Source organism: Hemiscyllium ocellatum, chromosome 2 (genome assembly GCF_020745735.1).
Source record: "Hemiscyllium ocellatum isolate sHemOce1 chromosome 2, sHemOce1.pat.X.cur, whole genome shotgun sequence".
Classification (NCBI taxonomy): domain Eukaryota; kingdom Metazoa; phylum Chordata; class Chondrichthyes; order Orectolobiformes; family Hemiscylliidae; genus Hemiscyllium; species Hemiscyllium ocellatum.
In genome coordinates, this window is record NC_083402.1 from 83,806,647 (window position 1) to 83,878,735 (window position 72,089).

Here is a 72,089-nt window from a genome sequence, read left to right on the forward strand (position 1 = left end):
TGATGCATGGTATAAAAAGTACTATGGCTACAAAAACAGGTCAAAGGCTAGGAATGCTGCAGCGAGTAGCATACCTCCTGACTCCCCAAAGCCTGTCCACCATCGACAAGGCTCAAGTGGGGAATATGATGAAACACTCCCTACTTGCCTGGATTAGTGCAACTCCAACAACACTCAAGAAACTTGACACCAACCTTGGCAAAGCAGTCCACCTGATTGGCATGTCATCCATCAAATAGTCATTCCCACCATTACTGATGCTCAGCAGCACCAATGTGTACTATTTGTAAGATGCACTCCAGAAATTCACCAAGGTTCCACTGACAGGACCTTGCAAACCCATGACCACTTCCATCGAGAAGTACAAGGTCAGCAGATACACAGGAACACCACCAGCTGAATGTTTGCCCTCCAAGCCACATATCGTCCTGTCTTGGAACAGTACTGTCATTTCTTCATGCGTCAAAAGAGCTGGGAATTCCCTTCATGACAACACTGTAGGTATACCTATCCCTGACGACCTACAGAGGTTCAAGAAGGTAGCTTACCACCACCTTTTCAAGAGCAATTTGGAATGGACAGTAAATGTTGGGCCTGGCCAGTGACAGATAAAGGAAATCAACACCAGTCAGCTAGGTAGTAGTTGATGATTCACTTATATAGCATTACTGGATACATCCTTTCTGTGCTGTATATGTGTTGGATGAGGTAAAGAAAACATGCCAGGTGTAGCAATGAGCTCTGAAGTGGCACCTCAGCTTCGATTCATTATTGAATGTTGATTTACGTTATAATATACCTGCCCTGGCTTTCTCCAATGGCTGTTTATTGTGTTTAAGTGAATACCGTCTGACTGATTACCTTATTTGGGGAGATCAAGATGTGGAATCATTTGGTGTAGAGGTAAGGAATAGTAGGTTATAGGTTATTCTTGGGAGTGGTCTATAGGCCCTGTAAAAACAACCATAATATGGGCGGCACGGTGGCGCAGTGGTTAGCACTGCTGCCTCACAGCGCCTGAGACCCGGGTTCAATTCCCGACTCAGGCGACTGACTGTGTGGAGTTTGCACGTTCTCCCCGTGTCCTCCAGTTTCCTCCCACAGGTCAGGTGAATTGGTCATGCTAAATTTCCCGTAGTGTTAGGTAAGGGGTAAATGTAGGGGTATGGGTGGGTTGCGCTTCAGCGGGTCGGTGTGGACTTGTTGGGCCGAAGGGCCTGTTTCCACACTGTAAGTAATCTAATCTAATATGGTAAAGTTCGTAAGAAGGAAAATTGGGTGCTTGTGATAAAGGGATGCCAGTAATCTTAGGTGACTTTGATCTAGATTAAAACTGGAAGAACAGATTAACAGTAATAGCCTAGATGAAGAGTTCATTAAATCCTTTTGAGATTGTTTCTTGGAGCAGCACTTTCTGGAATTGACCAGAGGCCAGGCTATATGAGACTTAGTATCGTTAATGAACAGGATAATTTAAAAGCCTCAAAGTAAATTTTACACTTGGTTTCAAAGGGAGGAGATTAGGGCTAAGACTTGTATTTGAACCCTAACTAAGGGCAACTATGTGAGCATGAAAGTTGAGCTAGCTGAAATAAACAGGTGTATGAGATTCAGGGGTTGATCAGCAGAGGTGCAATGCAGACATTAATGGGAGTATTTCAGAATATTCCAAATAGGTTTATTTCTACTATAAAGAAAAATTGAAAAGGGGGATCCACTATCCATAGTTAAGTAAAGAAAATAGGGAAAGCATCATACTTGAGGAAAAAAGTGTAGAAGTGTGCAAAGGTGAGTGGCAGGTCAGGTGATTTGTCAACTAATGAACTGGTAAATGCATTGGTGCTAATTTTTGAAAATTGTCTTGATTCAGGAAAGTTGCTATCAGATTGGAAAGTAGGAAACATAGCCTCTATTCAAGAAGGGAATGAAGGCTAAAACAGAAAACTGTAGTCTAGCTAGCTTGGCATCTATTGTGGGGAATGTGTTAGATTTGATCATTAAAGTGATTAAAGCTGAGCATTTAGAAAAAAAGTCAAGCTAATTAGGAAGAGTCAGCTTATTTTGCCATTTTGTCAGGGTTCTTTGGAAGTGTACCTTGCTCTTTAGACAAGTTGGGCATGCTGTACTTAGATTTCAGAAAGTGTTTGATAAGGTGTAACTTCAAAGGTTACAGTGGAAAATAAATGGCATGAGGTAACATTTTTACTATGGATAAAAGATTGGCTGGCGGAAGGGAGGAGAGAATGTATGAATCCGTCTTTGACAGGATGCGATAACTGAGTCCTGAGAGGTTCTGTGTGGGGATCTCAATTTTTTGACATGTTACATCGAATACTTAGTTGAGGGGAATGAAGACATAGAACTGAATTCTCAAATGACACCAAGATAGGTAGGAAAGTAAGTTGTGATGAAGACACAAGTAAATTGAAAATGGTTGTGAACAGATTGATTAAGAGGATAAAAAAAAATTGGCACATGGAGTATGATATGGAAAAATGTCAAGTTGTTCACTTTGAAATAGAGAATGAAAATGCAGATTATTACCCAAATGGCAAATAACTGGTATTCTGAGGTGCAGAGGAATTTAGGTGTTCTAGTTCATGAATCATAAAACATGAGTATATAGGTACAATACTTAATTAAGGGGGCTAATGGGGTGCAATTCTTTATTATGAAAGAAATATGTGGGTCAATTCAGTACTAGGGGGCACCTTTTAAAATTAAAGGTCATGTTTTTAGGACAGAAATTAAGGAAAAATGTTTAGGTACTCTGTAACTTTGCCTCATAAGGTGGAGAGACAGAGGTCATTAGATTCTTGTTGGTGAAGGGAATAAAAGATTATCAGGCAGAACATGAATTTTGAAGCACAAACAGATCAGTAATTATCTTATTGAATGGTGGAGCAAGGTAGAGGATCTGAATGGTCAACTCCTATACCCATTTTGTATGTATGCATGCTTATATATCTGACATGATTTGCCTTTAAGTGTACACTGACACCACAATCGTCATCTGATGGCCCAAGGGCAATTCTAGTATCAAAAATGGCAAAAATGATTCCTATTTCATCCCCACGTCTATCCTTTCCTCACAAATCACACAAAATGCATGCTCAACAATAAACTTCATTGCTTTCCCAATGTGTAAAATACGTGCTTAACCAAAAATAGAAAAAAAATCACAATGTCGTGATTGTATTGAATTGTTTCTATGGCTTTTAATGCTTTCATTAAAATGTTTACTTCTAAACATCAGCTTCCCTTAGCAATTTGGACTTTGATTTGACATTTTTTGCCGGAAGCTACATGCTATTAGCTGAATTTAGATTGTGAAGTATGATGTATGCATTGTACTTAATTTCTGAGAGTGTGTTTGCATTGTTCAGTCAAGTGCAATGATAGAATACTTTTCTTTACATTCTGTCAGTTTGACCTCAGTTGTTTTTCAAAATTTGAGTAAAAGCTAGAGGACAAATTTTCAGTAAGCTCGTTCAAGTGAAGAGTCTCTAAGGAGCTTTTCTCTTTGTTCTCTTGGCTTCAAGAAATACTTATAAAATATTTGGTTCAGTTTTAAACAGCACGCAAGAGCAGAAAAAAATTGGGGTTGATACATCTGTTAAAAAAAAAAATTTGGTCTCAGTTGCAGTACCTTTTTCAATTTTAGGCACCAAACATATGAAAGAGTTCCATGGCCTTGAAGAGGATGAAAATATATGGACTAGAGTGGCACCAGGACTGAGGGATGGATGGTTGAGAGAAGCTCATACAGTCCCACTCAGACCTGAGAAGATTGAAGGAGGACTTAATAAAGATGATCAACGTTGTGAAGGATTTCAATTGTGTAGATGAGGAGAAGCCCTTACACTAATTAGTAGGTACCATATGACACTACTTTTTGATACATGGTAATAAGTTGGGAGATGAAGAAAATTTCATTCATGTCATGCGTTGTGAATTTGAATGTATTACCTCAAGGTTGCTATGTGTAGATTCAATATCAAGCTTCAAAAAAAGAATTTGAAAAACACATGAAAATGAAAACTTTTCATGGTCATGGAAAAACAGCAAAGGAGTGGAATTAATAGAATTAATCTATCAGAGAGCCAACATAGTTATCTGCTTCCTAACAACTTCAAACTCAGCCTTGTCAATTCAGCAACATGATCCTTATCAAAATCTGCAGGCTGATATCAAACTTTGGAGAGCTGTCTCACAGACTAGTCAAGTATTACTCACAGAATTGTACATCACATACAGTGTCCCAGACAACAACTTCACCATCAGTGGATAAGTCCTGTACCACCAGTTGGACAGGCCCAGCAGAGATGGTATATAGTCAGGAGGGAACTGCCCAAAGAGTCTTCAAAATTGGTTCTGGACATCATGAAGCCTCATGGAATCAATTCAAGTATAGGCAAAGAAAGGGCCCAATGTTACAATGTATCTAACCCCCTCGTTGGCAGATGAATCAGCATTCCTCCATGTTGAGTACACTCAGAGGAAGTACTGAAGGTGGCAAGGGCACAAGAGTACTCTGAAAGGGGGACTTCAATGACCATCACCAAGCATAGCTGAGCAACACCTGTACTGACTGAGCTGGTCAACTCTTAAAGGAAATTGCTCTAGATTAGGTCATCAACAGGTGCAAAAAGGGCCATCAAGCGAGAAAGGCATATTTGACCGCATCCTCACCAAAGTGCCAACAAACTATTCATCCTGGCCTGCTCCAGAGATCCACAGCATCACAGATGTCAGTCTTCAACCAACTCCATTTGTTCCATGTGATATCAAGAAATGGTTTGAGGGAATAGAAACTGGAAAGGCTATGGACCCTGATAATATTTCAGCAATAGACCTGAAGCATTGTGCTATAGAACTTCTCATGCACTCAGCCAAACTGTTTCAGTACAGCTACAACATTGGCAAATATCTGACAATGTGGAAAATTCTCCAGATATGGCCTGTATTAAATAAAAAGGTCCAATACACCCTGGAAAATTACTGCTATGTCTGTCTACTCTTGATCATTGGCAAAGCAATGGAATATGTCATTAACAGCGTTATCAAGTAGCACTTGCTTGGCAACACTTGCTCACTGACGTCCAGTTTGGCTTTCTCCAAGGTGACTCAAATCCTGACCTCATTACACACTTTGGTGAAGTATGGACAAATCAGCTGAATTGAAGGTGATGTGAGAGTGGCTGCCCTTGACATCAAGGCCACATTTGATGGAGTATGGCATGAAACAGCCCTCACACAATGAAAGATCGTTGCAGTTGTTGGAGGTTAGTCATCTCAGTTTCAGGACCTCTTTGTAGCAATTTCTCATGGTAATGGCTTATGCCCAACTATCTTCAGCTCTGTCATCAATGATCTTTCCCTTTATAAAAATGTTGGATATGCAGATATTGGCTGATAATTCCACAGTACTTGACATCTTTCACAATTCTTTAGATGCTGAAGCTATCTATGTCAAATGTAACAACTCCTGGTCAACATTAGGCTTATATTAGGCACAGACAATGCCACCTTGCCAAGGAGACAACCTAACCATCATCCCTTGATATTCAATTGCATTGCCATTGCTGCATCCTCCACTACCAAAATCCTAGGGTTTCCCATTGACCAGAAAGTTGGTGCTGATCTCCTATTTTGTAACTCTCAATTTTGCTAACCAGGTTTTTATATGGTACTTTGTCAAATGCTTCTTAAAATCCACATGGACATTATTCATCACTTTATCTTCAAAAACCTTCTCTGTTACTTCGTCAATCAATTCAATAATGCTAGTCCAGCATGATCTGCTTTTACAGATCAGGACTACCTCTCCTTAATTTGCTCAAAACTCTTCATTTGCCTGTAAAGATTTTTCTCTGATTATTGTTTCTAAAACCTTACACATATGTGATAGTAAACTGATTGGCTTGTTGCTACAAGGAATGTCTGATACTATATTTTAAATAAGGTTGTCATATTTTCCACCTTCTAATCCTCTTGGACCTCTCCTCATTACCTTCATTACCTCAATCACCTTTGTTTCTAACTATCTTGTATCAGCTTTTTCTTCTTCAGAAAATACCAATGAAAATGATTCATTAAGTATTTTGACCTTTCCCTTTGCCTTGAATCAAATATTTCCATTTCTTTCTGAACAAGACCACCCCACTTCCCAAACCCCACTTACTATTTACATTTTATCTTATTATTTTCTACCCTATATCTGAAACATTACTTCTTTAAACATTATTCATTGTTTTTCCTGTCAGTCTTTGGTTCATTGTACCATGGGCTGATCTCCTCTTATCCTTTTAAAGTTACCCATATTTTAAATAAGGTTATCACATTTGCCACTCTTCAAACCTCTTGCACCTCTCCTCATATTGAGAGAATATTCAAAGAATATGACAACCTGGATGAAAGCAATATGGAGCAAGTGATCTATTGTCTCTAAGCATAGGCAAGCTTTCCGGTACATTCTTTTTATCAATTTTCACCCCTTCATTTCCTCAATTATCTTTGTTTCCATCAAATTTCTATCAGCATCCTCTTCTTCAGAAAATACTGATGGAAATTATTCATTAGGTTTTCTGGCCTTGCTGTTTGCCTTGAATTAAATTCTACCTTTTTTTACACAAGCCCCACCTCTTCTCCTAATTTCTGCTTATTGTTTACATGTTGGGAAAAAATATTTTGTTTCCCACTCATGCTGGCTGCAATTCTACTCTTATATTTTTTTCTTTGCCAGTCTTATTTCCTCATCACTTTAACACTCAATTTGACCTGATTCTTGCTTAAAGACTTCATCTGACCTGCATTTTACACCCTCTTTTTAACTTTCATATTTTCTATTTCTCTTGTCATTCAAAGTGCCCTGGCTTTCATTACTTTGTCTTTCTCTCTTGTTGGAATGGAGCTATGCTGTACCTGAAACATTACTTCTTTAAAGATTATTAATAGTTTTTCCTGTCAATCTTTGCATCAAAGTGCAATATATTCCTTTTGAATAGGTCCCTCCTGACCCAGAACTTGTCCTAATATCCCTAGAATCTGAATTCCTCCTTCATACACAATGCCTCAAGCCTTTTTGTCTTTCTGTGCAAGTTGGTACCATGGTCTGGACTGTGTTCCTTCAAGCACCAGCAGACATCAGTGCTGAACATTGGTTTAAAAGTGGCACTTACCCTGAAGACTTATAGATGGCCCTTCACCCATTTGTTATCCTGACTCTCACTGCCTGTGGGATAACCCCCTCCTGCAACATACAAACCACAACACTCTTGTTACAATGTAGTGAAAATGAACTGTCAATTTTCAACTTGCATCATTTGACTTTAATACTTGAGACTTTCATGGACAGCAACTGGTTCTAAAATAGTTGCTGTGATTACTTAATAAGCCAAGGCAACCCACATGGAACATATGAAGTACACTGCATTAGAATTACCATTTCAACCGAGAGGCTCTGAAACTTACTGATATTTCCAGAAATCCACATCTCTTGTTTTATTCATGGTAAATTCAGAGACAGAGAGATGAAAGTTGCCTGCAACTATTCAATTTGAAACGAAACAATGGCATAGGATCTGCAATGGAACATTATCAACTGGAATGAGTATGACTCACTGGGAAAGTGCATTGATTCACAATTCCCACTACTCCCAAGTCTCCACAGAAGTTAATGATTTAATCAAAGGATATAAATTTGCTGATTTACTTGTCTATTGGAATCAGGTTAACAGAAAACACTGACCAGGTTCCTGTACTTAACAAGAGCTACTGTTTACTACAAATAAGTAAGTACTACTCAAAAAAAAAGTTGAGATAACACCATCTGTCTATTAAAACTGTAAGCTTCTTTTAAAAACCCCATAAACACATAAAAACAAATATAGATTAAGAAAAGAAAATTGGTTTTATGGCTGGAAGGAAAATAAATGGGAAACACAGTTCAGTAGTATCCACAGGGTTCATTGAAACATCTTTTTGGCTTGCCAAGACTTTCTGTTCTTCAATTTTCCTTTGCTAGGTTCCAGCAATCCAAAGACTTTTCTCTGTACCTGCTACATCCACAAGCAGTTTAGCTGGTCTACAACCAGTTAGAGAGTTAAACATAGAACATAGAACATTACAGAGCAGTACAGGCTGTTCGACCCTCAATGTTGCACAGACCTGTGAAACCAATCTAAAGAGTAAAAAATGAGGTCTGCAGATGCTGGAGATCACAGCTGAAAATGTGTTGCTGGTCAAAGCACAGCAGGCCAGGCAGCATCTCAGGAATAGGGAATTCGACGTTTCGAGCATAAGCCCTTCATCAGCAAAAAACCCTTTTATCCTGCACTATTCCATTATCATTCATATGTTTATCCAATGACCATTTAAATGCCCTTAATGTTGACGAGTCCACTACTGCTGCAGGCAGTGCTTTCCATGCTGTTACTACTCTCTGAGTAAAGATAATACCTCTGACATCTGTCCTATATCTATTACCCCTAAATTTAAAACTACGCCCCTTGTGCTAGCCACCACCATCTGAGGAAAAAAGCTCTTACTATCCACCCTATCTAATCCTCTGATCATCTTGTATGCCTCTATTAAGTCACCTTTTAACCTTCTTCTCTTAAGGAAAACAGCCAGACAATGACTGCATAAAAATCAAAGCCAAAAGCTCTGCGAATTCCCCCCCTAACTTCCCAGAGAATCCTAGGATAAATCCCATCTGGCTCAGGCGACTTATCTATTTTCACACTTTCCAGAATTGTGAACACCACCTCCTTGTAACCTCAACCCTATCCAGTCTAATAGCCTGTATCTCAGTATTCTCCTCGACAACATTGTATTTTTCCTGTGTGAATATTGACAAAAAGTATTCATTTAGTGCCTCTCCTATCTCTATAGACTCCACACACAACTTCACAGTACTGTCCTAGACTGGCCCTAATCTTGCCCGAGCCATTCTTTTATTCCTGACATGCCTACAGAAAACTTTAGGGTTTTTCTTGATCCTACTTGCCAAAGACTTCTCATGGCTTCCCCTGGCTCTTCTTAGCTCTCTCTTTAGGTCCTTCCTGGCTACTTTGTAACTCTCAAGTGCCCGAACTGAGCCTTCACGCCTCATCTTTACATAAGCCTCCTATTTCCTCTTGACAAGAGATTCAACTTCTTTTGTAAACCATGGTTCCCTTGCTCGACCACTTCCTCCTTGCCTGATAGGTACATACTTATCAAGGACACGCAGTAGCCATTCCTTGAACAAACTCCACATTTCAACTGTGCCCATCCCCTGCAGTTTCCTTCCCCATTCTATATATCCTAAATCTTGCCTAATCACATCATAATTGCCTTTCCCCCAGCTATAACTTTTGCCCTGGGATAGAGACCTATCCCTTTCCATCGCTAAAGTAAATGTAACTGAATTATGATCACTATCACCAAATGCTCACTTGCCTCCAAATCTAACACCTGGCTTGGTCTATTACCCAGTACCAAATCTAATGTGGCCTCGCCCCTTGTTGGCATATTTATATACTGTGTCAGGAACCCTCCTGCACACATTGGACAAAAACTGACCCATCTAAAGTATTGGAGTTGCTGTCAGGCTGATGGCTTTCGATATTCATTACTGGTTATACATACCAACCAGTTGTAAGCCAAATTTCACTCTGCATACATTTTCTTCTCACTGCTTGAACAAAACAGCACTGTTAACATCTCACACAATGAATTTCAGTAACCTGTTTTTAAGAGTGCAGCTATGCCTTCCATAGCCCCTGATGTTTCTATTTTAGTCTATAATGAACGAAACAGAAAGGTGACTAATATAGTACATTATCCTCCAGGTATGTGGTCTCACCAGTATCATAGAACAGTTCAGCACAGGAACAAGCCCTTCAGCCTTCAGCTCACCATGTCTTCACTGACCATGATGCCATTCTAAACTAAACCCATCTGCTTACATATGGTTCATATCCCTCTATTTCTTGCCTGTTCATGTGTAACATTGCTAATATCTCTGCCACTAGTACCTTGCCTGCCTGTGCATTTCAGGCACCTATCACCCTCTGTGGGAAAGCTTTCCTCGTACATCATCTTTATAACATGTCTTATATGACTAAAGCATACCGTCCCTGCTTTTGTATTAATAAATGATAATGTTCTATTAGCTTTCCTAGTTGTTGTCGTACTTGCGTATGAAGCTCTTGCAATTCATACACATGCTACGCAGCCCTTTGCATCTCAGACATTTGCAATCTCTCACCATTTAGATAATATGCTTCTTTCTATTTGTCCTGCCAAAATGGGCAATTTCATGTTTTTCTATATTATGTCCATTTGCCAAGTGTTTGCCCTCTCTCTTATCTATGTATTTTTGTAGCCTCTGCATTCCTGCTTCACAACTTAGTTTTTGACCTATCTTTGTGTCATCAACAAATTTGGCAACCAAACTGTTAATCCCTTCATCCAAGTGATTTATATATGTTGCGAACAGTTGAGATCTTGTGAAATAAAACTTGTTAAACTTTGGTAACTAGAAAAAAAATCACAAGGCCAGAACACTAAAGAGTAGAATGTGGTGATTTGGCCTATCAAGTCTGCTTCATCGTTCAATGAGATCATGGCTGATCTGATAATCCTCAAATGCACTTTCCTCTCTTTTCTCGTACCTTCGCTTCCCTTACTGATTAAAAATCTGTCTATCTCAGCATTGAATATTCTTAATGACACAACAACAACAGCCCTCTGTGGTAAAGATTCCATAGATTCTTACCCTTTGAGAGAAGAAATTCCTCCTCAACTCTGTCTTAAACGGCCGACCTCTTCTTCTGGGATTATGCCCTCTACTCCTAAACTCTGCCAGTACTCATTTAACACCAAACCAATGTCCTCCAGCTCCACATGCAGTTTGAACACCTGTCCCTTAATAGGGCCCTATTCTTTTCCTGGTCATCCTATTCCCCTTGATATGCTTACTTTTTTATGACCACCCACCACATGTACTTTCTGTACTGCACTAAGGCCTCCATTGAGTTGTTACCTTTGTACCTGTTAAAAATCTTTTCCTTTTTATCTAGTGCTAAATATTTCTAGACCTCCAGAATTCTCTGGGCTTGTTGCTCCTACATTTCCCCCTCAAGGGAACCTGTTGGGCCTGTACTCGCATTGATTACATTTTGAATGTCCCACACTGTTCTGCTGCAGATATACAGCGAAGTAGCTGTTCCCATTCTACTTTGACCAGAATCTGCCACGTCAGGTTTCATTCTCCAGAATTAAGTTCAGCCCGAGTGTTTAATTTTGAGGCAGTGCTATAAGATCTATCACTATCATGAAGTCCAATTCTTGTATTCTGTACAGTCTTTCTCTGACCTTGAATCTTTGTAACTTTGCAACCTTTTCAATTCCTTCCCAATGTGCTGGTTAATTTTATTCTTGTAAAAGTATTTTAAATCTGTACTATTTCATATTGCTTTAAATCTGCTGTTATTTAAGCTCATATTCACCATTGTCCTTTTAAAGTAAGTGGCTGTAGACCCAGCTGGATGCAATACAATTGCAATGTTACCGATTTTCCTTTATTTGCCCATATGTTTAACTTTGTACTTCTACAACCGAATTTTTCAGTAAACTATTTTGGTTTTGCCTTTAGCCATTGTGAGTTTGCTATTTTGCTGCTGTCATGACTACTACTGTTTCTCTGTCAGTAATTTTGTTTCAGTTGTTGACTGACTGAGTCTTCTTTACGGGTTAATGCTCTTAAAGTTGTTGAAGATTGCTTGTTTCTGTTTCCTTTTGGCTCCTCTAGATTTCTTCTTTTTGTGGTCAGGAGCAGACTAATACTACTGTAACCATGTGGTATTTTCCCAGCTGACCATTCTTGGTACCTTGTGTTATTTGCATGCAGTAATGGGAAATGCATGTTTGAGGTATTTTGCTGCCATCTATACTTCTTTGTCTTTGTTTTCTCATTGCCGTGTCTCATGATTATTGGGAAAGGACACACCACCATGGAATACCAGTAAAGGAAGCACTGATCATAGGTAACAAGATTACATGATTGCAATAACTAGCATGATAATACAACTATATTTGATCAGGCATAACTCCAACAATCTTAGGGAGCTGCTGTACATACATTTGCTGTCTCCAAAACCTGGTGGAGAACTGTGAGGGAGATCCATAGATGAGTGGAATCAATGTATGAACATTAACCTTTTAGGAACAAAAGCCTTATGCAGCAATGGCAGAGCCCAAAACATAGAAAAAAATCACTTGGAATTCCCTCTGACAGCATAAAATAAATGATTTCTATGGCTGAGAAGAAACTGTGGCCAGAAAACCAAGAGACGCTCAATCAAATTTGACAAGTACAAAAGAGTGAAGAAAACTATGCTAGTATTTACCAATATTTCATTGAAAGATAGAACAAAAATCCAGTGAGTTAGCCGAGAATACAAATCTTCGGCACAGAAGCATTTCATGGTTTACTTATTAATTTATGGCAGTAGGTTAATTATTCCAGCCTCTGTCCAGGAAAGTGTATTGGAAAGGATATATTGAATGTACTTAGACTTTGCCAGATGTGCAGCCAAACCTTATTAGAACTGGAGGGGACAACTATCTCCAAAGAGTTTGAATTTACCAGATCTCATTAATATACAGTTGTCAAGACTGGAAAACACTCCTGAACTCGCTGAAGAGAAAACTCAGCAATTCAGTTGCAATTCAGTTTGCAAGAAGAAGCCAATACTGAGAACAAGAATGAGCAATAAAACCCACTTGAGCTCATTCAGGAATCTTAAATTGATGTTATTCAGTTGGAAGGACAGGATGGTAAACATATTTGAAAAGATTCTCCATGCCAGGCTATTGCACAAAATACGGAGGTATGGGATTGAGGGTGATTTAGTGGTTTGGGTCAGAAATTGGCTAGCTGAAAGAAGACAGAGGGTGGTGGTTGATGGGAGATGTTCATCCTGGAATTCAGTTACTAATGGGGTACCACAAGGATCTGGTTTGGGCCATTTCTATTTGTTATTTTTCCATGTCCCCTTGTGCTGGTGATGGCCAGCATGAGGGGACATAGTTTTAAATTGAGGAGTGATAGATATAGGACAGATGTCAGAGATAGTTTCTTTACTCAGGGAGTAGTAGGGGCGTGGAATGCCCTGCCTACAACAGTAGTCAACCTGCCAACTTTAAGGGCATTTAAATGGTCTTTGGATAAACAGATGGATGAAAATGGAATAGTTTAGTTGGATTGGCATCAGATTGGTTTCACGGGTCAACACAACATTGAGGGCTGAAGGGTCTGTACTGCACAGTAATGTTCTATGTTCTATATTGTTGTGGTAGAATAGTCAAAACTAGTGACAACGATAATGCTGAGTAGCCAGCAAACCTCCAGTAACATGACTTACACAGCAGTTTTATTAGTTTTACACATGTACCCTACATAATCAGAAACTTGAGGGAGATGAACACCAAACAGTTCCATGAGAACCAGAACCATGATGAGGAAGAAGCAAATTGCTTGGTTTAAGCACCCAATGACTGCAAACAAAGATAATACCTTTTCCAATTAGAAAAATATTTCCATGTCCAGAATTCCTGGATACTGTGAAAGTCCTTGTTTTAACAAACTAGCCAATCCTTTTAAGAAGGACATTCATGAGCTTAAAGGTCCCACACATGATATATTGGCAACTATCTAAGTCAGCAGAGGAGAATTCATTTGCAAAGGAAATTCAGGAGATTAGGGGTAATCTACATATTGAAAATCACTGATGGCAAGGTCTCCAAGGATATTTCCTCCACAAAGGCTATCCAAGAGAGATAAGATCCTTCAATGGAGAAATGATCCATAGATCAGAACTAAGGTCAACAGATTTCAAACAGAAGATCTATTTTTCCAAATCTGAAGAGAAAATGTTCTGGTTAAGTTGTGAAATATCTAGACTCTCTGCATTTGTGAAGTTGGAAATGTAGAAGAAGTGATAGTGATAACGTTAATATGGTTATATACATGATTGTATAATGAGTAAATTGTGGGGGAAGAATTGTGTAAAGTAGTGGTTCTGAAAGGTTTAAAATGAAGCTGCATTGGCTTTACCCAAACTGATAATACCTAAATGGCATTCAGTATTGTCTCTCGCTCTTTATAGACACATATGAAAAGATGTATTCCATAGTCAGGTATAATTTTCCTTACCTCAGAAAATTCTTTAAATACTTTATGTCAGGTCAATAATACTAAGAATATTATATGGCATTAGTTCTTCCTGCAGCATGTTGATGATCATACACCTCACCAGTTAAGGTATCTTCTGCAAGGGTTGTTCATCATACCTAGTTGTGATGCAAATGGCTCATAGACCCTTATTTCTTGGTAAAACCAGATTGTATTTCTCCTCCTTGCACTGCCTTTAGCTTCTGGTTTTGTTCCATCTCTCTGGCCATATGTGCTCCCAGTGCCCCTTTGATGTGACTGTATGAAAGTGCCATCTCCAGTTTTCATCACATTAACTCTTGCCTGGCACAGTTACCGACTTCCCACCTGGGTGCTTAATCATCAGAGGCAAAATTATTTGCCTTTCCTAGGCAATAGGCTCCATCCTCAAAGCCCCTTTTGGTTCAGCTTGTATTTAATTTTCTTTCAGGTCTCTGATGCTTGGATAAAAAATTTAAATGTTTCATAAAGGTACCTGAGATCTCTAAATGGGTACTTGACCTCTCCAAAGCACTCGGGTAGGTTTTGCCTTGAAGGTGAAAAGGTCACACATTGTATTCTAGAACTTCTTCCAATAAGTATTGCTTCTAAGTAAATGGAGCTGCACTGTTAAATGTGCTGATGCCTTCAGAAAGAACACATATGCAAAAACTGTTCTGCTTCCACTTCCCTCCTCGTCTAAAAATGGTATGTGTGAGGTTTCTGTGTTTGGGGTTCTGTTTCAGATCTGTGATTTTACATTTATCTTTCTCTAATGTCAATAGAGTCATAGAGTCATTGAGTCATATAGCACAGAAATAGATCGTTTGGTCCAACAAGTCCATGCCGAACATAATTCCAAATTGATCTAGTCCCACCTGCCTGCTTCTGGCGCATACCCCTCCTAACCTCTCCAATTCATGTATCTATCCAAATGTCTTTTAAAAATTAATTATACCCAAATCCACCACTTTCTCAGGATGTTCACACCACAAAAGAACTACCCTCCATGTGAAAATATCGTCCCTCATTTCTTTGTTAAATCTCTCTCCTCTTACATCAAAAATTTACCCCCTGGTCTTGAAATCCCCCATCCTAGGAAAAAGACAACTACCATCAACTCTATCTATACCTCTCATTATTTTATGAACTTCTATCAGATCGCCTCACAACCTCCTATGTTCCAGTGAAAAAGGTCCCAGCCTATCCAACCTTTCTTTATAACTTAAACCTTTCAAACCCGGCAACATCCTGGTAAATCTCTTCTGAACCCTCTCCAGCTCGATAATATTCTTCCTATAAATTGGTGACCAGAACTGTATACGTATTAAGGGCGGCACGGTGGCACAGTGGTTAGCACTGCTGCCTCACAGCGCCAGGGACCTGGGTTCAATTCCCGCCTCAGGTGACTGACTGTGTGGAGTTTGCACATTCTCCCCGTGTCTGCGTGGGTTTCCTCCGGGTGCTCCGGTTTCCTCCCACAGTCACAAAGATGTGCGGGGTCAGGTGAATTGACCATGCTAAATTGCCCGTAGTGTTAGGTAAGGGGTAAATGTAGGGGTATGGGTGGGTTGCGCTTCGGCGGGTCGGTGTGGACTTGTTGGGCCGAAGGGCCTGTTTCCACACTGTAAGTAATCTAATCTAATTAATGTATTCCAGAATGTCCTGCACAACCTCAGTATGACTTTTCAACTCCTATACTCAAAGGACTGAGCAATGAAGGCAAGCGTGCCAAATGCTTTTCTAACCACCTTGTCTATATGTGGCGCAAACTTCAAAGGATTATATACCTGCAAGCCTAGGTCCCCCTGTTCTACAACACTACCCAAAGGCTCTACCATTAATTGTGTAAGCCCTATCCTTGTTTGTTGCACCAAAATGCAATAACTCGCATTTATCCAGATTGAACTCCAACTGCAATTTTTCAGCCCATTGACCCATTTGATCAAAATCCTTTTGTATTCTTAGACAATCTTCTTCACTATCTACAATGCCACCAATGTGGGTGTTGTCCGCAAACTTACTAACTATGCCTTCTATATTTTCAGCCAAATCATTTCCAGAAATGACAAACAAAAGAGGACCCAGATCCGATCCCTGTGGAATATTTCTGGTCACAGGCCTCCAGTCTGAAAAGCAACCCTCCACCATTACTATCTGTCTCCTGCCATTAACCCAATATGTATCCAACTCACAAGTTCATCCTGAATCCCAGGCGACCTAACTTTACTAATTAGTCTACCATACGGAACCTTCTGAAATCCAAATAAACAATGTTTGCTGCTCTGTCCTCGTCAACCTTTTTAGTAGCTTCCTCAAAACACTCAATCAAGTTTGTGAGACACGATTTTCCTCGCACAAAACCATGCTGATTGTCCTTCATCAATTTTTGCCTCTCTTATTTCTATCTTTTATAATCAGCTCCAACAATTTACCCAGAACCAAAGTCAGGCTCACAGCTCTATAGTTCTTAAACAAAAGTACCATATTAGCCACCCTTCAGTCATCAGGCACCTCACCCATACTAATAGATGATGTAAGTATTTCTGCAAAGTGCCTCATAATTTTCTGTCTTATGTCTCACAACATTCTGGGATAAATTAAATAAGGTCCCAGGGATTTATCCATGTTTATATTCTGTAAGACATCCCACACTTCTTCTTCTGTAATGTGAACTGGTTTCAAAACATAAAAGTTTATTTCTTTGCATTCTATCTACTCTATTTCTTTCTCACAGTAAAACCTGATGTGAAATATTCATTTAGTATCTTTTCCATTTCCTGGAGTTCAACATAAAGACAACCTTCTTGATCTTTAAGGGGCCCTACTCTCTCTGTCTAATTACCCTCTTGTTCTTAATGTTTTTGGAGAATCTTTTTGGATTATTCTTAACCTTATCTACTAAGGCTATCTCATATCCCCTCTTTGCCTTCCTGATTTCTCTCTTAAGAATGCCCTACACTCTTTATACTAACTAAGAGATTCAATTGAACCAAGTTGTTGATATCTAGAATAAGATTCACTTTTATTTTTGACTAGAACCTCAATATCTTTACTTATCCATTGTTCCTTAATCTTACCAGCTTTATCCTTCACTCTATCAGGAACAAAATGCATCTGAAGTCTTGTCACCAGACTGTTGAAACTTCCCACTTGTCACAAGTCTTTTTTACCTGTCAACAGTCTACTTCAATCAACTTTTGAATGTTCTCGTCTCATACCATTAAAATTTGCCTTACTCCAATTAAAAGCTTTAACTTTTATGGAATGCTTATATTTTTCCATAACCATTTTGAAACAAATAGAATTATGATTGCTAGACCCAAAGTGTTGCCCCAGTTTTACTTCAGTTACCTTCCCTGCCTTAGTGCCCCAAAGAAGGTCTAATTTTGCTTCTTCTTTCATAGGAGTATCCTATCCACATTTGATTTTTAAAAAAGTTTTCTCGAATACATTTGACAAATTCTTTATTGTCCAAATCTTTAACACTGTGGTAGCCCCAGTAAATATTTGGAAAATTAAAATTCCCCATTATTACAACATATATCTGAGATCTCCCTACATGTTTGTTTCTTAATTACCCACTTGCTATTGAGTGGCACAGTGGCAAAGTGGTTAGCATTGGTGCCTAGCAGTGCCAGAGACCTGAGTTCAATTCCTGCCTCAGGCAGCTGTTTGTGTGGAGTTTGCACATTCTCCCCATGTCTGTGTGGGTTTCCTCCCACAGTCCGAAAATGTGCAGGTTAGGTGAATTGGCCATGCTAAATTGCCTGTAGTGTTAGATGTAGGGAAATAGGTCTAGGTTGCTTGCTCTTTCGAGGGTCAGTGTGGGCTTGTTGGGCTGCAGGGCCTGTTTCCACACTGTAAGTAATCTAATCGGAAGGCCTACAGTAGAATCCCATCAAAGAGATCTTTCCTTTCATATTTGTAATTTCTACCCATATATTTTGACTGGATGATTTTTCAGAAATACCTTCCCTAGTTACAGCATTAATGTATTCCTTAATCAAAAACGCTCTCCCTCTCCCTCCTTTCTTGCCTCCTTTTCTATCCTTCCTATAGCATCTAAAATGCAGAACATTGAGCTGCCAGTTTTGTCTGTCTCAGCCAAGTTTCTGTAATAGCTATGATCCCATGTTCATAAACATGCCCTGAGTTCATCAGCCTTACCTGTAAGACCTCTTGCACTGAAGTAAATGCAATTCAGTTCTTCAGGGTTATTACATACTCTGAATCTCTCTTGTCTTTCTTTTCTAATTGTCATGCTCTCCTCACATTCAGAATCTTCAACATCATTCGTTCTAATTACAACTCTGCTTAGTATACCTTCACTCCCCCTCTCTATCAGTATAAGGTCGCCCTTAATAGAATGAGCAAATTTCCCTGCTAAGGTATTAGTCTCATTCCAGTTTAGGTTAGATCCATCTTTTTTGAACAGGTCTCCTCTATCGCAAAAGACATTCCAATTGTCCAAAAACCTGAATTCCTGAACAACACACCAACTCATCAGTCATTGCTTTATTTACTTTAACCCTTTGTTCCTTCTCTCGTTTAAGTTTGGCATTGGGAGTAAACTGGAAATTACTACTTTTAAGGTTCTATTTTTTAATCTTTTACCTAACATCTTAAATTCATTCTGTACCACTTTAATCTTTTCCCTGAAAGTGTCATTTCTATCAACATGTGCAATAATTACTGCCTTCTCAATCTCACCTTTAACAATATGTTCGAAACGTTTAGAGACATCCTTAATCCTAGCACCAGGAAAGCAACAAACCATCATAAATTTATGCTCATTGTCACAGAATTTCCTGTCTATGCTCCTGTTAGGAGAAGCCCTGATAAGAATAATTTGATTAAATCTTGTCAAACGCTGCCTAACATAAGAGTCATTCCAAGTGTCCAATAAATGACTATTCCCTTCCATTTTCCTCAGAGAGACTATCCCCTTCTACAGTTAAAAAACTGAATATCTATATGATAGAGGAATAGCCACTGGAGATTTTGAACTATCTTCTTGCCTTTCCTGACAGTCACCCAGCTCTCTGACTGATCCTATAGTGTAATAACTTTTCTAAATCTACTAGCCATCTCACTCTGTATTTCAAATAAGCTCTTAACACTACTAAGCCTAAAAACAGGATGTTTCAATTATACATTATATATAAAATAAACTACCTCTCATTACTTACAGAAAATAATGTTAAAATTGAAAAAGTTAAAATATGTATATCAAACTTATGAAACTTAAATAAAATAAACCACTTACCTGATTAACGGAATAAAAAAAACGACTCTTCTTCAATAAATTCCTCGAAGAAAACAAGTTTCCCCAGATACAACCATGTGTAGAACTCTCTGGAACAATAAGACAATGCCTTATTTTTAAAAAAAATCCTTTGGTTTTTCAAAAAATAAACAACCTTTTGCAATATAAATAAAACCTTCTAAAACACATACAGTCTTTTTTAACTTTTGAATTTAGAATAAAAAAAACTAAACATTCACTAGAGACCCTGTAAGGTTCATTGAAGAAAAAAGTCAGTATAATAAAAAAATCACAATTGTTTTGTTTGTTTTTTTTGAAGGTTAATGAAATAAAATGAATGAAGATCTTATATTAGTAAACTGTCATGACTATAATAATTTAAAAGAAAACTATAATAAATCTTTAACTAAGCCTGCAATCCCAGGAGCAGCTGCAAGATCCAAACCGCTTCTCTTGTCAGGGAAGGACTTGCTTCAAAATCACGCTTTCATTGTTTGAGCAAATATTTCCACCTGACATTGACAACCATCTACTGAAATCATACAGAATTTAGAAACAAAAATAGAATGTAGATATCTTCACAGATGTTGCCAGATCTGCGGAGCTTTTCCTGCAATTTCCACTTTTGTTTCTGATTTAAAGCAACTGCAGTTCTTTTGGTTTTCATACAGAATTTAACTAGTTGACTCCCTGGCCTTCTGGTGGGGGATTATGAAATAATTGGTGTCATGTTTGTTGATAATGAATAAGTTCAATGCTTCCTAATCTGCCTCTGACAATTCCGGCTAGCTTATGCTAATGAAGGTTTCAGAAATTATATTCTGAAGGCCAGGAATTGGCAGTTCGTTAAAGGTTGATTTAATAGATAGATTGTCCTTCTTATTGACAATTTCATAATTATCTGGGAGAGAAATTCATTTGAACCTATTATTCTGCCGCATTCATCATGCTGTATAAATATCACAATGGAGCATCAGAAAGAATTTGAGGTAGTTTCAGGTAAAGTCTATTCTGTAGAAATTGAGCAGATGTTGTTCGTTAAGCTGGTAATAGCAGCAATAGAAATTTTCATTTCCTGCTTTGTCATTTCCTTTACTATACAATACAGACATTCTCAAACAGAGTCCACAGATAATTGCAGAGAAAAGCTAACCTGCCTAGTTGTCTAATTATGGACTTCAGATATTCTATTGGCTGAAATAGATCATGCAACTTTGTGGTTTTTAATAGTAATGCATAAGGTACATTAATTACATTTTGCACATCTCCTAAACATATATCATCAGCCCAATCTCCTAGGTTTCTTTTGTTTATCTTTAAATTGGTGACCACCATCATTAAAACACCCATATGGCCAATTCAATATTTACATGCAAAGCCAGTTAGAGGCAAGGCAAATATTGGAGCAGCACAGTGGCTCAGTGATTAGCACTGCTGCTGCACAGCACGAGGGGCTAGAGTTTGATTCCACTCTCCAGTGACTGTGTGGAGTTTGCACATTCTCCCCAGGTCTGCGTGGGTGCTCCAGTTTCCTCCCACAGTCTAACGATGTGTACGTTAGGTGGATCACCTATGGGAAATGCAGGGCTACAGGGATGGGAATGGGAGGTGGGATGATCTTTGGAGGATGGGATTTGATTTGATTGAGTGAATGGTCTGTTTCCACACTGTAGAGGTCCTATGATTTCAGGAAATATCCAAAGGGGAGGTAGGGAGAGCAGGAAGCTGCTCAAGCAAAATGGATTTGGAGGGGGACATAAAGCACTGTATTCCCGGTGGTGCCCACGTCTCTCTAATGGCATCAAGAGCAGTGATGGACACCATGTGCTTCACAGTCCGATGCCTCACCTGTTTATATATAGCCTGGCCAGGTCAGGATCAGGAGCTTAGGGCTGAGGTGCAATCAAAAACACACCAAAACCTTCACAAAAAACTAAAAAGGGTATGCACAACCAATGTATACATAGTCCATGGATTCCACAGCTCAACAAAAGGAACAGTTGGGTTAGGAATCTGCGATCTGCTGCAATCTGTGGTTATAAGGGACTGCTGTGTGCAACACTCTCCACCTTAGGTGTCCAGTGGAAAGAGGAAGGATTCCCTCATAGAGAATGGGAGCTGGGGATGCCCAGTGGAAAATAATCATACCAAGATGTGTCCAGGAAGTTGATGTAGGAGTTGAGGTGGAGCCTGACCAGAAATGCCTCTTCAACAAGCATGGCCTCTCATGTGAGGAGAATTATAGATAAGGCTGCTGTGTTAAGGACGTGGATTAATATGTGGAACTGCAATGTTGTAATCACAGAGATATGGTTAAGGAAGGGACAGGATTGGAAGCTCAACATTCTGGAGTTTAGGATCTTCAGACAGGGCAGGGGAGGGTGTAAAGTAGGAGGTGGTGTTGTATTAATTAATTAAGGGTCAGTTACTGCAGTAAGGAGGATCTGTATCTTGTAAGGGTCTTCAAACAAGTCTTTGTATGTAGAGCTGAGCTATTAAAAGAGACAGTCACATTGCTGGGAGTGTATTATCACCCCCAAAACAGTCAGTGGGTAATAGAAGGATAGATATGTAGATAATTCGTTGAGATGTTTAAAAATGAAAAAGGGCAATTATATAAGGGCATTTCAACTTCCCCAACATTAATTGATTTGGAGATGCTGGTGTTGGACTGGAGTGTACAAAGTTAAAATTCATACAACACCAGGTTATTGTCCTAATGAAGGAGCAGTGCTCTGAAAGCTTGTGCTTCCCCCAAATAAACCTGTTGGACTATAACCTAGTGTTGTGTGATTTATAACATTTATTGAAATAGTCATGATGTAAGGGATTTAGAAGGGCAGATTTCTTGAGGTGTATTGACGAGAGCTTTTTATATCAGCATGTAGAAGGTCCAACAAGGGATGTTGCAACACAACACCTCAATTCAGGGCAATGAAACCAGACAGGTGTGCAAATATCAAGGTAGCACTGGGAGAGCATTTTAGGGATAGCAGCCACAGCACTATATGTTTTAAGGTTATTATGAAAAAGGAAAAAGATGTTCTGAAAGAAAAGGCTTTGGATTAGGGAAATGGACAAGCAGGAGTCTGGAAGAACACAGGTAGCATCAGAAGGTGGAGAAGTCGACATTTGGGTGTAACCCTTCTTCAGGACTAGGGAAAGGCAGAATCTGGTCAAAATAAACAGTTAACAGCTACTTGAGGGTAAATCTCCTACAAAACAATGCGAGGCATTTAAAAATGAATTGGTGGAGAGTATAGGTCAAACATGTTCTCTTTAGGATGAAATGTAGGACAACAAAAATGTTTATATGTGTATTCAGACTGGATAAAAAGGAAAAGAGAGCTGTATAATTGGTACAAAGAAAGTAAAACTGGGGTCCTAGAGGAGTTTAGGAAGTGCAGGTGGGAGCCCAAGAAAGCAATTAGGAGAGCAAAGAGGGTGAAGTGTAAATGCTGGTGGGGAAGATTAAGGAGAATCCCAAGATAATCCACTAGTATATAAAGGGGAAGAGGATAATCAGGGAAAGAGTAAGGCATTTTAAGGATCAAGGGGGAAATCTGTGCGTGAAGCGGGAGGACATTGGGAGAGTGTTAAACAACTATTCATATTTGCCTTTACGAAGAAGAAGAAGAAGAAGAAGAAGCAGAAGAAGGACTGTGAAGTTTTTGAGCAGATTGATAAAGTAAATGAGAGGTATTAGAGGTTTCAGTGGGTTTAAAAGTTAGCAAATCCCCTGGTTGAGTTGCTTTGTATCCCAAACTGCTATGGAAGACAAGGGAGGAAATAGCAGGGGCTCTGACGCAAATTTTTAATTTCTATCTGGTCACACGGGATGTGCCAGAGAACTAATGTGATTCAACTTTATAAGAAAGCAGTAGAGATAGACCAGTCTCATATCAGTCATTCTGCTGGAGGTGGTGGAAATGGCTATGGATAGGGATGCTGGTGGAGTGGTAAAACAGTCCCTACACGATGGCCATTTATTAAAAGGGATGCTACATTTGCAAACTGTAGGCCAGTTTCAGAATACGTGCAGATGTAAAACACTGTTTAATAACAATAAAAATACTGGTAGTCACATATGTGAAGATCTACAAGTAGAACAACCACCACTATTCTTGCATTTGATGAGATTGCTTCATAGAGGAAATATCTAAAACATTCCTGAGGAACCAACTGATGTGGACAAATCAGATAGATACAAGTGGTTGAGGCTGATATATTGAAGGAGTTAGATATGTTTCTTAAGGCTAAAGGATCAAAGAGTATAGGGTAAAAGCTGGTGAGTTGGATGATCAGCCATGATCATATTGAATGGTGAAGCAGGCGCGAAGGGCTGAATTGCCTATTCCTTCTCTTATTTTCTATGATTCTCTAAAAATGTAACCTTCACGAGCAATTCAAAATACAAACAATGATGCTTATATATTTCCAAGGCAGGATGGTGAGTGGCTAGGAGGCAGAGTTCAGGTGCAGGTGTTCCTTCCCATATGCTTTCTCTTCTCTTGTCCATCTGGACAGAATGCTCATATGTTTAGAAGGTATTGCCTCAGGACCATTATAGGAGACCTAACTGAGCCTTACAAAATATAACAAAATCTATATTACTTAATTTTTATAGGATGTACATCCATTTAAATAGAGCAGTTATGAAACAATAGCTAGTTTAAATCATTTACAAACTTTCTATAAAGCATATCAATTGCTTTACATTAATTTATTGAATTAACATTTCCTCAGCATGAAAATTTATTGAATGTCTAATAGATTTGTTGCCTCTATGTACATGTGAGTGGGTTAAAAGAGGCATTTTGTTTTAATCCCTGTAAAGCATTTGTAAAAATGTAGTTAGGCTTTTTTCTATAAATTTGGATGCATTCAGTCATTCAGTGAGGAGCTGTTATGTTACTTAATTAAAGTGCTAACCAGAGAATTAGAGATCAAACCTACAAAAGAGGCTAATTCTCCTGCGTGGGCCACATACATCATACACATATAGACTTCTGACTTTGAATGAGTCATAAAACATGGGAAAACCAATGTAAACTGTCTTAGTTCATGCCCATTCTACTTTTTGATGAAAAATTTGGTTTGGTCTATTTTTAATACGAGTACTATTTGCTGTTTTTCTTCATGTGGCTTAACACCAGCAAGAAAAAATGTAAGGAAGAAATCAATATAATTTCAGAACTGCAAGGATGAAATAATGTAAAGTATCACTACAGGAAGCATGATAGGAGTGTACAATACATATGAAACTGAAATAAAAAAATGGAAAGACATAGCAGTGGTGTCAGCACCTGAAACCATTGCTCGCTGTGTTAGTTTCAAGAAAAAGATCTTTACCTTTTCAGATCGTAATTGGTATACACTATAGTTCCAGCATTTTCTGCTTTTATTTCCAACGGAATTAAACTGTACCTGTGAACAACAGCAACAACTAATGCTTAAATGTCCGTAATGTTGTAAGACATCCCAAAGCTCTTCATAAATGGGGCAGATTAGGCACCAATCAGAAACAGGGGGAAAATTAGGGGGAGGTAATCAGAGACATTGTCAAAGAAGTAGGTTTGAGAAGGCTGTTAAAAGTGGAGAGCATTGAAGCACAACTGATGGATTTCGAATGAAAATCCCATTGCTATGGCTGAAGGCATTGCCAATGATAGCAAAGTGAGAAGAGCAGAAAGAAATTGTTGTCTGGACTCAGAAGCACAATGAATGCAAATTTTGATATAGCTGAATTGAATGAAATAATGAGGCAAGACATTTAAATAAAGAAACAAAAGAAAAATTGTGCAGTTCATGATTGCAGCACACCTCAAAGCATTTTACTGGTGATGAATACTTCTTGAAATATCGAAAACACAGAGAATTTTCAAGTCCAGTAACCAAATGAAGGGGAGAAATTCATAGAGATCACACCTTTCAGTTCCTCAGGATGTTACACCATAATTTATAATAAATTCAGTATTTTTAAAGTAGCCACTAATAACAAGACAGATATTTGTACAGAGCAAACCCTACAAACAGCAATGAGGTGACCCGATAACAAATCTTAGTGATGTAGCTTAAGTGTAAATATTAGCCAATATACTGGAAAGAATTCCTCTATTCCACTTTGAAATATTGCCAAGGGGTCATTTATTTCCCCCTGAAAGGGGGTCAGTTTAATGTCTTATCTGAAAGATAGCATTTCTAACCTCCTTAGCACTGAATATATAGTTAAGTCTCTGAGTGAAACTTGAACTCACAACATTTCAGTTGTGACAGGGATACCATTGGGAAATGGCTGTTCTGATAAAATTTGGGAAACCACGAGGCTGGATTCTCCTCTTGGAAGCACATTTATAAATGTGGTCATTTTCTAACTCAATTGCCCACTGATCTAATAAAAGCATCTATCAACAACACTATGACTAATATTGAAAAATAAACGTTTTTCTATGTGAAAAATGCTATAGAATTATAAAACTGTTAGTCTGTTTCAACACACCAGAAACATATCAAAGACACAACCGGTTATGACAGTCTCTTAATACTGTCATTCACTCTCAACCGAGCTAAAAATCACACAACACTAGGTTATAGTGCAACAGGTTTATTTGGAATACCAACTTTTGGAGCACTACTCCTTCATCAGATAGCTAGTGGAGCAGGATCATTAGGCACAGAATTTATAGCAAAAGATCATAGTGTATGCAACTGATGCGATATATTGAATAAACCTAGATCGCTGTTAAGTTTTTCATCTTTTCGAATGGGTTGCAGGTTTTGATTCATTAATGTGTAAATCCCAGTACTGCTTTCAAATTACATGTCCAAGATTACTTAAGGTTTTATTTAATAAGGTGACACTTCAGATCAGACGAAGGTGTGAAGTTATAGTCTGTCTTTATTCCAATCTTGACCAGTTCAAGAAGACAGCTCATTACCACAATCTCCAAGGCAATTAGGGATGGTCAGTAAATATTGACCTACTCAGTGACATATACATCCTATGAATGAATAATAAAAATTGCAACTTAACAGAAGCTTTAGCCATTAAAACTTATTTATTGAAATTATATCAAACATCAAACTCAATTAGTCTACCAACTGAATTAAAATATAGCACAAAATTATCATACACAAGCTGAAGTTCTGGAAGCCACAACAGAGGAAATGGAGACTTACAATTTGTCCACAATACCTTTCAACTCTCAGTTTTGTACAGGAGTAAAAGCCTAGCTGGGAGCAAGGGTCAAAGTTGGACTCAGTCATGTCAAAATGTATCAATACCCATTTACAAAGGGTGTGTGTGTGTGTGTGTGTGTGGGGGGGCGGGGGGGGGGGGGTGCTGTTGCCAGTTGGTTGTGGCATAAGGTAGTCATTCTGTGACTCATAGTGCTTTACAGCATGGACCATTCGATCCTACTCACCCATGCTGACCAGATATCCTCATGTAATCTAGTCCCATTTGCCAGCATCTGGCCCATATCCCTCTAAACCTTTCCTATACATATACCCATCCAGATGCCTTTTAAATGTTGTAATTGTACCAGACTCCACCACTTCCTCTGGCAGCTCATTACACACAAACATCACCCTCTGTGGAAAGAAATTGCCTCTTATGCTCTTTTTAAATCTTTCCCCTCTCACTTTAAACCTATGCCATCTAGTTTTGGACTCTACTACCCTAGGTGATTCACCATATCCATGCCCCTCATGATTTTATAAATTTTTAGAAGATTACTGCTCTTCCTCTGATGCTTTAAGGAAAACAGCTGCAGCCATTTCAGCCTCTGCCTATAGTTCAAGCCCTCCAAGCCTGACAACATCCTTGTAAATCTTTTGTGAACCCTTTTAAGTTTCACAACATCCTTCCTATAGCAGATAAAGCAAAATTGAATGCAGCATTCCAAAAGTGGCCACACTTTTGTCCTGTACAGCCACAACATGACCTCCCAACTCCTATAATCAATGCACTGACAAATGAAGGCAAGCATACTAGATACCTTCTTCACTATCTTATCTACCTTTGACTCTACTTTCACTGAAGTATGAGCCTGCGCTCCAAGGTCTCTTTGTTCAGCAACACTCCCTAGGACTTTACCATTAAATTATAAGTCCTGTTAAGATTTGACTTTCCAAAATGCAGCACCTAAATTAACTCCATCTGCCACTCTTCGGCCCATTGTCCCATCTGATCAAGGTCCCATTGTGCTCTGAAGTAACCTTCTTCGCTGTCCACTACACCTCCAATTTTGGTGTCATCTGCAAACTTCCTAACTATACCTTCAATGTTCTCATTTAAATCATTTATATAAATAACAAAAAGCAGTGGACCCAGTACCAATCGTTGTGGTACATCACTGGTCACAGGCCTCCAGACTGAAAAACAACCCTCCACCACCACTCTTTGTCTCCTACCCTTGAGCCAGTTCTGCATCCAAATGGCTAGTCCTCCCTGTATTCCAAGTGTTCCAACCTTGCTAACTAGTCTAGCATGCAGAACCTTGCTAAGCACCTTACTGAAATGCATATAGATCACGTCCACCACTCTGCCTTCATCAACCCTCTTTGTTACTTCTTCAAAAAACTCAATTAAGTTAGTGAGACATGATTTCCCATGCACAAAGCGATGTTGACTATCCCTAATCAGTCCTTGCTTTTCCAAATACATGTAAATCCTGTCCCTCAGGATACTTCCAACAACTTGCCCACCATTGATGACAGGCTCACCTGTCTAAAGTTCCCTGGCTTTTCCTTACCACCTTTCTGAAATGGTGGCACCAAGTTAACTAACCTCCAGTTTTCCAGCACCTCACCTGTGGCTATCCTTACCTGTGGATGTTATTGTCTCATGTTCAACATGGAAGTTCTTCAGAGCAAGCGGTGAGCTGAGTGCTCTGGGTATCTGCTCTGAGTTCCTTTTTGAGATTTTCCAATGTCGAGTGTGTTTGAGTTTGGCTCAAAGATGGGTGGCAAAATATTAATGAGGATGAGGTGTGACATGAACAAGATATTTAGCATGCTTTAATTGGCATCTCTCTGCTGTCTGACATGATTCTTGCCTTGTCATTTGTGGCAAGCATAAAAGATGGACCTTGAAACCCAGATGACCCTTGCCACATTTCTTGTTCAAATCTTCCATAAATCCCACCGCATCCTACATTGCTCAGATTCCGACAAGGTACTGCCCATTGTTTTTGTTGGGGAATAGCAAAAATCAATGAAGGTCAAGCCCAGCTGTAAGTAAGAATCAAAGTTAAACTCAGTGGTGTCAAAACTCATGCAACAAAAAGCGAATAACAGCTGCTGTAACATCTTTACTATTCAGTCTTCAATGTGCCTCTAGGCCAATAGTTCTATCAATACTACAGCATGAAATCAATAGCCACATGACAATTCAATTCAGAACAGTCAATAACAAGTATAAAAACAAAGCTAGGTACGACTTATACTTCTCCAGGAGAAAGTGAGGACTGCAGATGCTGGAGATCAGAGCCGAAAATGTGTTGCTGGAAAAGCGCAGCAGGTCAGGTAGTATCCAAGGAGCAGGAGAATTGACGTTTCAGGCATGAGCCCTTCTTCAGGCTCATGCCAGAAACGTCGATTCTCCTGCTCCTTGGATGCTGCCTGACCTGCTGCACTTTTCCAGCAACACATTTTCGGCCCTTATACTTCTTCAGTAAGGATGAGTAAAGTTCAATCTGATCCAAACAATTTAATATTTGGCATTGTAGATGAATGTTTTAAAAAATGAATGGCTATCCAAGATGACTGGCAGAAGTGAAAATTCTCCTGAAATCTGTATCATACTATCAACAGCCATGGAGGTCAATACTATACAAAGATTGCACCTGATAACTGATAAAATATTACGATAACTGTCTAGGATGTATTTTTCTTTAGGATGAAGCTATGTCCAAAGTTAATTGGGATAATTGAACTGGATGGCATTGACTTACTCCATGTCTGACTTTTGCCTTTGTATTACCCTTTGTATTATCATTGCACTTTCAGTTTGATTAAGAATAATCACGAACTGCAATATATTCTCCAGATATTTGGCTGTAAGTTATTCTAACTATAAAGTTCATCAACAAGACTATATTTGATATATTAGTCCTGTTAACGTGATGCTCATGACCCCAATGGTCAGGACCACACTCATAATACACATGCCTGTGTGACTTATAATTAATTGATGCTATCAACTGTTGCATGTTCTATGTGCAAAGTATGGAGCAAGGTGTGAGGGAAGTATCTGGGACTCTGGAAGTCTTTGTACCAGACAACCAACAATGCTTATAAGACAGAAATAAACGTTTTGTCCTATTATCTCCGCACTACTTATTTGATAGACTGTCAGACATTATGACTCACAAAAGTTATTGATTAAATCCTTGCTGTATGGTGTAATTTCAATGTCTGAACAGCACACTGGAGAAAAGAACTGTTACAGTGCAGGAGGAGCCTTTTGTGTCTGCAAATCTCTCCAAATGAGCGTGACATTTAATGTCATTTTCCTGCCTTCTTGATGTAATCCTCTACATTGTTTTCCTTTTCAAATAACTCAAATCCTCTCTGGATGCAGGTGAAGTGCCAGAGAACTGGAAGGTTGCTATTATTATCCTGTTATTAAAAAAGGGAGGAAGAGATAGAGCAGGAAATTACAGGCCAGTCAGTCTAACCTCAGTGGTGGAGAAGTTATTAGAAAGAATTCTGAGAGACAGAATATATCTGCACTTGGAAAGAAATGGATTGATCAGGGAAAAGTCGGCATTTCTTAAGGGAAGTTTGTGCTTGAAAACCTTGATTTTGTTTTGAGCAGTGTTGATAAAGATAATGCATTTGATGTGATCTATGTGAACCTGAGCAAGACTTTTGATAAGAACCCTTCTGGCAGGCTGGTCAAGAAAGTAGGAGCCCATGGGATCAAAGACAAAGTAGTATGCTGGATCCAAAGTTAACTGTGAGGCAGGAAGCAGGATGTGATTGTAGATATGTTTCCTTGGCTGAAATGCTGGTTCCAGTGGGGTCGTGCAGGGTCAGTGCTGGAGCACTTGCTGTTTGTGGTTTACATTAATGCTTTAGACTTAAATATAGAGGGTATGATCAAGAATGTTCATAGATAACACAAAAATTGGTGGGATGGTAAATAGTGAGGAGGATAGCTATAAATTGCAGGATATCAATTGATTGGTCAGGTAGAGCAGTGACAAATATAACTCAACCTGGAAAAATGGGAGGTAAATCACTTGGGGCGTGCTAATAAAACAGTGGATCAGACTATGAATGGTTGAACCCTGGAAAGTACTGAGGATCAAAGAAAACTTGAAAGGCACATCAATAGATCCTTGGAAGTAGCAAGGCAGGTGAATAAAGTCATGGTTGAGAGGGGACCTGATAGATATCTGTATAATTACGAGGAGCATAGGAAGCGTGAATAGAAAGACTCGGTTTCTGTTAGTAGATGGGTCAGTAGCCTGGGGGCATAGATTGAAGTTAAGAGATAGACAGCTAAGAGGAGTGTTGAGAATTTTTTTCACACAGAGTGTGATGAGAGAATGAAACTCAGTACCTAAGATGCTGGTTGAGTTAGACACTCTTGTAACAGTCAAGCAGTATTTAGATACTCACTTGTGTTGTTAGTGTCTCCAGGGTTGTGGAATTCGTATAGTCAGATATTTTACAGATTGAAGCAGATACAATGGGTTGAATGGTCTCCTTCTGTGGTGTAGACAGCTATGAATCTATGAGTACAGTCTAATTCCCTCTCGATTGCCTCAATTGTCTCCACCACACTTTCAGGCAATGCATTTCAAATCTTAATGACTTGCTGCTTGAAAATGTTTTTCCCAGTGTTTGTGCAATATGTATTTAGAATGCTTGGATGGTTCTGTGCATTGCTTGCTCTTCCTTAAGTTTTCCTGCAACTAATTGTACTTTATTGAAATTGAAACCGAATAACATAACTGTTAAATATAGAAAGACAGACACTTTCACAAATTCAAGCTGTTCCAAAGTATTCTCAAGCCAAATTTGGATTTCTGAATTGTGCTGATTGTTGTAGTGCAGGAAATATGGCAGCTAATTTACAGACAGCATCCTTCCATAGATAAAATATTGGATATTTTTTATTTGCTCTTTTAATAATTTTGGATACTGCAATTGAGTTCTGCTCAAATATGACTAATGTGAATCTCACTGGTCAGTCCTTCGATCTCCTGACTCTGAAGGCAGAGTCCTTAATATCCAAGATACATTGTCAAATGGATATACCTTACATAACCTCCTGTTCTCACTCTACATCCTCATTTTTGACTGTAAACTTTCTGAGAATTAGAAGTGACAACATTTGTTTTCTTGCAGTTCTGGTCTAGTCTGAATATGATTTGTAATGCTGATAGAGTACCTCATGGTATTAAATCAAATATACATGACTTGAATTGGGTCAAGTCTCACTCCTATTGAACATTTATGATTATGAAACATAATAACAGCCAAATTGGCTTAAATTATCTTAAGCAACAGTCATAACTGGGTGCAAGAATTGCAAACTTTGTTATTTTCTCTTGTGTTTAACACACTTGCAACTGGATGCTTGTTACATGGTTAATTTTAAATGACATTCAATTTACATGGAAATGCAGTGAATTCTGGCTCACATATGACCAGGCAACACAAAGAAAATGGAAATGGAACAAGGCATAATCTTAGATAGAAAAGAAAGAAGGAAGCATGACCTTACATCAAATAGATGGATAAAATAACTTATGAGAAAAGAAACGTATGTATGAGGATGATCCTTCTATACATCTGTCATTTTAGCGCTCCGAATCTGAGTACAGAGATAAAGTTATGTTATTGCATTTAGCCATGAAAGGTCTGATCAATCAATCCCAGTGTTCCTAGATTATGACCATTCTTCTCGATAAAATTGCAAAGTAGTTTTCTTTAAATTGCCCTTTCTTTTTCCTTTAATGTTCCTTTCAGTTTCAAAAGGTACAGAAGCAAAATTGCACCAGAATTTGTTTCTAGTAGTGTCACTAAATGAGGGAAGGGAATAATGTGATGAAGCACTAATTCTTTTCTCAAGTTTTAAATTCTTTTTGTTGGTTAACTTTATATTCAGCTGAATCTTTTGCTTTCTGACAAAGTCAAAGTTGCATTGAAGTTATTGGAGAGTTATTCAGTGTGATGCATCACAAGACGTTTTGATCTATCATCTCAAGTTCACCTCATTAAGTATCTAGCCTACACCATGGGTTTTTCACATCTGATTTCCTTTCCATCTTCCCATTAGCTATTCCTGAAAGGGTTTGCCATTCTGCAAAGTCTGCTGAAACACCAGAATCCATCATACCTGAGTTTTCTTTAAAGAACTACAGTATTATGCACTTAGATGAGTATTGGTAGTCTGGGTTGCCCCTCACTGGCAAATGTAGTGGTACAGCAACATGGGGTCATGGCTGACACACCCTCATACATAAAACCCCATTCTGTCACCTTAGTTCATGTTTAACCACCATGGTATACACTTTGCATTTCCAAAGCTACATCTCGTCTGAGCAACCTCTTAGATAGCGCTATCCTAATCATACTGCCAAGTGTAGTCTTGCAGTTTATCATTGGCCAGCAGGGGAACATCATGTATGGGATAGCAACCAGATAAATACAAATATAAATGTTAGCTTTTATTTCCAGGAAGGGAAAATGAACAAAAATGAGCACTTTTAGCATCCTGACCAAAATACCTGAGAGTCAATGATATTCTGCTGCACCCAGCTACATCAACTGGATGGGGGTTTCAATAAAGTTTTGTCTGGCTCACAGTGCCCATTACAGGGGGGAGGCAATACCCTAGTGGTATTATTGCTAGGTTTTTAATCCATAAATTCAGCTAATATTCTGGGGATCTGAGTTTGAATTTGAATTCAATAAAACAAATCTTGAACTAAGAATTTTCTGATCATTGCCAATTGTCGGACAAACCCATTTGGCTCACTAATATCCTTCAGGGAAGGAAATCTGCCATTCTCATTTGGTCTGGCTTACACGTGACTCCAGAGCCACAGCAATATGGTTAATTTTCAGCTACTCTCCGAAATGGCCTAAAAAGCCAATCAGTCATGGTAATTCCTGCAAAGTCTCAAGAAAGAAGTGAAGCCAGACAGAGCACCTGACATTGACCGAAGCACCAAATTGACAATGGCAAAAACAGCCCTGCTGGCCCTGCAAAGTCCTCCTTACTAGCATCTTAAGCGAATGCCAAATTGAGATTTGTCTCACAGACTAGTTAAGCAATGGCCTGGTCTAGTCATACTCACAGACTTATACCTTACAGACAATGTCCCCGATGTCACCAGCACTATCACTGGAAATGTCCTGTCCCATGGCAGGACAGACTCAGTAGAGGTGGCAGCACAGAGGTATACAGTCAAGAGGAAGTTGCCCTGGGAATCTTCAACATTGAATTTGGATCCAATGAAGTCTCATGGCAGTTGGTTAACCATGAGCAAGAAAGAGTCCTGCAGATTGTCATGTAACATTCTCCCTCATCTGGTGAATCAGCACTCCTCCATGTTGAACAACACTTGGAGAAAGCACTGAGGGTAGTAAGGGTGTAATATTTACTCTGGAAGGGGCTTTCAATGTCCACCACCACCAGCCATTATTTTCTAGTAGCACTTCACACCTAGAGAGTATAAACAACAGCTGATGCCGGACACAATCACCATCTTTCCCCCACGCTCAGAGTCTGCACCTCTCTCATTACCACACTCGATCCTGACTGCCCATTTCTACTCATTGTTCCCAAAGTGAAGACGTGCTACCTTGAATGTCATCTTCAATTGCCTCCCGAACCCCGAACCCCATCATTTTACATTTAAAATGTCCGTCCTGTGCCAAGCACCACCACCCTCCTCCCCCACCCCCCGAGGAGGCCACACCAATGGTTGCAGTCAATAACTGTCCCACCTTCTATTGTGCCATCCAATGCTGTCCCGCACTTCCCCATTCACCTTGAGATCCTCCACATCACTGTCCTTATGCCCAGTTCTACAACTCCCTCTGCTTCCCCTCTCAGCCTTGACTCCCCACTTCCCACTGCCCCTCCACATTCACCCCTACTGAAAGATGAACAGGCAAGCACCCAGGACTGTATTCACCGAAGACCTCTGACCAGATTTGAAAATCTGTGATTCATGAGTGGCTAGCCAGTGTTACAAAGAGATGCCATTATGGATGCAATGCATATACTCAAACAATAGTATATCCAGTCAATATTTTGAAATTTAAAGTCCCCCGTAACAACTACCCTGTTACTCTCGCTACTGTCGAGAATTATCTTTGATATCCTTTCCTCTACATCCTTGAAACAATTTGGAGGCCTACAGAAAACTCCCAACAGGATGACCTCTCCTTTCCTGTTTCTAACTTCAGCCCAAACTGTCTCAGTGGATGAGTCCACAAATGTTATCTCAGCTGCTGTAATACTATCCTGATTAGCAATGCCACACCACCCCCTCCCTTTACCATCTTCTCTGTTCTTATTGACACATCTAAATCCCAGAATCTGCAACAACCATTCCTCTAGCCATGTCTCTGAAATGGCCACAACATCGAAATCTCAGGTACCAACCCATGCTGCAAGTTCACCCTCCTTATCCCGGATGCTTCTATCATTGAAGTTCACACATTTCAACCCAACATCCTAATTGCCAGTGACGTCTCATGACCTTGTATACCTGTCCCTGACCTCACTACCCTCAACCTCCTGTACACTCGAACCACAATTCAGGTTCCCAGCTCCCTGCTGCATTAGTTTAAACCTTCCTCGAAGAGCATTGGTACTATGCTGTACTGTCTTTGTTCTATGTTCTATGACACACTGTTTTGTGTAGGGTGATGGTTGTTCTTCAATTCGATGGTTGATCAGGTGGACCAAGGTCCTTTCTTGTAGAATTATTTATTTTAAGCTTTATTGGTGTTTCTGTCCTTGTCCTACATGGAGAAAATGATGGTTAGAGGAATAGATGCATGCCTTCTGTTTGCAGACTTCAGATAGTTCCCTCTTCCCTGCTGCCCCAACAATTACAGCTTTTGACATTCTGCAGTTCAACAAATCAAAGGGCATCATCACACAGAATTTCCTTATCTCAAAAGGTTATCGGTGCCACTCAGTTTCAAAGTCTGTCCTTCACTGCTTCAAAAAACAAGTCTGTATAAAACAGCTCAAAAATATGCAGAACTTGTTATCAAGTTGCAAAACTCTCCTAGTATGTCAGTTACATAGCAGCCCAAATTCCAATTCAATTTGAAGCCCACAAAAATGAAAAATACGAAACAAAAGATTTCTTACACTTTAAGAGATGGTGCAGAAAAGATTAATAAGAATAATGCCAGGGATGAGGAACTTCAGTTACAGGAAGTGATTGCTGAAGTTGAGACTGTTTTCCATGGAGAAGGGAAAATTTAGAAGAAATTTGATGGAAATATTCAAAATCATGAATGACCTGGATGGAAGAGATAGAGTCAGAAAAACCGCTCCCACTAGCGAAAGATTCGAGAATGCGAGGACATGGATTTATGGTAATCAGCAAAAGAAGCAATGGAAAAATGTCTTGCGTAGAATTGATCTGGAATGACCTGCCTGAGAATGTGGTGGAGGGAAGCCCAATCAAGGCATTCAAGAGGAATTTGGATTATTACTTGCGAAGCAAACATACACAAGGTTATGAGGAGATTAGCACTGGATGAATTGCTTACTTGAAGAGTCAGTGCAGACAGGTCGGGCCAATTGGCCTCCTCTGTGTTTTGATTTTGTGAATTCTCTTCTACCACTGTTGTAGCTGAAGCCAAATTTTAAATCCAATTTTTATTGCTGCGTTTTAGTTGCTTTTGTATTAACTGCCACTAATCCAACATAAGGATTGTGGAATGGACAATGAATCACCATGGCGAATAATCATTGGCCAACCAAAGATGACTACAAGAACCATTTGTATTTATATAACACTTCCATGTAATAAAATATCACTAAAGTGCTTCCCAGTAGCGTTATTAAAATGTGACACTGCAAAAGTGATAACTTTTTTTATGTAGAGCCTGAATGGAGGGAAGAGAAAGGGAGATGAAGAGGTTTAGGGAGAGAATTCCAGAGCTTGAGACTTTACAGATCAACATTTGATCAGAAATGGTGAGGAGATAAAAACCAGGAATGCTCGGTTGGTCAGAGTCAGAGGAATGCAAATATCTGAGAGGGTGGCCATCATTACAGGCAGGAGGTGATATGAAAAAAAGATGAGAATTTTTAAATTGAAATATTTCTTAACTGGAAGCCAAAGTAGTTCAATTAGGACAGGGAATGGTAGGTGTATAGGACATAGTGTGAGTTTAGGCACTAGAAATTTGGATCACATAAAACCTATGATGTGAAGAAAGAGAGAGATCTTTGGCAACTAAGATCTTAGAGACAACTAAGAAATGGGTGTAGGTTTTAACAACTAATGTTTTGAAACAGATGGAGTTAAGTGATGTTAAAAAGATGGAAATGGCTAGTCTTACTGAAATGTGAATATGTGACTGGAAACTCATTTTATTGTAAACTATGTAGTTCAGCTTTAGACAGTTACCAAGGAGGAGGATGAAATTAGTGGCTAGAGAACAAAATCTGTGTTAGGACCAAACAGAAAGGCTTCAGATTTTGGAGGAATTTTCAGCTTATCCAGTACTGGATGTTGGATATGTGCTCTGACTAATCAACAGACAGAGGAAAGGTCAAGAGAAGCGGCAGTGAGATAAAAATGGATGTCATGAATGCACACGCGTAAACTAATCCTCTATTTTCAGAGGAACATAGGAATGGGAGCAGATCATTTAGTCCATCAAGCCTGCTTCATTATTAATTGATATCATAAATGATCTGTGATCTAACTCCATACACTCACCTTTGTCTATACCTTGGTGAACAAAAATCTCAAATTTGAAAGTTACAATTGACCTGGCATCAGTTGACATTGTGGAGTTTTCCAAACCTCTACTACCATGTAGAAATGCACTCCTGAAATATCTGGCTATATTATTAGATGATACCTTTGAGTTCTAGACTTCACAAATAGCAGAAATAGTGATGCTGCCTGTACCCTCTTTAGTCTCCTGTAATGTCTTATAAACTTCAATCACATCTTTTGTTAACCTTCAAATGTGCAGGAAATGTAACTAATTTGTTTATGCTCTCCTTATAGTTTAACCCTTGGAGTCCATATATACTTCAAGTAAATCTACAATGGATTCCTTTATTAGATCTACTTATGTTGTTTGCTGTCAAATTTTCTTTGGTAATCACTCTTGTGAAGCCCATTGAGACATTTAAATGTTAAATATACTATATAAATGTACAGTCTGTTGTTAACATTTTCCTATTAATTCTACAATCCTATACTTAATTGGTTCAAGTTTTAAACTGTGTAAAAGCTACTTTTGAAATCAGTAAACTTAGGATAAATATTTGCTATTTCTCCATTTAAAGATAAATAATACTAAGCTGTATAATGCAAATTGTCCTGCAATTTTTTTTTTGGATTGTGAATCTTTGAAATTTTCTACATGAGAGGGCTGTGGAAAGTCAATCATTGAACATGTTCAAGGCAGAAATTGAGAAACTAATAACATCAAGGGAAATGGTGATAGTGAGGAAAATGGCATCAAGGTAGATGATTAGCCATGATCTAATTGAATGGAGGATTAGGCGTGACAGACTGAATTGTCTACTCCTGTTCATATATTCCTATCTCTAAATTGGAGTTATTTCATATTGAGAATTTTGATCGGATTTCTTTGCAGCACAGTTACGTACCTGTCTCTGGGCAAGCACGACTTTTGCTAAATAAAGGGGCCAAATGGCCTTCTCCTGTGCCTATTTCTTATGTATGTTCTTAAAAACAACTCCACTGTTTGCATATACACCGAAAAGGAAATTTATCTATCTTACTGAGAAACAAATCCTCAGGTAGCGAGATGATGTAGAGTCTTATTGAATTGTAAAACTGCCTCTATTTTAGTGGGTTCTGCAATTTTTATTTCCTTAGAAACTAAAAAAAGAGTGGTCTTATTCACAGTTTAAAAAAATGGAAATATTTAAAGACATATTTTACTTAATGGATAACATTTTAGTCTGATCTGAATTGGTGTATGAATGCGTTGTGGTGTCTATGCAGTGGACAGTAAGTTTTGACTGGAATTTTTAACCAGGTTTTCTGTCCATATCAATGATTGCTATCACACTGTGCTGCTGGTGGCAATGCCCTTGAACTGAGTGAGCTATGTGCCATAACTGTAAGCTGATTTACTGACATTGATCTCCAGATGGGTTGAACTCCAAATGACAAGATTTCTGTCTGTTTTCTCAGCACATTGAATGACAGCATGTGCAAGCAGCAGCATGTGCCCTCATTCCTTGCGTCAGACTACATAGCAGAGAAAAACCATCATGCAGTCAATATGAGTTAATTCAGTAGTCACTGAGGTCCAGTTTGTAATAATATTAGGCCTCTAGAGATGGTGCTGACTCATGTAGCATCAAGTGGGAGCAGAGAAATGATTGAAGGATTTATAACAAAAAGTTATTTTCTCTTTTATTCTGTCTTGTACCTGACAAAAAGCATATACTTTAGTGACCACAAATAGCATTTTTTATGAGCTGCAGTGATATGAGCCTGTGCTGCTTTTGATTGAGCCTGTTACCAAGACAAAAGACAAAGGAGAAGCCACAACCACAATAACTTGCATTTATATAGCGCATTTGATGGATCAAAATGTTCTAAAGTGATTCATAGGAGCATAATTGAAAAAAGATTTGGCTCTGAGCGAGGGTTTTGAGGTGTAAGATCATGGGGAGATTTGAAAAGAATTATAAGAATTTACAAATTGTGTGTTGGAATGGCAGCCAGTAGTGTTTTATTTCAAGTGAAGAGCTCAGCATGACTTCTTTCTATTTTATGGGATCACCAGTTGATCAGCTTCATATCAACAATTTTATTTTGCATTTGACAGGTGGTTTTCCTGCTGCATGTCTTCCTGATCCCTACTCTTTGGGGTTAGGGACTGGTGCCAATACACAATATCTGTCCTCCAACAGTGGCTGGATTCTTCATGGTCAACAGGCCTATGGACTTCCAGCTCAAAGACAGGACAACTACCTACTGAGTGATTCCAGCTTTCTAATCAGGGAGTTACTCATTCTAATATAAAATCCCTGTCTGAGAGCAAAAGTGCTCAAAGGCAAGGCAACATGAGGCAGCAGTGAGCTATGAGTCGCTGTGCACACAGTTTCCTTGTATTATTATTACAATAACAGGTGCTGTTGCTCCCTGAAATGCAGCCTTCAAGTGCAGAAACATCCTCTAAGTAGAGTGTAGGTGTGACACAAGGGCCTTTAGAAGCTGGTGACAAGATGACATGCTTGTGGAATGTTAATGCCCCATGTCCAAAATGGAGATCCTTCAGAGTAAGTGGTGAGTTAAAGTCATCAAGTACCTGCTCTGATTTCCAAGTTGCATTTTCTTGATGTCTGGCTTGTTTAGCATGTGTGCTTAAATAGGAAGCTGTACAATACTGGGGCAAATTGGGACATTAACAAGATATTTAACAAGCAATAAACTCACTGCAACACTTAGCAAAAGTATAAAGATGGAATGAGATACTCCCAATATGGAGATAGGCATCACCAGATTTTTCATCTGATTCTGTCACAAATCTTGCCATGTCCCATATTGCTCTGATCCAATTCTGCCCAAAATGACACAGTGTACATAATAGAATATATAATGTTACACATTCTTCTCTAGTTGTGCCCATCAACATCCAGCATTGCTAAAGGCCTGGATGGAAATTTAAACAGCTAATAATTTGCTTTCCTACTGGAGGAACGAGCCTAAAAAATAAAAACTGTTAGAATTATTGTGTATGGTGGCCTCTGCATAGAGACAGAGTTAATGTATGAGGTTGATAATTTTTAAAATTAAAACTGGCAAAAGTTGTAGCTGTAACGTGATTGAACTATAGAATAGAATGTAAATGTTACAGCACGGAAGGAAGGCGGTTATGTCTTTGCTCACTCTCCATAAGTACAATTCTTCTAGTTTCATTCTCTCAAAAATCTTCATAGCTCTTCAAATCATTTTTACTCAGATAATTAATCAATTTTGTTTTGAAGGCTTTGAAAGAATCTGTTGCCAGTGAATTCTCAGGTATTGCATTCCAGTCAGGATCAATCAGGACAATGAGCTCTTTTGAACAATGGATTATGGATAATAATAGACCATTTAGCTATCTGACATTAAACATCAGTAATTGAATTAGCCTCTCTCTCACACAAACACACATAGAAGCTAGAAAACATTTTTTCAAGTCAACTTTTTAAAAGTTAATTTCAACAAATTTTTTCTGAATGACACAGTGTTACCTTTCCTTGTTCCTTCTAAACATTTGACTGTGCTATTTTCTGGGAGATAGCAAGACAATGGCTGCATTCTTTATATCCTTGGAGAGATGTGAACTTTATGATCCAGTCCCGTCAATATAGTGCAATCATATCACAGTTTGTCATTGGTCCCACCTCACCACTTAGCCGCTCTTATATACTATTCATCAATTTCCATATTTTCTGTTTTGTAATTTTCCTGACAAGCTGGACTGTACTTTGTCTGTTGTGAAATTGGGAGAGTTCATTCTTAGCATCCCATCCAGAATTAACATCTCATGAACCTCATGAAGTGTTAACACCTCATGACTACTTCTACTCCAAGATTTTCCCTTGACTCATTGCAAATGTTGAAAATGCAATTTATAGTCACCTCATGACATTGAAGATGAAGTCTATTTATTGCCTTTATCAATTGATATATTTATCTTCAGATATATGAACTTTTTCAGTACTCGTAATGGTTCAATAATACCTGGCTTTCAAGTCAGAAAGATGTGGGTTCAAGCCCCACTTCAGAAGTATGAGTACAAAATCTAAGCTGATGTTCCATTATAATGCAGTAAGAATGTGACACTGTCAGATGCTACATTTCTGATATGATATTAAACCGATGTTGCCTTCTCAATTGGAGAAAATAGATGCTAAAATGTAACTTTGGAAAAGAGCAGTTGAGTTCTCCTTGGTGTACAGTTCATTTTTATCCATCAATCAACATCACTGAAACATTACCACATTGCTGTTTGCAGGGGCTTTGTAAAGTACTGTGTAATATTCGATGATAATAATAAAAATTGACTACTATTTTTCATTTTATTATCTGATTTTAATACCTGAACTTTTCATGGACTAAAACGATTTTAAAAATGGAAGAGCATTGACTTACATTGGTCACACCTGACCAGGTTAATTCAGGACAATGAAGCCAACAGTAAGCAAGAATCAATTTGAGCTGAAATTATTGTTATAAAAAGACGATAAAACTCAGATCTGTATCTCCTTATTTATATCTTTCTGGAGGTTTCACATATTGGGATGAAAGTCACCCCAGATTATTTCTCCCTCTCTTGGTGTCTCAAAGACAATGCCCTGGGAAAAGCTACTTGGAGAAGAATATAATCTTTATACCTGTATTTCTGTGCATATTTAATGTTGCAATTTAGTCTCCTTTTTGGGATTGATAATAAAACTCCTTTCTCTTTCATTCAAGAAAACTTTGCAATTGGTTCCTTGATTTTGACTTAGTGGACTATGTGTTAATTGAAATGTGATTTGGCTATGTGCTGAAAAGGATTATAAATATATGTTTCAATCAGGTGAAAGTGAGGATTAGAGTCAAGATTAGAGTGGTGCTGGAAAAGCACAGCAGATCAGGCAGCATCTGAGGAGCAGGAAAATCGGCGTTTCGGGCAGGAGCCCTTCATCAGGAATCCTGAGGTGGGAGTGGGGTGGGTCGGGGAGTGGTGGAATTGGTGGTTAGTGAAAGAGAGGAACCAATTCACACCTCTCACCTAGTCATACCAAAATATGCAAAGTGTTGTGACTTTGTTTAATATAATTCAGTTTCATTTACATTTTTAAATAGTGTTCAGCATTGTAATGTAGCTAGAAATGATTCCTGGTGTGGGTGGGGAGAGGAAACTGGTTCCATCTGCCAGAAACTGAACTGGACCAGCCATGTTAAACGTTTGGCTACATGAGCAGAGCACTGACTATTAATTCTGGAGTGAATAATTCAGCTCCTGACTACTGGCAGTTGGTCCATTCACCTATAAGGCATTAGACAGGAGGGTAATGGTATTCCCTGTACTTGTTTAGATGAATGCAACTCTTAACAACACTCAAGGGGTTTGATTCCATTCAAGACAAAACAGCCCACTTATTTTGCATCCTATTCCTCACATTAAGCATTCGCTGCCTTCACCACCCATAGTGGTAGTGTTGGGTACCATGTACAAGATGAATTGTGGCACGGTGACTCAGAGTTAGCACTGCTGCCTCACAGCGCCAGGGTTCCGGGTTTGATTCCAGTACTGGGCAACTGCCTGTGTTTGCACATTCTCCCCGTGTCTGCGTGGGTTTCCTTCAGGTGCTCCAGTTTCCTCCCACAGTCCAAAGATGCGCAGTTTAGGTGAATTGGCTATGCTAAATTGTCCACAGTGTTCAGGGATGTGTAGGATAGGTGTATTAGACAGGGGAAATGTAGAGTAAGAGTAGGGGAATGGGTCTAGGTGGTTTACTCTTTGGAGGATTGCTGTACACTTGTTGGGCCAAATGGCCTATTTCTGCACTGTAGGGGTTCTATGATTCTATGACTTCATCGGCTCCTTCAATAGTACCTTCCAAAACATAGAATCTCTACAATGTGGAACAGGCCATTCAGCTCCTTGAGTCCATACTGATCCTCTGAAAAGAATCCGACCCAGATCCACCGCTATCCTATCCCTGTAACCCTGCATTTCCCATAGCTAATCCATCTAGCCTGCACATCCCTGGACACTATGGATTGTTTGACATTTGGTTGATTTCTTGTCATGTGTACCCGAAGCACAGTGAAAAGCTTTGTTTATGAGCATACAGGCAGATAAGCAAGGACATACAGATCATAGAGTTAAAAAAAATTAGACAGGCACACAAGTTAAACTGCACATGGCATGTGCTAGGCAAAATCAACATTATCAAGATCAGCATTATTTGAAGTTACAGAGTCCATTCATCAGTCCCAATAACAGTTGAAAAGAAGCTGTTCCTGAACCTGCTGTTGCGTGTGTTCAAGCTTCTGTATCTTCTGCTTGATGGAAGAAATTGTAGGATAGCATTACTGGGGAACACTGGGTCTTTAATGATGTTGGCAGCCATTCCATGGCAATGGGCAATGTAAATAGAGTCCATGGATGGAAGGTCTGTTTCCATGATGGTCTGGGCTGTGCACCCAACCTTCTCTACTTTTTTTAGCATCCTGGGCAGAGCAGTTGCTATATCAATACTGCACTCAGACAGTATGCTTTCAATGGTGAATCTGTAAAAGATAGTGAGGGACATGTGGACATGCTGAATTTCCTGAGCCATCTGAGGAAAAGAGGCGTGGTGTGCCTTCTTGACCATCACACTTACGTGGGAAGTTCAGGACTGGTTGTTGATTATTGTCACTCCGAGGAACTTGATGCTCTACGCTCTCTCAACCTCAGCACAGTTAGTGTTGGTGGGTGGGTGGGTAGGCGTGTTCTCCTTCCTTCTTTCTAAAGTCAATGATCAGTTCTTTAGGTTTGTCGCTGTTGAGAGAGAGGTTGTTCTCGTTGCACGAAATCACCAAGCTCTCTATTTCCTTTCAGTATTCTGACTCATCATTGTTTGATATCCATCCTACCATAATGATGTCATTGGCAAATGTGGATGGTGTACGTTCAGAATTTGGCAACACAGTCGTGGTGTACAGGGAATACAGTAGAGCATTGAGAATGCCCACATTTAGCATGGTTAATCCACCTAACCTGGCACATCTCTGGATCTGGGAGGAAATTGGAGCACCTAGTGGAGACCCAGGTAGAAACAGGACGAATGTGTAAATTCCACACAGACAGTCACCTGAGGGTGGAATTGAGCCCGGGTCCCTAGTGTTATGAAACAACAATGCCAACAACTGAGTCACCATGCTGCCCATATAGCATGGGCATAAATATGAGACCTTGGCCATCTGGAAAAACAAGGACAGCAGATGAATGGGAAAACCAATGCTTGCAAATTCCTTCTAAGTCATAACCATTCTGATTTGGAACAATGTCCCCATATTTTCACTAACTTGCTCACTAGCAGACCTCAGTAATGAGGTCTGATGTAACCCAGATTAAGCATTGATGAAAAGCTTCCAACCGAATAAGTGCTGCTTGATAGCAGCACAGGCAACATATTCCATCACTTTACTGATGATTAGGAGTGGATTGTAAATGGCGAGATGGGATTTATCCCACATTTTATGGACAGAGTATGCAATAGAAGAGGTGACATCTCACTTTAAAAACAAACTTTCAGAAGATATAAGCATTTCTGAAAAGGCCAGCAATAGTTTCACATCTGCAACTACCCATGAGAATGTGAGCTGCTTTCTTGAACTGTACATAATATCTGGTGTAGACTCATTCAGGCACTATGAGGAAGTCACTTTGTCAGGGTGACAGTACTGCAGCTATCCTGAAACAGCTTGACTAGAGGCCTGACTGATTCTGAAGAACACCTCATCACAACAACACCAGGATGCTACCAGGGAGCTTGGCCATTGCTAGTTATATGAACTTAGCTGTATCTTGATATCATACAATGTGAATGGAAGTGGCTGAAGTTCAGTCTCTGTAGGAAGGTATGCTCAGGAAAAGGTTGCATAGATCATGAAGTCAGCTGAAGATTTTGGCCGAAGGTGTTTGAAAATATTTCAGCCTTGTTTTTTGTGCTCACATACTGGGCTGCGGCACCAATAAGAATCAGGTTGTTAATAAACCTCGTTGCCAACATTCACAGCTCAATGTGACAGGACTGCAGAGCTTTGCTGTGACTTATTGCTGGTGGGATCAATTCAGGGTTCAAGTTTTCTGCCCTTTTGTAAAGCATGCAAAAGGAGTATATTTTTGATTTTGCAAGGATTATTCTTTCCATTCCTTGGAATGGCATTGTGACTCAGTGGTTAGCACTGTTGCCTCACAGCACCAGGGACCCAGGTTTGATTGCATCGTTGGGCAACTGTCTGTGTGGAGTTTGCACATTCTCCCTGTCTCTGTGTGGGTTTCCTCTGGGTGCTCCAGTTTCCTCCAACTGTCCAAAGACGTGCAGGTTACTTGAGCTGGCCCTGCCAAATTGCCCATGGGAAATACAGGGTTACAGGCATAGGGTGGGATGATCTTCAGATGGTTGGTGTGGAATTTCTGGGCCAGAAAGTCTGCTTCCACACTGTAGGGGTTCTGTGATTTGGGATGGCATAATGGCTCAGAGCAGTGAGGCGAATGTCTATGCAGAGTTTGCACATTCTCCCTGTGTCTGAGTGGGGTTTCCTCCCACATTCTAAAGATGTGCAAATTAGTTGGATCAGTCATGCTAAATTACTCATACTGTTTAGGGATGTGTAGGTTAGCCATAGGAAATGCAGGGTGATATGGTAGGGGGAGCAGGTCTGAGTGGGATGCTGTTTTGAGGGTCAATGTGGACTTGATGGGCTGAATGGCCTGCTTCCACACTGTAGAGATTCTATTCTGTTTTTGGGGCTTTATTCTTGTACTCACTACCTCTGTATTAGACGATGCAATCATGTAGTGTATTACCTTGAGCATTTGTGTTGAAATGTTTCAGTGTTTTTTCCATAGATAAAAAGCACAAATACCAAAAATTGTATGCATGCATATTATATGATCACACAGACATATAATCCACACCTGTTTTTATTTCTGTTACTCATCTTTTGACCTTATGTGCTGGTTTGTTCTTTTAAAATCTTCAGAGTTGGTCCCTTGGTTTGATAATGATGGGATGTCTCCAGTGGGAATGAGAGCCGTCAGTCAACTACGCAAAAGAAGTGTGTGATAGATCATCCATCCAAAGGATACTGTGGCATTGTCAGAATAAATAAGATAGCCAGAACCAATTTTGGTGGCCAGGGCTTGACTCTGAAATTTAGGAGAAGGCAGGAATATGTGAAACTTGTAGCAGAGTTCACAACTTACCTCCATTTATGGCATTGCATCCATGAGAATGGCCAGAAGCACATGGTGAGGAATCCATATTGACTTGCTGGAGCTTTAGAAGGTTGAATGTTTTGCATGGTGTCTGATTCACATACTAAATGGCCAGAAAATGCCATCATGACATCGCCATCTTCAGAGAAATTAATTGAAAGATTGGAACATATCTTTTCTCTTGTGAGGTTTTCCTATCCAAAACCACTTGCTACTGACAATGCTTCACAATATATCTTACAAACATTTATGAACTATTTAAAGCACAATGTAATTTAACACATCCAGATCTTTGTCACTCAGGCTTGGTAGAAAGATTTGTTCAGATAATGAAACATTCCTTATGGGTAAATCGAGAACAAAGATCACTTTCCAAAAGCCTGAGCCAATTTTTGTTAACATACCAGAGCACAACCCATTTAATTCAAAGTTCTCTGGTATCACTCATGGTGAAGTGTCAGTGGTAGACAGCTTTTGATTTGTTGAAACCACAAATGACAAACAACACTGTTGACAGGAATCAACAGAATCAGATTTTCCAATAAGAGAACAAAGCCACACATTACATTTTCCAAAGAGATCAAGATTTTTTCTCAAGGAATTACACCATTGGTGAGAAGTGGGTAACAGCCAACACTGAAGCACAGACTGGATTGGTCTCCTACACCATACAGATGAAAGATGCTGTAGTATGGAGAAGACATGCAAATCTACTCTTTGCAATCCAGAATAAATATGCCAGAGACAACATTAATTGAAGATCCACAAATAATTTTGCCAAATAGAGATCTGAAGAAACCTGAGTAGAGAACAACAACTGGAGCATATGAGGGAGACAGTACTTTAGTGAAGAATACCACAGTGTACGATGATGAGGCTATTCAGAGCCAGAGGGCAGTTGTTGCAATGCCTGAATAGCCAGGAGATACAGGGAGGCATGACTGTATGTTTAGCAAAAAACAAACACTCACATTTCTCTGGCATGTTCACCAGTTTAAAGGGATTCCATTTCCACAATGTTCAACTACTACTTAATTACTAGAAGATTTTCTGCGTGTCTGAGCTGGATGTTTTGGAGGCTGCCATGACTTGTTCAATGTGCAAAAGTTGCATATCCTACGAATATTTGCACCTGCATGATCAACAGGTGGATATATGGACTGTCTCTATGGGCCAGCCACATGAGCCCTGCAACTAAAGCAGAAGGAAGGTACAGTAGGAGCCACACAAGCAAAGAAGCAATGGATGGGAAAAGCATCAGTTTTCTGAGGAATCCATTCAGCTGTCTGCCTGGATCTTGGACTGCCCTTGAGAATGGTCATGGTCTACTGTCCTTTATAAAACGCGGTGTGAAAAATGTAGCTGGAGGAGAAGTGCTTGGCATTTCCTGATGAGGAAGGACTGATAGGGAGACGCTGTTACTTGGTAAACCAGAGATATCCACAACAACTTCATCCAGACAAGTTTCAGATTCAGTGAGTGTCTGCAGCTGTAGGGAGCAATGACGGCAAAAACCATTGTATCCTTCCTTAAGCAAAACGCAAGTCATTCCCACAGTTCTAAATTATATTCATACTTCTTTTTCTTGTCCTCCACTCATGTCATGCCATTTTCCTTAAAACTTATATCCATTTGCAATTCAGAATGTAACACTGGAAATGGCAGGATAATGGAGAATTCAAACGAAGCACTTTATTTATTTACATTTTCACATGCATAAAGACATTAACATATCAGCACTTAAGTGAATATTCTTGTGCAACAATGATGTATTTTCTTTTCTACTCTCTATTATTCCAGCATGATACAACCATGATTGACTTCAACAGGGCTAGATTTAGGCAGATCATTCCCTTGCTCCCTTCCTGAAGAAGGGCTCATGCCCGAAACGTTGATTCTCCTGCTCCTTGGATGCTGCCTGACCTGCTGCGCTTTTCCAGCAACACATTTTCAGCCCTTGCTCTGTTATGTCTTGCTTCCATCCTTCTTCCTGATGCCTTCAGAAGCAATATTGAATGCAGCCATTCTATTCTGTGATGAGGTGCCTTGAAATAGAGGATCATTTATTGGTGGGCGTGGCTTGTTATCATATCTGCACTCTGGTTGGAAAGCCTGGAGGCAGGAAGTGTTAATGTAGCCATGACAAATCCTATTCTGATTAACAGAGATTTCCAGGCCCCAATCTTGATAGATTAGTTCTTGTAGAATTCTGCTGTTTGTGTCCTCCTCACCACTTACTTTCCTGTCTAGTTTTGTACCATCATCAACCTTGTGTATATTAGATTTTGTCCCTTTATCTAACCAGCACCAATCCTTAAGGTTTACTCAGTGATGTGCGAACTGAAAATGATCACTTTATTCTGTCTTAATGTTTCTATCCTTTAACCACTTTCCATACAAGCAGGTTGCTCCCAAAACCATGAACATTTACATAAAATATAAAAAAGAATCCCAAAGAAATTCTTTAGGCTTCAAGTCATATTGGGCATGAGACATTAACTCATTGTGCCAGATTCGCTGAGTTTTCCGTTTTCTATTTTAATTTCAGATTTCCAGCTTTTGCAGTATTTTGTTTTAAATCCATAAAACTGTGTCTTGTTGGACTATATTTTGTGTGATGCCTCATTAAATGTATTTTGAAAATCCCAATATATCTAACCTATATGTTACACCCTCAAAAATCTCAAGTAGCTTTTAAAAATGGGATTTCCCTTTCATAAGATCACACTGACCCTGTTTAATCATATATTGATTTTCTAATTGTCCTGTTCCCACTTCCTTAATAACGGGTTTGAGCATTTCACCTGGAACTGGTTTCAGGCCAACCGACCTGTACCTCCACAAAAGAAATGGTGGAGAAAATGTCACTGGATGTTTTTAAGACAGCGGTGAATAGATTTTTGTCAGGAGAATTGGATGTTATCAAGGGTAGATGGAATGTGGAAATTAAAGCATGAACAGATCAACCATGATATTATTGAATGAAAAAGCAGACTTGAGGGGCCAAATGGTCTATTTTTGCTCCTATTTGTATGATTGTAAGTAGGTCATAGTATTCTACACAGTATGCAATTACGTCCATCCACGTGAACCTTAATCCAATCCAAAATGGTTATTAACCTGTTTCTTTTACTTGAAAACTGGGCTTAATGTGCGAGGAGAAATTCATCACAAGGGTGAGAGAAGCAAAAAAATCACAGAAGTATAAAAACACATCAACCATCGTGATGGATAGCTATGTACTTAATTATTATTACTCTCTTCTTATTTTTACTCTTTATGATAGAATAGAAAATGTCCTGTTTATCTTTGTGCATAATTCCCACTGAAGCAATGCCCCAGCCTTTGACATTGCCAACAAACATTTCTCCCTATTCTACAGAACAAAATGCTACAAATCCACAAGCATATTTTCTGCAATAATGCAGTCTGGTTGTGCTTTATTTGAGCTTATTTGTGTTTATTTAAACTTGTATGACTAAGAAACAGCCAAAGATTAGGAATAGAAATTTATAGCATCAGGTTATAACAATTACAAAGTCAGTTGTTTTGCATTCTGTAATGTAATTATATACACATTACAAACCTGTAGAAATGCACTTAAGTTAAATTAGTTTAAATATTGTAGTAAATTACCTTTGAATTCATAGCAAAATTATTAAGAAATTGTTAATTTTGACAGAAAATGCAGAATCTTGTTTATTGGCCACAGGATGAGCTGTAGTGATAGCTGTGATCTGCAGTTGCCTGTGGCTCAGTTGCAGAGTGGAGGTGCGAAAGACTCATGCTCCACTAACTAACTGCCCCGAAGGATCTACTGTGTTTTAGCTTTAGCTGGGAGTAGGGGATCCATTGGCAAAATGATGCCTGGCAGCATCCTTAATCTCCAATTTCTCTACAAATGGCTGCTTAATTATTCAAACTGTTGCCCACACTGTCAGCTTCACTAGCTTCTGGCAAAATTGGCTGGAATCCGGAGTGTATTGTCCCGCTGATTCAATGCATTCCTTTACAAAGTTATTCTTTGGTCCCAACTTCAGGTCCACGGCCACAAGACTGATAGGATTCCACAAATATGGTGCTGCTCAAAATAATCTTTAATATTGAAATGTCGAAGGCAAGGGCTAAAGTATTGAGGGGATGTACGAACTGAATGGAAAATGATGTACATTGAGTAGTCAAGGGCAGGTTACCTACAAATTTATGAAATTCAAAGCGTGCAGGTTTTAGACAGAAGGATAATGTGAGGGAGGCAAGAGGTTCTGTTGTTTGAGATTGCAATTGAGCTGAAATTAAAAAGAAGGCCAGAGGGCAGGAAAATCATGAGAAATATAAAAATCAAGGAGGGTGGTGAGAATGAGATTGGAAGAGCAAGAAGGGAACATGGCATGAGGCTAATAGAGAATGTGTAAACACAGTTATATAAAGCTATAACATATAAAGCATAAAAGAAGACTTGGATGCAAAATTGCACTTGTGAAGGATAAAGGCAATATTTTATATGGATTTTTAAAAAAGTATTAGTGCGAATAAAGAGGTCATTTGGAAAGATGGTTCAAGCTAAATGTAGAAAAAGAATTGGTAGTTTAATAAAAACATCTCAAATACAAGATGGATAGGGAAGGACATAAAAATATAAGAAGGAATGGCAAAATAGATCAAGGATAAAATGTCACAGATTTACAAACAGTGAATATATTAATGGGTTCAAAGAGTCTGTCTATTTATTTTGCATTAAGGAACAAATAAAGAGCTGTGCTGTTGCTAGGCATGTACTCTAGATACAAAATAGTGCAAAGGAAGTAAGCAAATATTTGAAATAAAAACAGTGGATGCCAGAAATATGAATCAAAACAGAATTAGCTGTAGACACTCAGCAGGTCTGGCAGCATCTGTGGAGAGAAAGCAGCATCAACATTTCAGGTCCAGTGACCTTCTTCAGAACTGGAATAGGTCAGAAGTCACATGACACCAGGTTATAGTCCAACAGGTTTGTTTAAAATCACAAGCATTTGGAACACTGCCCCTTTGTCGTGACTTCACCTGATGAAAGACCAGCATCCAAAATCTTACGATTTCAAATAAATCTGTTGGACTATAACCTGTTGTCATGTGACCTTTTCCATCTCCAACCAGCACCAGAATCTCCACATCAGAACTGGAGTGTCACTGGACCCAAAATATTAACTCTGTTTCTCTCTCCACAGATGCTGCCAGACCTGCTGAGTTTCTCCTGTTTTTGGTTGAGGAAATGGTGGAGCAAAACTGAATACAGATTTCAAAGAAATAAAACAGTGTGGAGCAACAATAATATGTATTCAGGAGAACTTTCTAATCCCAATGCTGGACCTAACTTTTTTTCAATTTGTTCACGGGACGAGGGCATCACTGGCTGGGCCAGCACTTATCACCCATCCCTATTGCATAGAGGGTAGTTCATTACTGTGTCCCCTGGAAACACATGTAGGCCAGACCAGGTAAGAATGACAGTTTTATTACCTAAAAGACATTAGTGAATCAGATGGGTCTTTCCCCTAAAATTGATAATGGATGTGCGGCTATCATTCAATTCTTAATCCCAGATTTTTAGTGAATTCAAATTCTACCATCTGCCATGACAGGCATTTGAAAATGAGTCCCAGAATTCAATTGGGTCTTGGCATTAATAATCCAGTGATAATACCACTAAGCCATTAGCTGCCCTAAACAGTAGCTATGCAAAGTGTTTCAATGAAAGGCATAACTGGGTTTGGTGTAGTTACAGAAGAAGCAAAGTGACATCAACATTGGATTTGATTTGAAATTTTCATCGTTTGGCAGAGTACTGAAAATTTGGATAATTTAACTCTGACTTTTTAGTTTGTTTCTGATCTGTCCTTTATGAGCTCATTAACAGGCCTGGGAGATGATCACTCAGTCATGTGGCAACCTGAATCGAATTGCAGCCACTCATCCCACCAGAGCATTGTGTTCTGCTGCTAATGAATTGGTGGAGCTGTGGGGTTCAGCGATTGATTGCAGAAGAAAGAGCAGTGGTATCTGAGCCTGTACATGGTTCGTCCTGTCTGGGGTGAGGGTAGAGCAGCGCAGTCTACTTTCCATGGAGTTCAACACACTTGGACAGTGGGTGGAAGGTGGAGGGCCCAGGCTCCATGGGATTCAGTAAGCCCCTGAGTGGGAAGCTAAATTGTTACTGAGTCAAATGCTTTGTTGTTTCAGTAGTCACATTTTGATGAATTAGCTCTGTGCTCCAATGTATAGAACTAACTCTAGTTAATGACCTTGAGTGACTAGCATAGCTTGTCACTTTTATCCATTCAAACAGTTAAATTTGCGACTTACATTACCTTAATGGAGAACTCTATTACTCTATGACTTACTACCGTGTGTTTAGTGCACTGTGCAACTACAATACTCAAATGTATGGCTAGCTCTGTAAGCATGATAGCCCTCTGTGTTTTCATGTAACACTGTCAGAACCAGATGTAAACTTGCTATGCTGGTTATTGTCAGTGTCATTGAAGGAGAACCAGTCATTTTCATCCGTGTCTGGTCATGGAGTACAGACCACAACATTTCATTTGAGCACCACACATTTCCTGAGTCATTGTTTGACCCACTGGTTATGTTTTTGGCTGTCATAAAAGTTTCTGAGTGGGTGGAGTGCGGTGGACAAGGAGTAAGCATGCCGCCTCTCCTTTATTTCCAATCTTCATCTCATTCACCTCCCCATCTCCCTCTCCAGTTTCTCTATATTCCCCCACCATCTGTCATCTCTCCATTGTGCCATCCCCATCCCCTTTGCCATATTCCTCTCTTCATCCCCACATCCATCTCGCCGATGCACCGTACTTGGCTTCATCAGATCTATATTCCTTCCTCTGTCAGTGATGCTTCCCAAACCTCCCATCTCCCATTCCTTAAACCACCCATATTCTTTTCCTTTAGTCACTTCACCCCCTTCTTCATTCTGCTTTCTACCCCTACTTCACACTCCCTTTCAGTCTACCTCCCTTGCCTCCAATACCTCTTCTTCTTCATGAGACCTGATGAAAAAATGGTATCTCCAAGAATTGTATAAAAGCTGACCTTTGCAAAGGCTTTTATTTTGCTTCATCTTCAGTGTGAGGGTGAAATGTGTCTTCGAGGCAAATACAATGGAATGAGGACAGAGATTGCTAAAGGGAACTGAGCAAATTGGCCAATAATTAAAACAGTAGAAACACAGTGGCAGACATTCAAGAAAGTATAACTCTCAGCAAATAATGGACAGCCTTTTTTTCTTTTCCCTCGATATGGCACAAAGGAGAAACATTTCAGTGATTTGGCCCTGGAGAGAAACCCATCCCATTTTTGCCATTTTACTAATTACGTTGTATGTAAGAAGGTCTGTGCATACCTTCTTAATCCATCACCTATTAATGTCCAAAAGTGGCCAGTTAATCACCATTTATAGGCCTTGACTTGTCAACTCTCCTATGACATGCCTCCACAGCATGTGGGAAATGATGGCAGGAAAATATAATAACCTGTTTGCTGGGTTAGTTATGGACAATTGGGGGCATGATTTGAGGACAAAGGTGCTGCCTCTGAAAGCCAGCTGCTCATGCCTCTGACTCCCCTGATTCCCAGACCCCACCACTCTTGCTCTGCAAGTTAAATATAAAAATTACTCATCTATTCACTGTTGAATCCTCTGAGTTATAGGCATAGAGTGTGTCAAGGCCACTTTCATTGAATTTGGACTGTGAACTAAATACGTGAAAACATAATACTTGACCAAATGTTGCACGTGCTTTGGACACTTCAATCAGTTTCTGTGTAAAGTTGTTTTACTCAGATACTATTCAACTCAGAATCAGAGTTGACTTTCAATTCTACACAAATTTTGTTCATAAAATATGAAAAAACACAAAAGAGGCTATTTGGCCAAATGTTATCTGAAACCCTGCTCTTTTGCGATAAAACTCCTGACTCTTACACCAGTTAGAGTCACAGAGTCATAGAGATGTACAGCATGGAAACAGACCCTTCTCTCCAACTTGTCCATGCTGACCACTATAATTGCTCTAACAATTGTAATGATATAATGGCTTTAAGAGATGTATTTTGTTCTAGTTTTTTTAAAATATAGATTTTGAGCCATAGGTGGAGAGCTGTCTCTTCCAAGCCAATAAAGTAAACAGCCTGTGGGGCCTTAAGTTGTTTTTTAAAGCTGGAACAATAGAAGCAGCATGAAGGGTGGAGCAGGCTCCCACAGAACCAGGATTTTAGTTTAGCTTTCAGCAGTTGTTGAGGTTTTGAAGTTGGTTGTGGAAGCTTCCAAATCTATTTCTTTAACAGAATTTTCTCTTGGTATTCTTTCCTCCTGTATTGGACAAACATTGCATGTGAGACAATCTATTTTACTGAATTTGACTTTGCCGGGGGTTTTTATAGCTGTTTCTACATTGGAACAGTTGCAGTTTAGTAGCTAAATACTTCATTATTCAGTCAAGTTTTCCAATAGAGTAAAATTATACTTGTTCTTCTTTCTTTGTTTGTATTTTAACTGTAGGCTAAGAATAAAGTCTGTTTTACTTAAAGTCAAGTACGATAAGGAAACAGTTTGACACAAAGGATGGTTGAATTTGGACCACTTCTAGAAACAACAGTTGACATTAGATCACTTTTTAATTTTAAACTTTTGTGTTAGCCAATGGTATTAATGAAAGTGGTAGAAGGAGAGTATATGGAATTAATGGCTGATCTCAGCAAACAGTGGAATAGACTAAAGGTTCTTATGGCATATTTCTATCCGATATCCCAATACAGAACAAAAAACTGAAAGGACTGCAGATGCTGGCAATCAGAAACAAGAACAGAAACTCCTGAAGGAATTCAGCAGGTCTGGCAACATCTGTGGAGAGAAAGCAGAATTAACACTTTGTGATAAGTGACCCTTCTTCAGAACAGTTCTGCTGAGTTTTTCAGCAATTTCTGTTTCTGTTCCAATACCGAACTTACTTCATCAAAGTCTTGTGTGACTAACCAGACAGGGTATGACTTCCAGATGTTGCAGTCAGTGGCAAAGCAGTGACCTTGAGAAAACTACCCACATAAATAAAACCTCTGAAGTGTGGATTTCATCTTACTGAAAGTTAACCTGACTGGTACCAGTCAAGGGGATCTCCAGGTGACTATTGTCATCATAAAAGATAAGCCAACAGATAGGGCGGCACGGTGGCTAGCACTGCTGCCTCAAAGTGCCAGAGACCTGGATTCAATGCCCGCCTCAGACAGCTGTCTGTGTGGAGTTTGCATATTCTCCCCGTGTCTGCGTGGGTTTCCTCTGGGTGCTCCTGTTTCCTCCCACAGACCAAAATGTGCAGTTTAGGTGAATTGGCCATGCTAAATTGCCTGTAGTATTAGGTGAAGGGGTAAATGTATGGGGGTGGGTTGGTCTTCGGAGGATTGGTGTGGATTTGTTGGGCTGAAGGGTCTGTTTCCGCACTGCAAGTAATCTAATCATTATGCTGAAAAATTATCAGACAGCAAAGATGAAGTGAACTTCACTGACTAGTCTTCAGTTAGTAAATGTTAGAAAAAGAAAAATATTTGAAATTAAAATATCATTAATTGGCTTAAAGTATTAAAATTTTGCAAGTTGAATAAAATGGAAAAATCTGAAATCATACAAATATATAAAATGGATTTTCCAGGGCCAGGGATGGTTGTTCAACAGCAGTTATTCAAACATATGAATTAGGCGAAGCGCACTATTTGCCCATGAGCCCGCTCCACCATTCAATAAGATTATGGCTGCTCTGTTTGTGTTTCAAATTCTATATTCCTATCTAATCTTGATAATATTTGATTCCCTTGTTGACCGAAATCTGTTGACTTCCACCTTAAAAATACACAATGACCTTGCCTCCTGAGATAGAACCTTCCAGCATTGCAGAAGTTTGTCTCATCACTGCGCTAATTTTTGCAAAGTGCTCCCTAGTCCTGGATCCAGCCACAAGGGTAAATATCTGTCCAAATCCACCTAGTCATCGCCATTCAAGAACGTATAGTTACTTAGTTAATCTGTTCGGACATGTTATGAGCCCGAACATCTGGTCCAGAGGTAGGGACACTATTATTGCTTCACATGAGCCTTTCAGGATTTTATAGATTTATGATATGGATGCAACATTTGTGATTAGTTATAGAAGTTAAGTACAGTATCAAATTTTAAAAAGTCTAGAAGATAGTAATAGTTGTAGGTAAGAAGATTGGTCAGATTATAAAAATTAGTAAAGTTCAATTTAAAAAACATTAGGGAGAAATTAGAGTCTGTCAGAAAATTGCTGAAGATATATAAAAAAGAATTTCTCTGAGAATTTAAAAGGCAAAGAAAAGGATCTTAAGTGTGTTAGTACCTTAGAAGGTGAGTGTGTAGAATTAATACTGGAAGACTAGGAAATGGAGGAAATATTTTGCAAGTATTTTGTATTTTTCTTCAAAAAACAAACCAAGAATGCTTGAAAATCAAGAGGTCAAAGGGAGGGAGGAACCTACAACAATTACTATCACTGGTGAAACATGTGTCTGGGAATCAATTAGAACTACATGCTGACAAGTCTCTATAACCTAACGGATTTCACCCTATGATCTTACAAGAAATGACAGCAAAGTTAATGGTGCTGATCTTCTAAAATTTCCTAGGCTCTAGAAAAGTCATAGCAGATGGGATAATTGCTAATCTAAAACTTTTATTCAAAAAAGGAGGCAAAGAAAAAGCACAAGACTATATTACAGATGAACTAGCATCTTTCATGGAGTAACTGGTAGAATCCATTATGGGGGTAATAGCAGCATATTTAGAAAATCGCAACACAATCAATTAGTATCAATATGTTCTAATGAAAGGAAAATAATATTTGACTAATTTATTAGGATTCTTTGAGGAAATAATAAACCAGGTAGATAAAAGGAGACCTATAGATATGTTGCACTTGGATTCCCAAGAGGTAATCATCAAAGGTTATAACACAATTTAATGCTCATTGTATGAGAGGTAACATATTAATATTGTTATGACCTCAGCTGCTGGTGCATACTGGCAAGTACTTTCCACTGTGAGACTTGGCTACGTAGACCACAAGTTTATTTTTCTTTTTGCTTAACATGGGGGTCAGTCATGGTACATGCCTTGTGCTGATTGCTTTTGGAAACTGTTACAAACAGCACCCCATGCTGTTACACACTTCTTCCTTTTGAATGAACCTGCTGCTAACCCTCTGTCCATGGGTTGTAATACTCAGGTCAGCAATCTTAGCAAAGAACTCCCCAGGAGCCCATTAGCCATATAGTTATAACAGCCTGATTTCTTGGAAATGCTGTTTCATTACTCAAAATGACTTTCTGAACTATTTTTAAAAAATCAGACCTTCACAGAATTAAAAATTACAATCTATTTTTTCTTCACTTGAGAATCTCACTTCCAAGCAACAATGTAATATAATAAACTGTCTTGACAGTTTCTATAAGCTATTGGTTAGCTCACAGAAAGCAGAAAGTATGGATAAAAAGGCTATTTTAAGTTTGGCAAGCTGTAACTTGTGGAGTGTCAAAGTGATCAGGATTGAGGCCTGTATCAATGGCTGGGGCAAGGGGACCAAATGTGTGGTTGCTAAATTTTCTGATGACACCATCTAAGATATTAAAGTAAGTTATCAAGAAGACATAAAGATACTATAAATTGATTTAGAACAGTACGTCACAGTATAGACCATTTGGCCCTTGATGTTGTACCGACCTTTTATCTTCCGCTAAGATCAAACTAACCTAAATACCCTTCAATTTACTATCATCCATCATTTAGATAAGTTAAGTGACTAGGTAAAATCTTGGCAAATGGAGTATAATGTGAGAAAATACGACTTGCCTGCTTTGGAAAGAAGCATGCTATTTAAATGGATGGAGACTGCAGAACTCTGCAGTCCTGAGGGTTCTGGCTGTTCTGGTGCATGAATCACAAAAAGCTGGTATACAGTACAGCAGTGATCAGGACGGCAAATAGGATGTCACGCTTTGTTGCAGGCAGAAGCAACTATAAATGTTGGGAAAGTTTGCTCTCATTGTACAGGCCTTAGATCATATTTGAGTACTGCGTATAGTTTTGGTCCCCATACTTAGAAAAGGAAATAACTGCATTAAAAGCAGTTCAGAGAAAGCTAACTGTACTGATTTCTGGGAAGAAGTGGTTATCTTATGCAGAAAGATTAAACAAGTTGGACCGTTACCCATTGAGATTTAGAAGAAAGAGGTGTCATCTTATTGGAATATATGAGATCACGAGAGAATGAATACTGAAAGAATGTGTCCCTTTGTATGACAGTCTAGATCTAAGGGACATAGTTTTAAAATTAGGAGCCTCCGATTTAAGAGATGAGGAGAAATTCCTTTTCTCAGAATCTTGTAAGTCTGTGGAATCCTCTTCCTCAGAGGGTGGTGGAGACTGGATAATTGAATATATTCAAGGCTCAGTTGCATAGTTTTGTTTTTAATTAATTAAGTCAATGGTTATGGGGTAAAGACGGAAAAGTAGAGCCCATAATATGAGTCAGAACTGATCGTATTGAATGTTGGAGCCAAAACATGACTAACCTACTCTACTTCCTGTGTTGTTGCCCAGCAATGGGACCTGAGAGAGTAGTCTATTAAGCCACAACCCACCAATGGACAAAACACATGAAGATTTAAAAAGCCCCCCCGGCTGTTAGCACTGTGTCAGACTTTGTGGCAGCAATTGCTGCCTCAGAACTTGCAAAGCTGCATCTCTTCATCTGACAGCCCTATACCAGAGACCATTTTTAATGATCAATTAAGTCTCAATTCAAGAACAATAAGCAAAGAAAACAGATGCAGGTAGTGCTCCTATAACACATGTTTGTTGAATGTGATTTGGCTATAACACGATTCCATCCCATGCACTTACATGAACAACAAAACGCAGCCTCACGATCCTGTCTGCAAAATGCAAATTAAGTCTGTTCAGATAAAACAGGAACGTAATCAGTTCTGCAAGCCTTGAAACTTAGCCTGAAACTGGGAATTGTAGTCTACATTTAGAAGGAACTTTACTTCAAACCTGGGGTGAATCTTGAGGACTGGACCTCTGCATTGGCATCATGTGGTCAGTCAGCTTGTGCGTTTTCTGGTGAAGAGCTTCGTGAAAGGTACAGTGCTGTAGTCAGTGATTTTAGTGTTAAAGTGTTAAATTTAATGTATTATTCCATAAAAAATATATGATTTAAAGATTTACTGAGACTGTGCTATCATTTGTGTTAGGCTATTATTTTTGTTTTGATTTTTACTGATATTTTTGGCAGTTTGCCCCAACTATGTTTTTCCCATAAGCACCATTATTTATATTATGTGTTGTACAGGAATGCAACTACTGCATTATAGGAGAACTACCTGTAGGTTAAAGGAAAATCTCTTCTAAGTTCTTTGGTGAAATAACAGAAAAAATAAAAGTAGTGTAGTAGACATTTTTTGCATGTATTTCTGAAAGTTTTTGATTAACATATCAAATAGATCTATTTAGAAATAAAGCAATATGTTGTATTAAAGGGACTGTAGCTAAGGAATTGGTGACAGAGGATGTAGACTGGATATTTTTTAGTTGAAGATAAATATATAGTGGAATCTCAGACTTTAGTATCAAGACTATTACTTTTCTTGTTACATTGAATAACTTGGACTCAGGTATAAATGGTATGATTTTGAATTTTGAGGATAATAACACTTTTGCAAACAACCAGTTGTGGTAAACAGTGAGCAATATAACAGCAAGAGGACATAAACAGACTGGAGAATTAGTCAAACACCTGGAAGATGCAAATTGGATTTCTTCCGCTTGAGTTAAGGTGAGTGAGGAGTGACTTGATTGAATTATATAAGATCCTGAATGATCTGGACAAAGTCATGGTTCCTCTTGTGGGTAAGTCCAGAGCTAGGGGCACTGTTTAAAAATTAGAGATTGCTCTTTTAAGTTAGAGAAGAAGCAATTTTTCTTTCAGAGGGTTGTGTGAACTTGGAACTCAAGGCTTCTAAATTCAAAAGTAAACTAATGCAGGTAAGTGTGAATTGGCATAATTTAAGCAATATAACATTCTATTATTTTGAGGTGGGTGCAAGAGCAGAAGGACCTGGTGGGGGGAGAGAGGGTTGGGGTGGGGAAAGTGGAGTGAGCAGTGGATGTGTGTGTGGATGCAAGTTTACAAATCTTTAACATTGACTGTTCAAGTTAATAAGGCTATTCAGAAACTTTGTAAATGGCAACATTGTATTCAAAAGCAAGAAAAGTGTGTGAAACTTTTACAAGTCAATGATTAAGCCCCTGATGGAGTATTTCATGCACATCTGGGCTTCACACTTAAGGATGCATATCAAGGATGAAGAGATTTGCTAGGATGATACCAGGGATAGTTATGTGGAGAATTTGGAGTAATTGGAATTATTCTCCCTTGACATTACATTGGTCAACATCAGCAGGGTGAAATGGACTTGTAGAGAATCAGCAACCATGTACATACAGTACCAGTTCTACTTTCCATTAAATTGGAAAATATTGGTAAGGTTGTACTTTCAAGGCAAGCCAAGAAAAAAGAATAATGGTACGAGAAATCAAGTATCCAAGAAATGTTAGCAGTAACATTCTGTCAACTTCAATGGATAGAATATTGAGTCCAATGAAACAGTGTATCACAATGAGACCAAGTTGTGTTACTGGAATAGACCAATTTCATCTCCACTCTACCTCTCCACATCCCTAACCAAGGATAGGTTATGTACTGAAGCAAGGTGTTCGTTTATGATTGTGGTAAGGGATGTGCTATATTATTGTAATAAGCATGTTTTAACAAGAAAAACCAAATCTGTTACTTTTTATTCATTGTTGTGGAATTTAGGTGATAAAACATATAGTGTTCAGCATAACAGAAAGGAATTCTGTGCTTTGATTATACTCTGCTTAAGTCCTTTCAAATCGTACAAAGGCAATTGTTTTCTTGGTTCACACTGAATGCTTTTAATCATATTTTGATTTTGATTATTTGAATGTTTGCAAATTGTAAACTGAAGCCCCATTTACAGCCAAATCAGGTTATGAACATACTAATTTGAAACCCCCAACATGAATGAAGATTCAGTGACAATCATGAAAATTCATGACAATTTTTCAAAAGTTGACCTTGCTGAACGTGCTAAGGAATGAGACCATCTGAAAATTTCTCAATTTAGAGTTCATATCTTAAAGCTCCAGTCAAGTTTTGTAAGTTACTAAGAAATATTAGAATTAGCAAACATCTCTTTTTCTAGGCTATTTCTGTGAACTATTTTTAGTTCTCTATTTTTAAATCTTTCAGTTTTTCAACCATCAATTGAGCTCTTGCCAGCATTGTGTTTAGTTGTATTAATTATGTTGAATTTCTATTTGGTCAGCAAGATAACGCTGTCTTGCTACAAAAGCTCTGGCACCTGTATTGTGCCAGTGTTTACAACATCCTAGTGCCAAGGGGTCAATATAAAACTGGCAGTGCAGTTTGGCATTAAAGGAAACAATTTTCAAAAGTAGGACATGATTTATTCTATTTCCAACCTGTAGCAGTGTAACTGCAAAGAGGCTCTTTAATAACAGTTTTATTTCATGCTTACTAAAATCCAAATTGAAATTCCATGAAGCCTTTCATGTTCTGTAAATCAATTTTTAAAAATGCACCCTGCTCCAAAACTGTTTCTGAGAAAGAAGCTGGGCATAATGGTGAACAATGTTACTGGAAAGCTGTTTCTAGAGGTAGGGAATTTGCAGGATGACCTGGTTTCCACAGATTACAAACATACACTCTCAGAATCGCAGAATCTTTTCAGCACAGAAGGAGGCCATTTGTTTCTTTGTATCTGCACTGGCTCTCCAAATGAAGATTTCCCTTATTTTCATTCTTCTGTCTGCTTTCTGTAACCCTGTGTGCTTTTCCTTATCAAATAGCTGTCAAATTTCCTTTTGAATGATTGATTGAACATGCTTCATTGTTACTGCAATCCAGATCCTAACAACTCACTGTGTGAAAAAAAAGCTTTCTCTCTTATTGTTATTGATTATTTTGCTAATTACTTTAAAATGGTGACCACTGGTTCTTATTCCTTTATGAGCAGTTTAGGAACAGTTTCTCCTAATTTGTATTTACTATAGGATCCCTCGTGATTTTGAATACTGAAATAACAGTATGGAGACAGGTATTCTGTCACCAAGTTACCCTTTATTTACAAATGGCCAGTGTACTGGCTGTGGCCTCCCAGTTCAGAATCAGTCCCTGAACTGAGGAGATTCTGAATCCCCTCTTTACGTTTGTCAGCCAGGGCTATCTGATTGGCCCAGGTTAACAATGCCAATCAAGGATCTCATAGTCACTGTGATCTACCTGGTTCCAATCAGCAGATCCTCACCCCCCCCCCCCCCCCCCTCCCCACCCCGCCTCCCCCACCTCCACCAAGTCCAGGGATATAGGCCTGGTCTTTCTCTTGTAGCTTTCCAGCAATGTTTTTGCCCCAGGTGGTGTACAGGCCATGGCACATCTCGTGCATCCTGAGTGTCCTTTGAAGAGGTTTCTCCTTCTCCTCTGGCATTAACTGTATTGAGGCTGCATCCATCTCAGACTCTGAGGTTTCCTTGATACTAGATGGAGGGGAAGAACCCACGGTTTCTGACAAGCCATCTGGTTGTCCTGAGGGCCCAGATATGTTTTATGACATAGCAGCTTTCAGGTGATCCACGTGTTTGTTCAAGACTGCCTCACCTACCCGAATCTTGTAAGTTATGGGACCTGTCTTTGCAACAACCTTGCCTCTACCTATACAAGGCCATTTTCACAGTTCTGGCACTAAACTTAGTCCCCTGAAGTATATTGTTTCTCTTGCTTGTAGGAAGAATGTGGCTGGTATTGGAGTTCCTGCTGCCATTTTACGCACCACCTCAGGGAATATCCGGTTTAACCTGGTGCATGGTCTTCTCTCTGAAGCCTTCTGCTGGAGCTATCTCTCTAGTTGTGAGAGCTGTGGTCCTGTAAATGAACAGGAACCAGGACAGTTTGGTATTGAGTGATGCTATTGGCACTTTTTTTAAGCTTCTCTTCAACATTTGGACCGCTGTTTCCACCAGACCATTAGATGATGGATAATATGGAGCTGTCTTTATGTGCCAAATTGCATTCAACTTTAGGAAATACTCGACTTTCCTGCTGGTAAATTATGTCCCATTTTCCATGACCATTACTTCCGGGGGTCCAATGTTTGCAGCATTTTAATCATCATCCCTGTGTTTGCCAATGACCACTTTGAATGGGCATCCACAATGACCAGGAACATAGAGCCCATGAAAGGACTGGCATAATCGACATGTAACTGAGTCCAGAGTTTACCTGGCCATTCCCACAAATGTGGGGGCACCGCAGGTGGCAATTTTTGTCCTTGTTGGGCATTGGGCACTGCCCCACTAATGCAGCAATGTCAGTAACCAACTCTAGTCACCAGACATAGCCTCTTGCCAGCATCTTCATCCTGGTGACCCCTGGATGACCCTGGTGGGGCTTTGTAAGTATCTGGCAATGACGTCTACTCAGGACTATCACTCTAATGACCCATTGTAATATGTTGCCCTCCACAATGATCTGGTCTTGCCAGGTGCAGAAAGGCTTCAATCCAGGTTGTGATGACCCTTCTGTTTCCCCCATTACCCACCAGCTGTTTCAGTTTTGCTAGGACAGGATCTTTATGTGTCCATAGTCAGATATTGGCTGCAATGACTGAAAGGGTATCCAGGAACTCTGAAGCCAGAACAGACTTTTCCAGGAGAGGCACCAACAGTGGAGTATCTGCCAGTGGGAGCTGGCTGAATGCATCCACATTAGCCACTTGGCTTCTTGGACAGTGTTCTAACTTGTATGTACTGGGAATAAGGGCCCACCGCTGAATTTAACTGCAAGCTATGGGCAGCACCTCCTTGTTTTCCTTCAGTAGCCCCAGCAGGGGGTTTGGAATCTGCTACAATGACAAATTCACGTCTGTAAAGGTATTGGTGGAACTTCCTCACACGAAAGGTGACTGCCAAACCTATTTCTATTCCTTCTCTATTTGGGTGTTGGTATCAACCAAAGTCTGGGAAGCGTATGCTGTTAGGCATTATTTTTCCGTTGGACTTCCTAATACCATACAGGGAGTCATCGTATGTCAGTACTACTTCTCACTTCAGATCGTAGTGGGCTAACACCTTTAGATGATGACAGCTGCTTTTTCACTTCCCTAAAGGCTACTTCTTGACTACGTGACCATTTCCAAGGCTGACCCTTTTTCAATATCAGGTGTGAGGGTACCAAGGTGGAGGCCAGGTTATGTATGAATTTTCTGAAATAATTCACCAACCCAAGGAAACACCTCAGCTTCAGGCAAGATGTGGGAGTTGGGGCACCTTTGATCGCCCTCACTTTCTCTTCCAATGGGTGTAATCTGATTTTATCAATTCTTTAACTCAAGTAGGTTACTTGGAGTGCCTGAAACACACACTTTTCCCTTCTAAGGCATATACCTGCCTGACAGTAATGTTTAACCACTATGTCCAAGTTTTCCAAGTGCTCTTTATTGGTCTTCCCATTTATCAGTACATCATCCAGATAAATGGTAACCTGGGGAGCTTGTGTAAACTGTTCTCCATGGTCCACTGGAAAAGGCTGCAGGCAGATGATACCCCAAATGGCAGCCTTGTATATTGGTATAACCGTTTTGGGCATTAATTGTAGCGTACTTCTGGGACTCCCCATCAAATTGCATTTGCAGGCAGCCATGGCTCATGTCCACCTTTGTGAAGGACAGCCCCCTCGCCAATTCTATGTATAAATCCTCTATGTGAGGGATTCAGTATTTATCTAGCTGCGAGAAACGGTTTACCGTTTGCTTAAATTTCCCACAAAGGCGAACTGAGCTTCACAGTCAGTGTGACTAGTGTAAAAAGCAAACAGCACTGGTTTGATGATTCCTTCGCTCCCCAGCCCCCTGATTTCCACCTCTACTTTTGCCCACTGTTGGGAATCTAATCTAATCTAATCTAAATAGCAGCAGGCAGGCCTTGCAGAATCACAGAATTGGGTCCTGGTCACCATGTAAAGTGACTTTGGCCCCTTTGATAGTTCCTAATGAAAAATCCTTGGGTATTTTATGAGGATTTCACTGAGGCAGTCATTTTCTATTCAAAAAATGTTGAGCCAGTCAAGGTGAATTGTTCTCAACCAATTCCACTCTAATAGGTTTGGGCCCAAGCCTTTTACCACCACCAGTGGTAATTCACCAATTCCTTCTCATAAGAGATATGAACCAGAGTTGTGCCCTTAAATGCAATGCTTCCCCAGTGTATGTTCACAGTCTGGCTGAGGTCTTTTGTAAACATGTTAAAGACAGATTCTGCAACTACAGAAAGAGCTGCGTTGGTATCGACCTCCACCAGAACTTGATGACCATTTAACCAAACGTTCATTTTAATTGGTTCTGAATTGAATGCAACTAAGCAATTTAGTTGTTCCAATCCATGTGTGTACACTCTCCTTGATACCGACCTATGAGTTTTATTAATCAAGCCAGGCATTGTAGGAGTCCTTTGCTTCTCAAATCCGCATATTGGCAGCAACTACAATGGCTTGCTGGCCAGACCATGAAGACCTTTTGAACGCTTGTGGCCGAGACTCAACTTTGTTGTGGGAATCTGCTGTGGGCTGTCTTAGGGTCCTTCTGCTCAGGATATACCCTGTGTAAGGCTTTGTGATGGACTACACTTGAGTAGTGTTCCACAAACTCAGTTCGACAGGCGAGGGTGCCCACTTCCACTGGGATGTCTGTAGCTCCCATGCTCCACTTGCTCTAATGACAAAGTCAGCTATAATGCCTGTTTGAAGTCCAGTTGGGCTTCAGCTAGTAGGCATTTTTGCAGTTATGTCATTAATCCCACATACCACACAGTCTCTCAGCATGTTATTCAAGGTTAACCCAAAATCACATGCCTCTGCCTGTTGTCTTCACCCCATCAAAAATTCCGATACTGATTCCTATGGTTCTCGAACAGCTGAATCAAACTGATAGTGTCTCAGAATTAGAGGAAGTATGGGGGTGTAATATTCCTTAATCAAATCTGTCAACTCTTGGAAGGTTTTAGTGTCTGGTGCCTCTAATGTCTGGAAGTTAAGCGCCTAATAACTGAAAATGCTGTGGGTCTGCAAGCAGCCGGATTACTCGTTGCTCTTCATCTGCCCCAGTGTCTTATGCCTGGAAAAAATATTGTATTCTTTTCTCGTACTGGGCGCAGTCTTTGATGGCAGGATCGAATGAATTAAGTTTCCCAAATAAAGGCATGATGCCAAAGATGCTTACCCCAACTCAAAGATGACTGTGGCAAGCGAATGTTCTTCAGGCACATACTGTTTCCTCTAGTCACCACTGAAATAACTGCACAGAGGCTGGGATCCCATCACCATGTCACTCTTTATTTACATGTACACAGTACATTGACTATGGCCATTCAGTTTGGAGTCAGTCTCTGACTGGCTCAGGTTAACAACCCTAATCAAGGATCTCATAGTCAGCAATGTCCATCTGGTTCCAATCACTACAGATAACTTTATCAAATCTCCTCTCAGTCTCCACCAAGGTAAACAGCCCTAACTGCACCAACCTACCTTCATAATCGAAGTTCCTCATCTGTGGAGCTGTCATAATGCTACAGCTATATTGAATCTTCAGACTACCAATGATGACAACAAGTCACATGAGTATACAGACATCTGACTTGGGGGCAGGAGTAGACAATTCAACTTCTCGATCTTGCTCTGCCATTTAATAAAATCATGGCTGATCTGATTATAACCTCTAGTCCACATTCCTATTTACCTCTGATAACTTATTGTTCCCTTGCTGAATAAGAAGCTATCCAACAAATATTCAAGGATATTGCCTCATCCATCCTATCAGGAAAAGAGTTCCAAAAAGTCATAAGCCTCTGAGAAATAAAATTTCACCTCATTTCTGTTTTAAATGGTTGTCCCTTGAGTTTTAAACAGTGACACCACCCCAACACCCCAGTTCCAGAATCTCCCACAAGATGAAACATCCTCTTCATATCTAGCCTATCAAGACCCCCAGGGTTTTCTACCTTTTAATCAAATCACCATTTACTCTTCTAAACCTGAGGAGATACCACCCTAACCTTTCCTCATGTGATAACCTGCCCATACAAGGTAAAAAGAGACAAACATACTGCAGATACTGGATTCCAAAGTAGACAAGCAGGAGACTGGAAGAATGCAGCAAGCCAGGCAGCATCAGGAGGTGGAGAAGTCGACATTTTGGTATAACCCTTCTTCAAGAATGGAGGTGGGAATAGGGGGAGCTGCAGGTGAAGAAGGGGGAGAAGGGTTATGGGTGGGGAGAGGGGCAGAATGGTGAGGTAGTGATAGGTCCATATAGATGGTAGGCACAACCCAGTAGATCGATAGGAGGAATGAATCTGTTTGGTAATTAAAAGGACGAGTTGCTAGGAGGGATGGAGGGGGGAGGCAGGACTGGAAATGGAGCGGAGGTGGGTGGAATGATTATTTGAAATTAATGAACTCAATGTTGAGTTGTCAGGCCGTAGGCTGCCCAGGTAGAAAATGAAGTGTTGTTCCTCCAATTTGCGGTCTGATTCACTGTGGCGATGAAAGAGACTGAGGGTGGACATGTCAGAGAGGGAATGGGAAGGGGAATTGAAATGAGCTGTCACTGGGAAGTCAGACTTGCCTTTACGGGCCTGGCTGAGATCCTCAGCGAAACGTGCCCTTAGTTTACATTTGGTCTCACTGATGTCGAGAGACCACATTGGGAGCACTGGATACAGTAAACTAGGTTAGAGGAGAGGCAGGTGAACCTCTATCTCACCTGGAAGAACTGTTTGGTGCCCTGAATGTAGGTGAGGGAGGTGGTGTGCCAGCAGGTTTTGCATTTTTTACGGTTTCAGTGGAAGGTACCAGGGGATTGGAGGAGTGGGTGAGAAGAGTGGCATGAACCAAGGAGTGGTGAAAGGAATGGTCCTTGAGGAAGGCAGAGAGTGGTGGAGAGGGGAAGATGCTCTTGGTGATAGGGTCTAGTTGGAAGTGTTTAAGGATGATATTTTGGATGCGTAGACTGGAAGGATGCTAGGTGAGGGTAAGGGGGATCCTGTCTTTATTATTTTTGGACAGGGTGGAGTTTAGAACAGTCAAGTGGGGAATGCAGTAGGTGTAGTGAAGGGCTGTCTGGATGGCAGAGGGAGGAAAAACTGGACCTTGACAATTCCCAACATGAATGTCAGAATAGATACCTGGCGACTTCTGCCTGTTGCTTATTCTGCTGGTACATAGTATTGCACAGTTGGAAACAATATGTCAGGGCACACCCCAAAGGCACCAGTTCCATGCACCGCATATTCACAGTCTGTTTAAAATGGACATTGAGGATGCTTGGGAGTGGAATGTCTCCTTGCCGCAGCAGGTGGGACTGAGGTGGAGGAATTGGGAGAATGGGATGGAATTTTGCAGGATACAGTATGGAAGGAGGTGCAGTCCAGATAGTTATGAGAGTCTGTGGGTTTGTAGTAAATGTCAATCTGTAAACTTTCCCTGTAGGTAGAAACAGAGAGGCCAAGGAAGGGGAGGGAGTTGTCTGAGATAGACCAAGTGAATTTAAGGGCAGAGTGGAAGTTGTTGGCAAAGTCAATGAACTGCTCCAGGTGCACACCCAGATTCTCTGTCTATCCATGTAGGTTTTGTGTAAACTTAAGGGTTGGAGTCCAGATTGAATTTTGTTAATGACTGCTTCTGCAATCATGAAGTGGCTGTGCTGGAATCAACCTTCATTAGAACTGGAAGACCATTTAACCAGACTTTGGTTCTGATTTGGATGTTGCTAAGTAATTTAACTATTCCAAGCCAGATGTAAGTAGACTTTCCAGGATGTTCACTCTCCTGGATATTGGCCTATACATTCTTGAACTCCAGCTCGGTTTGGTGAGCTTCTTGTTATCTTGAGTCCAAATACTGGCAGCAACTACCACGGATTGCCGACCGGAATCTGGACATTTCTTTTAATCATTTGGCTGAGACTTGGCTTTGCTTCGGGGTTTTGCTAGCATCCTTCCCTTCAGGTTTTGACCAGAAGTGTCACCACCAACCCCAATAGACCCAGATACATAAATAGCAAGTGGGACAGACCACCATGCTTCACCTGAGGCGCACTGATGATGTTGTCTAGAATGGTGATGCAACATCTGCAAACAAACTTACCAACTCAGCGAGGATGTTAACAACCTCAAACTGCAAATGTTTCCTATAAGTGGGATCAGAGAAATGCTATGAGGGTTCTGAAAACCTGGCGATGTTGGTTGCCAGAGACTGTGAATATGCAGTGCGTGTAACTGGTGCCTTTGGGTTGTGCCCTGACATATTGTTTCCAACTGTGCAATACTATGTACCAGAGGAGTAAGCAACAGGCAGAAGCCGCCAGGTATCTATTCTGACGTTCATGTTGGGAATTGTCAAGGTCCAGTTTCCTCATGGCAGCTAGTAGAGTAAGAAGCTGCACCTGATAAGGTAAGATCTGTTGTTAATGAGGCTGTTAACAAACAATAATTCACCTTAATTAACATCTTGCTGATTTCCAGCAAAAAACTTGTCTCAATGCCTGGAACTTTGAATATGTAAAATATTGCTCCTGATGTGGAGAAAAGCCTTGCCCAATTTCTTTCATGATTCTCCTAGATTTTTCACCATCATCCATGTTGTTTAGGCCTTTACAAGATTCTATCTTTTGTGTCCAATTGCCTCAGCTCCCACTCCGCATCCAATGTACGGTCACTAATATCCTCTGAAATACATTTAGTGTTAGACATTCTACAAAGGCTGTCTGTGGTATATCTGCTTCAATGGCTGATGCTATTTCTATGATTAGTTTCTCTTTGCTTACAATATTATTCCATTTCATTCACACTGTCAAACAAATAAATCTACAATGATGAGAAATATCTTTCTTTTGCTCTTGGTATTGAAAGTATGCCTCAATTTCAGATCTTTATTTACGCCATTTTACTGTTAAATTAGATTTTCTCACTTTCATTTTAAAATTGCTTACCTCAGTTTATCTCATTAAAAGCGATGCATATTCAGAGTGCAGTTTCTAAGTTAGAGGAGACATGAAAGAGATGACATCCAATTACAAATTCACAAATAATGTTCACTGGGCAGAATTAGAAACCAAAGAGAAATTGCACATTCACCCTATTAATGTTTACTTCAATCAGTTCTGAGATTGCTAGCATAAAGAATTCAGTACTAAATAGAATAATCTCTTGATATGGAAAAAAAACATAATATGTCTAAACAATACCTGTCTTTCAAGCATCTCTTTTGATTGACTGTAAACATACTTTGACCAAACATATTTACTTTCTGTTCATCAAGCTCTCCTTAGATCTCCACAATCCGCAGCCACATAAACTGCAATACCACCTACAATTCCCCAGCAACCCATGAGAAATGCCCTAATGTTTTTCCATCTTTGCTGCCAGCTGGCAACTGCTAAATCTGTCCACACTCTTTAACAATTCAGCCAAATAAATCTAAGTGTAACGTCTGTGTAATGCTTCAGGCTGGTGTCCTTCTATTCACAACACCCTAGTATAAATTATCACTAACAACTGAAAATACATGAATCCTATCTTGAAAGCTATCTTTAATATATTCACAGAGATAGCTTATTGATAAAACGTGGAAATTCTAGACAACTCCCGATAACTCAATCATGACCTCAAAACATTTAGAGTTATATTCATTAAGCAAAAGCATTTTAATTCTGTTTCTCTTTTTGCAGATGCTGCCAGATCTGCTGAGTTTCTCCAGCATTTTCTGACTTTATTACTGCAATTATTAGATTGCAGGTGACAGCAGTGATCAGTTATAATTGAGAAAATGTTGAGTTGGGATTGGGCTGATATGGTTCTATATTATAAACTACTTAAATGTACTAGATCAACAGCAGAATGTTGTCTGTAGGCCAACACAATGATTCTGGGCAAAAAAAGTGTGATGTCAGACTGGGAGAGACAACCAACCAGGATGGAATAAAACCAAAAGCAGAGTTAAAAGGAAGAGTGTTAAGAGCAATAAGATTTTCTGAAGTACATTAAAATAAAGAATTCAAGGTTTGGTTTTGTGAGGCTTTGACATCGGAAGTCAGAGATTTGCAACATGATGTCAAATTTGTGGTACAAAATCAGCTTTGTGGGTCTGATTTGTGCAAATTGCATTTTGCAATAGGCAATTTTAAAGTCAGAATGATGTACCA